We start from the raw sequence: 69,451 nt of genomic DNA, 5'->3' as shown, positions 1-69,451 counted from the left end.
GGAGGCTACGGAAGTGTGGTCTGTGGGGCCCCAGTTGGAGGGAAGGAGCGTCGTGTGTCAGTGATGACTTCACAGTCACAACGCCACAGTTTCTGTTGAACAGAGGAAAAACAAAGTGCACAGTACACAGAGATCCTTGCGTTTTCCACAATAGCCAGCTGCACATAGCATAAGACAGGGGTGCACTGAATGTGCCCCCAGATGCCCTTTCAAGACGCCAGGACTGCTCGGAGCTGTGCGGCTGCAGAGGGAAGGCAGCCGTGGCGGAGCTCTGAGCTTCTCCTCCTGGTACGATGCTCAGGACTTAGATAGCTCCACTTCATAGTTCACTCGACAGAGCACTGGGGAGACTGAGAGACTATGAAATGGAAAAAAATTTAATTTAATATCTGTATACATGTATTACTTATATGTATGTGTGTATGTATGTGTGATTGTGTGTATAAATAGATGAACAAATGAATACCAAAGAGAGTGAATAATTTTTATAACAAGAGTGTTTAACTCTTTAAGATGAGGAGTTTTAAAAGATCATTTCAGGAAGCAGACATGGCTCAAGTGGCTGGGCTCCCGTCTATCATATGGGAGGTCCAGGGTTCGATTCCCGGGGCCTCCTGGTGGAAGCAAGCTGGCCTATGCGGTGAACTGGCCTGTGTGGAGTGCTGGCCCACACAGGAGTGCTGACGCATGTGGACTGCTGGCTCGAGTGGAGTGCTGGCCCATGTGGAGAGCTGGCCCATGAAGAAGTGCTGGCCTGCGCGGCAAGCTGGCCCAAGTGGAGAGCTGGTGCAGCAAGATGACAAAACAAAAAGAGACACAGAGAAGAGACAATGAGAGATGCAGCTGACCAGGGAACTGAGGTGTCACAACAGACTGAGTGCCTCTCTCCCACTCCAGAAGGTCTCAGGATCAATTCCCGGTGCTGCCTAAAGAGAAGGCAAGTGGACACAGAAGAACACACAGTGAGTGGACACAGAGAGCAGAAAACGAGGGGGCAGGGGAGAGAAATAAATAAATAATTAAAAAAATATAGTATGAAAAGATCGTTTCCACAGAAGTAATGGAGGGATTTGAGATTTTTCCCTCCCCCAAGAGTTACTGAGGATAGCTGGACCACCCAGTGATGCCTGGAGCCTTCTCTTTCAAGCACCTTGCCGTGCCTTCCTGGCAGTAAAGGAGAGGCTGGGAACGCTCCTCCAACACCTGCGCTGCCTGGTGTTAACTGGGTTCTGTCAGGTCTTAGATGAGCCACCTGGCAATTCACTTATCTTCTCTGTCTCTTCCTTTGCTCTTCAGAAAGTGGGATGATGATAAAAGTGTCCACCTCAGAGAGTTTGTAAGAAGGTTGCTTTGTAACATGCTTGAATAGGTTACATTTGCTCAAATGTTAGATTGTTATTATTTCCTTCTTTAATTCTCAAATCAATCATTTTTCCTGCAAATCACATATTTCATTGACTTAATTGTAGGCAGTTTTCCATGGAAGTTTACATAGAGCATAACCTTTTTCTTCTAACTTCACAATACAGTACCAAATAGCCACAATTTATTTAAGCAATCTGTTTGATAGGGCACTGAAAACCTATTTATTGTTATCAAAACCATTCTGCAATAAATATTATTTATACCTATGTCAAAGGAATAAATTCATAGATCTAGAATTAATGTTTCAAAAGGAATGCACATTTATAATGGCATGTCATAACGCCCTCCAAAAAGGTAGGAGAAAAATTTATACTCTTTTTTTTAAAAAAGATTTATTTATTTATTCCTGCCTCCTCCATCCCATTGTCTGCTCTCTCTGTCCATTCACTGTGTGTTCTTCTCTGTCTGCTTGTCTTCTCTTCAGATGGCTCTGGGAACCCATTCTGGGGCCTTCTGGAGTGGGAGAGACATGCTCAATCTCTTGCCCACCTCAGCTCCCTGGTCTGCTGAATCTCTTATTGTTTCTCCTCTGTGACTCTTTTTGTCTTGTCATTTTGCTGTGCCAGCTCTCCACGTGGGCCAGCTCTACCACATGAGCCGTTACCTTCACCAAGAGGCCCTGGGAATTGAACCCTGAACCTCCTGTATGACAGATGGGAGCCCAATCACTTGAGCCACATCTGCTTCCCCAAATTTATACTCTTAATGATGAACAATTACCTGTGTTTCTATACTGATAGCAGTACTGGATATTATCCAAATTTTTTATTTTAATCAATCTGAGAGCCAAAAATGTATATCTTAATTTGTGTTTTTCTGATTAATGAGGTTAGTAATTTCACAATTTTCTTTATCCATTTGGATTCAAATGTGAGATACCTGTTCATATGTACTGCCAAGTTTTTGTTATTGCTTTGCATGTCTAATAGTGCTTAGTTTAGAACATATCTTTTATTATATATATGTTGCATACATTTTATGTCAATTATATTTTAACTTTTTGGAGACTTTCACTTATACAGAAGTTTTAAATCTTTACATAGCCCAACTTTTTCTCTTGTCTTATGGTTTTTAGGATTCTTTGTCCTAGAATTATGTCATATTATATATTTCTTTGTATATTTCTTTATATATTTCTTTGTAAGGTGTGAAGCATGTATCTTGCCTTTTTTTTTAAGGAAGAAATGGATAGCCACTTGTCAAAACATCATTTCCCCAATATTAAAATATCAGTGTTATTATATATCAAAATCTCTAATGCAAAGAAATCTATTTAGAATTTCTTGGCTATTATTTTTTAATGACCCTTCCTTATGCTCTTTCAAATAAAGCTCATGGAATTCTGTTTGGAATTACAATTTACAAACATTTAATAGTATCAAGTGCTTCATTTAGAAAGATGCCACAGTTCTCCTTCCAGTCACATATTTTCTATTTTATAACATAGTTTAATAATGTCCTTTGTACCTATATCCATAAATAAAGTGCTTTTTAGTTTCTCTTCTTTGTTTTTGATGTCGGAGTTGTCTAAAACAAGTTAGGACATTTGTACATTTTTCTTTGCTCTAGAGTTGGGGTTGGCAAGCTTTTTCTATAGAAGGGCTTGTAGTAGACATTTGAGGCTTTAAGTGGGCGGTAGGGCTCTGTTGCAACTACTCAGCGCTGCCGCTGTTGTGTGAACGCAGCTGTGGATAAAGCAGAAGCAAGAGTGAGGCTGGGGTCCAGTAAAACTTGTATTTACAGAAGGAGGCACACTAGGTTTGGCCCTGAGCTGTGGTTTGCTGACCCCTGCTCTAGGGTGGAGAACAGCCGACATTCTTGTAAAGGGCTGGACCGTGAGCTGTTTTGACTTTGGAGACTCTGTGGTCTCAGTCACAACTGCTCTACTCTGACGGTGCAAATATGCAAACAAATGAGCGTGGGTCTGTTCCAGTAAAATTTTATTTATGGAAACTAGAATTTGATTTCATATAATTTTCACACCGACAAAATATTCTTGTTTTCACTTTTTTTGAACACTTAAAAATGTCAAAATGTAACAAGAATTCTTCCCTCATGGGTCATACAAAACAGCCAGCGGGGCCGAGGCTCATGACATGCTTAGGGCAGGTCCCGGCACATTCCACTTAAACGTTAGCGTCTTACTCTTTTCTTCTTCAGTTCTCAAACCAGCCTTGACAGGAGACTGAGGCTCACAGGTTTCCTTCCCAGTAAGTGAAGTGCCCGTGTCCTGTGAGCCCTCTCCATTCACTCTGGGATCATTTCTGACACTTCGGTGCCAGTTGCTGCATTTACAGAGGCTTGGCTTTCTGCTCACTATTTAAAACCCCTTCCTCTTCCTGGCTACAGACTTTCTTGATTCTCTGGTAAATGGACTGCCAGACTACTTGTAAAAATCCCTGCTATTTAGAGCTCTTTTACCCCTTCCTCTCTTAAGTAAACAAAGCCTGTCTCCTATACACTCAGCAAACAAATACCAGCTGATCTTCAACCTCAGCCTCTTTAGACTGATGCATCTTCCAAGAGCCTTAAACACGCTTTCCTTGGTTTGGTGAAATTCCATCAGCTCCACCTTTGCTTTTTATTTGCACGATTTCACCAGACAGCTGAGCACTGCTGGAGAAAATATCTAACGATGCCCCCAACGGTATCACCATAAATTGAAAATTATGTACTTACCAAATGGGCAGTAAATGTTGTCCACAAATCACCAAGTTCAGGTTTCTCTAATAAAATCATTTCCCCAGAAATCCCAGCATCTATACCCAAACTTCTCTATAGTCTTCTGACCTTTCCTCCCCTTTCCTTCACCTGATTATCTTACCTAACCGTTCATTGAGAAAAAAATCCCTTCAGGCAAGAATTGAATTGCCTTTGCCCAACCCCCAAAATGATATGCACAGGGCCGCGCCCATCTCATCCTTCCTTGTTCCATTTCACTAGAAAAATATGTCCCTCCTCTTGTCAAAAGTCAAACCTTTAATAAAATATTTAGATTGCATCGTGTCTCACTTTTAAAGGAATATGTACTGTAGGTTACATCTTTCCAGCATTTTCAAGTTCTACCTCTTTATTTTATCATTTCTTCCAGTTAGTTAATATGTCCTTTTTACCTACTTTTATCTTAAAAAATCCATGAGTATGTGCATAGAGGTTTTTGTGTAAACGCAATTTTTTTATGTATGAATTTTTGTTTTGAAATAATTTATGACTTATAGGTCAGTTTTGAAATAATTTGTAATTTATAGGTCAAATTATACAAAGCCCCATACACACAACTCCAACTTACTCCCCATCCAGGCACCCAAATCCACCATTTTCACTATGTTGCTACATTGGCCATACCATTCTACCACCTCTCTCTCTCTCATCTGTTATGGAATATCTATTTTATCTGTTTTCTAAACATTTGAGAGTAGGTTGTCTACATCATGCTCCTTGAGCACTTACTATGTCCATGTACATTTCCTAAGAATAAGGACATTCACTTATGTAACCACATTAAGCGCAATTATCAAGTTCAAGAAATTCAGCCTTGCTATAAAGCTTTCGCTCTACATTCTGATAGTTACATATGCCCATAGCAGTAAGGGCGTTTTCATTGTATGGTGTTTGTTTTAGCAGCTGAGACACTAAAACGCCGTGCTTAATCGGCTGTGACTTAGTCTCATCTTCCAACTTCTGCTTGCTGCCTCATCCTCAAGGCTCATCTTAACCGTAAAACTTCAGAAAGATCATCTATGACCATCCAACCTAAGCTCGTGCCACCCGATGATTTTCCTTACTATCAAATATCTCAGTTTGTTCATGTAAACATATTTGCATTTACTTGTGAAAGCACGTTCTTCACTCTTCTCACTAAACTTTAAACCTCAGTAAGTAAGTAAAAATATTGGTTTTGCCTGCCTCTCTATTAATAAGAATAGAGAATCTAAGAATAAGAATGTGAGAGTAATTTCTGTATTCTCTACCTCTGTGTGACTGCTGAAACAGACAATGTACTTAATAAGAGCGTAAAAAGTGTACGGCCCTATGAAGTTCATAAAAATTGAGACTTCCAACATTTGTTCGTATTGAACAGTTGGTGATTTCCATGTATTCCAGAAAGCAAATAAAAATGCTAGCCTCCCATTCTTTTGATCTCCTCTTTATTTTCCTATATTCACCATATCCTATGTAAAGATGACAGAAAATTGTATTTGCTGTAGGCAGCAAAATAGAATAGATGGAGGAGGGGTAGTTAGGGGGCAGTGGAAGTGTTCTGCAGGATCCTGCAGTGATGGACACAGGTCATATTAAATTTCACCAAAAATTTATAAAAGTGTATGGTCTAAAATGTAAACCACAATGTAAACTACTGACCATGGTTAGTAGCTATGTTTCAATATTTGTACTTCAGTTGTAACAAATGTACCATCCACGTGTAAAAAGATCATTAATAGGGAAGGGGGAAAGGGGGAGGATGTTGGGTATATGGGAGTCCCCTATATTCTTTCTTTTTTTTAGATTTATCATTTATTTATTCACCCTCCCCGAGTTGTCAGCAGCACCGGGAACCTGTCTCTCTTTGCTCCGTCATCTTGCTGCGTCAGCTATCTGTGTGTGTGGCACCACTCCTGGGCAGGTTGCATTATTTTTTTTGCATGGGGCAGCTCTCCTTACAGGGCACACACCTTGTGCGTGGGGCTCCCCTACGGGATGGACACCCCTGTGTGGCACGGAACTCCTTGCATGCATCAGCACTGCGTGTGGGTGAGCTCACCGCACAGGTCAGGAGGCCCTGGGTCTGAACCCGGACTTCCCATGTGGTAGATGGATGCTCTCTCAGTTGAGCCAGTTCTGCTTCCCAGTCCACTATATTCTGTATGTGACTTTACTGTGACCTAAAACTTCCTGGAAGACAGAATGAAAAAAATGTAAGACACTGAGAAAGAAGTGAAGAAATTGCTACTGTATATACAGGACAAAGTTATTACAGTGATGAAAGGCAAAACATCAAAAAATTTAAAAATTTTTTCATTTTTTTAATACCTCAATTTTTTACTCTATTTTAGTTTTTCTAAATTAATATGTATTTTATTTCTTATGTTTAAACCTATAATTACTATCTCATTGGCTTCATTTTTGAAGAAGTTTTGGATCACAGAAGGGTTCAACTATGGCAAAGGAGAAGCATGGTGTGGGGTGACAGTGATGGGAGATGCAAGAGAGGAAGTTCACCTGGGCATACATAAAAGGTATATAAATATGTTCAAATGTTCTTGGGGCATTACCACGTGGGTAGAGATTCACAGAATAACTGAAAGACTACTGAATTCCCATCCTGGGGAGTTCTGCTGCATTCACCAATGGAACAGCAATAATCCTCCAAGTACAGGGGCAATGACCAGTGAAGAAGGATGGTCCACTGATGGGCCCTTAATATTGATGACTATGCTTATGAACCTTCTAATCTTGAAATTTCATCTTAGGTTAGTGTTGTAGGTACCTAAAAGTTACCTCCTGAGAGCCTCCATGTTGCTCAAATGGGGTCACTCTCTAAGCAAACCTCAGCATATAAATGCATTACCTTTCCCCCAGTGTGGGACATGACTACTGGGGATGAGCCTCCCTGGTACTGAGGGATTACTACCAAGCACCAGCTGGTGATGGAACTGGAAAAAGACCTTGAATAAAAGGGGGAAACAGTAAAGACAAATGAGTTTATATGGCTAAAAGACTTTGAAATGAGTCAGGAGGTCATCAGAGAGGTAATGCTTATATACATCTCAGTAGGACCTCATAGTAAGCCAAAGTAGATACTACCCCAAATAGTGGGGCTCCTGAGGGCTACAGAGGCACCCAGGTTGTATAGTCATGGCAGATAGCTCCAGAGTTTGGTGCCTTGCCAGTGGGTCCTACTTTGGAGCTTGTGCTCCTGTGTGTGACATAGTTGGACTCAGATGTGACTTCTCTACACATGCTTCTTCTGTCCCTTTTATTGAATGTATAGTTGGTGCCAGAGTTGATAGGTGTATGTCCAAGAGACTTGAATCTCTGGGCTGTCCATGGGCCACCTGGGCCCTGAGTCTCAGCGGAGTTGCAAAACCCAGTCTCCAGTTCGTTGGATTCACCCAGGACAACTAACAAGGTGAAGATGGACAACCACCACACCAAGGAACAGAGAGAGTCTACAACTACAAGCAAGAGAGTCCATCCATCAGCCATATGGGATTGAAGCCCCCTCTCAATTAGAGGTGGAGTGAGCATCACCATCCCAGAATCCTCAGGACTGGGGAATAAAATATGGACTAGAGTGGACTTACTGGTATTCTACTATAGACTTATTGTGATTCTAGCAATGGAAGAAATTATGTCATTGATGTGGAGACAGTGGCCACTGGAGTTGCTGAAGGCAAGAAGAGGGGAAAAGAGGGAGCATTTTTGGAGCTTGGAATTGTCCTGAATGACATTGCAGGGACACATACAGCACATTGTATGTCCTGCCATAACTTCCCAAATGGAGTGGGAGAGAGCATAAACTACAACGTAAACTATGATCTGTGCTGTGTGGCATTGCTCCAAAGTGTGTTCATCAATTGCAAATAATGTACCACACTGACACTCCAGGATTCCAGTTTAGGGGATAAATGAAAGTTTGTCACTAGGCTGCCTTGTTAGCAGGGGATTCCTGGATGGTGTCTGCAGCTTTGCTTTCAGTCTGGCCCCCTCCTCTGTTTCCTGCACTAACCCGCCTCAACTCTCCCTCAGCGTTCACACCCTTACTTTCAGGCAGCTGAAGGACAAAGGTCATTCTTCTCTAGCCGTTGAGCGCTGGTCATGGCAGTGGTTGTAAGACTCTTTGGTTACTCTATTGAGGGTGAGGGAAGGTGAGTCTGGGGCCGTAGTTAGAATTGGTTGAAATCCTTGCATCATTAATATTTTGTTCTTTGATTCTGGAAGAGATCTACTCCATTAGAAATTTTAGAACATAAGGGCTTTTGGGAAGTACAAAAAAAAATGGATAAAACTGACTCCAGGAGGGGCGCTAACCAGGACGATGAGGGGACTGGGAGAGGCTTGAGATGCCGCTTTTTGCATTCTCATGTAGCTGGGTTGCCTTTTCTTCCAGAAACTGTACATTGTCTTGGACCTGGACTGACCGAGTGACGTAGAGGCAGTCCTCCCCTCTGAAGTGGGCACACATGCCTCCTGGTGCTGCTGTCAGCATATCAAGCCCCTGATTTTGGAGGACCACAGCAGCCAGGGAATTTAACTGGGTTTGGACGTGGCAGGCTCGCTACAGTGCTTTCTAAGCACGCAGCCAGCTCCAGGAAAAGGTTCTGATGTGCCCTCTGTGCCTGGATGGGCCGCTGTGCTGTGGCAACTGCCCACCAGTCCTGACAATTCCTGCTGGGAGAGGTGAGGAGGGGGATCGCCCTGTGCTCTGAGGCGGTGCAGTGGGGTGAAACACAGGGATCGGGAAGGTTTTGTCCCTGGACTTATACTTAGCTCTGGGGAGGCATGGATTAGGGTGCAAGTTCCAGACTATCAGGGTAAGACACACCTTATGTCCAGAGAGAAAGGAGAGACCCTGGAGCCGTGCTGAAGGCGGGGTTTCCAGCTGGCCCAGGTGCTGCCTGTTCGTGTGGCTGCTGCATGGATTTCACTTCTCTCCTGGGCTGGTCGAGCTCACTGGTGACTGACAGGCCAGGGCCCAAGGCCTGGGAGGCAGAGTCAAAGGTCCTTCCTCCAGCCTCGCCCCGATCCAGCCCAGACTCCCAGCTGGCCGTGGAACTTTACACAGCGACGTGGTGATGTGGGGTTTGTACTCCGACTTGTAGGACTCACTGGTCAGCAAGTCCTTGGAATGTGCTACATTGTTGTCCAGTAGTATGACTTGCCCAGGGTCAGTGCTGATTTTTAGAGAGTATTCTTGGGATATTAGGACAATGTCTTGCCTTCTGTAAGTGATGCTGGCCCACTGGGAGAGAGTTTGTGTTGACAAAGAGGTAATCCAGAAGGTGTAACTGCACAGGGTGCTATTGATAGTCCCCAGGAATTTGGTTTTGGGGTGTGGAGAATTAGAAAAGGACACAATGGACTGAGGTGACATATGTAAGGTGATACACAGGTGTCCGATAAGACGGGGCTGGTAGTACTGGGCCGAGCAGTCTCCGGAGACATCCCAGGCTCCGAGGTCCTGCAGGAAGGACGGAGGACAAAGGCACTTCCTGGAAAGGCGCACCTGTTAGCAGAGGGCTCCCTGCCAGCAAATTGGGGCCTGGCAGGAAAACATGGCCAGAAACCCGTGGCCATGGAATTCCACCTGGAAATCATCTGAAGGAGACACTCACCAGCAAGTGGCTGGAAGAACCTGTGAGAATGCTCTCTTTAGAACGGGATTTCATCCGGGATCAAGGAAAAGCCAGGACAATCTCATGGGGTGTATCAGTCAGCCAAAGGGGCGCTGGTGCAAAATACCAGAAATGTGTTGGTTTTTATCAAGGGTATTTATTTGGGATAGGAGCTTACAGTTACCAGGCCATAAAGCATAAGTTACTTCCCTCACCAAAGTCTATTTCTACTTATTGAAGCAAGATGGTTGCTGATGTGTGCTTAGGGTTCAGACTTCCTGGGCTCCTCTGGGCTCAGCTCCTGTTTTCTCCACAAGGTCAGCTGTAGACTAGGAGGCTCTCTAGGCTTTGCCTGTCTCCACAAGGTCAGCTGTAGACTGTCAGGCGAATGGCTCTCTTCTCCCAGAGCTCCAGCTTAAGGCTTCAGCATCAGACTCCATTAAAACCCTCTCATCAAAAGCTCCAACTCTGTCCTTTGCCCTAATGACATGGCCCAATCAAAGCCCTAATCATAACTCAGTCATGCTCAGTAATAGAGCAGATTACAAAAATAATCCAATACCTATTTTTGGAATTCATAACTATCAAACTGCTACATGGGGCCTTATAACTGGGCCTCCCTGGGGAACTGACGGGTGGGGTTATCAATCAAAACAGCAAACAACTGGGACCCCTCCCCCAAACATGATCAAGCTGGAGGAATAATTAAAGGTTTGAAAAGCAAGCACAGAAGTTAAGTTGGCCCTTTTTCTCTCTCTGCCTAGACCAACCCACAACTGTACCTGGGAACCCAGTTTCATTTTCTCCACTCTTATGCTTTCTTTTAGATGAATCTACTGTTATGGATGAATCTGCTTATGGAATATAATTAGTCTTTTTTAACCTGTTAATATTCATATTAAAGTGTAACTGTTAACTTATGGGTTAGATGTTCCCGTGTTGTTCACTGAGGAGATACCCTGGAGACATGGATGTATCGCTGCCGGGTTCCAGGCCAGTCCACTGCTCACTGCTCTCATCCTCGGTTACTGGAGCCAGGTGGGGAGACCTCATGCACTTGGGGTGCCTCTTCTCTCCCTTCTGTTGCCGGATTTCCTCTAGGTTCTTGGCTCTGTTACATAAATGAATTTAAGAACATCCCAGTTTAGTTAGGCCAGTTGTTTAAGGAAGCAAGAGAAGAGGATAAAAACAGGAGCAACAGATTGCAGGCCTCCAGGTACCCTAGAATGCTGGTCCAGGCAGAGAGAGGGAAAAGGGCTGCTCCACTTTCAGCAGAGAATGGGGACCCTTATAGTTTGGCAATGACCGAAATGGAATTTTCATGACTTTAAAATGACCCAGGGAAGTGGATGTGGTTCAGCCAGGGGGGCGCCCGCCCACCATGTGGGAGGTTCTGGGCTTGGGTCCTGGAAGAAGACGAGCAGACGCTGCCCCCACTGCAACGAGCAGAGCCACCAGCCAGCAGAGGCTGCAGCCCACGGGAGTGCATGTGGCTCAGGCCACTGTGCGCCCGCCTCCCATGTGGGAGGGCCTGGGCGCGATTCCTGGTGCCTCCTTGAGAAGGTGAGCAGCGAATGAGCAGACAGAAAAGAACTAGCTGTTGGGGGAAGTAGATAAATAAAGAAAAATAAGGGAAACGGACTTTGGCCCAGTGGTTAGGGCGTCCGTCTACCATATGGGAGGTCCGCGGTTCAAACCCCGGGCCTCCTTGACCCGTGTGCAGCTGGCCATGCGCAGTGCTGATGTGCGCAAGGAGTGCCGTGCCACGCAGGGGTGTCCCCCGCGTGGGGGAGCCCCACGCGCAAGGAATGCGCCCGTGAGGAAAGCCGCCCAGCATGAAAAGAAAGAGCAGCCTGCCCAGGAATGGCGCCGCCCACACTTCCCATGCCGCTGACGACAACAGAAGCGGACAAAGAAACAAGACGCAGCAAATAGACACGAAGAACAGACAACCACGGGGGGGGGGGGGGGTGGGATTAAATAAATAAATATTGAAAAAATTAAAATTACATATAGAAAGAACTTTTCCTTCTAGATGGGTAGAAAAAGATGAAAGACGGCTGTGGAAAGAATTCACAGACTGGAACAAAAGACGCTAACTCCAAGAAAGCATGAGGACAGATAGAAACAGGTGAAAAGCAAGAAAAGCATAAGGTGTACAGTAACTCAGTTTAACATATATGGAATTGTGATATTCTAAGGAAAAAAGAGAGAGAAGCTATCAGGGGCAATATCTGGAAATTCCAAAACTTACGGATGACTTCGATCCACATTTCAAGGAGCTGAGGCTAAAAAGCATCACGCGAGTGAGAAGAGGAAATCAGCAGAAGCAAAGACTGTACCTTAGAAGCTTGTGAAGCTTGTAGATGAAAAAAAAGATGACATTCAAGGGAGCAACAACTCCACTGAGGACCACGCTCTCCATGAGAAAGCTGGAAGAGAAAGCGCTGTTAGGAAGACATAGTTGGCCCAGCACTTGCTGTCCTGGCACCTGTCACTCTGCAGGTGAAATCGCTCGACAGCGTGAGTGGGAAGGCTAGCGTGGCCGGGCGTGGGGCAGAGCATGCGTGGAGCCTGCAGCCGGGCGGCCTGTCACTGAGGCTGGAAGTCGTTTAGTACACAGAGAAGTATATGCAAGTAGCATGTCCAATAAAAAGACTCTGTTGATGAGTAGAGGATAACTGGAATGGTGGCAGGAACTCTTGCATAGTTTAATCAGGAGGATTTCTAAGAGTCACAAAGTAGAAACAGCTTCAGGGTCATGAAAGACGAGGAAAGACGAGGAGCCACGAAGGCTGGAGTGGAGTCTGTGAGACGAAGCTCGTGAAAAGTGGACCCCGCGTCAGAAAAGGGCATTTGTGGCAGAACTGCTGAGTTTCCAGAAAGGGCTCTAGCTTAGGCCCTGGTGTAAAACGTCACTTTCCCGTTGTGACAGTGACCAAGCTGAGGCGACGTGCTCACTTAGGGAGGGGAGCACAGCCCTTCACGTGCGTGTGGACTTACACATAGACCTCAGCGTGCTCACCTTAGGCGTTCGCTGGTTTCACGTTCTCGCTTTTCTAAGGTCCTCTAAGAAAGGACAGCTTCTTGGGTCTTTCTGAAGTTGGACCAGGTCTGTTTTCCCAGCGCTGCCGCGTGCTGCTTCCCTGTGGTTTTGCTTTGTTTGTTAAAGCGTGTGTGTGAGTTTGGCTTTTGCTTGAGATTGGGCAGGTGCAGGAGCGTGGGGGGGGGGGGCTTGCAAGTGGATCGTGAGGCCCGCGGGGACCCCCACGTCGTCGTGGGGCCCAGGCCTCACACGCCCACTCACGCCCACGCCCACGCAGGCAGCTCCTCGGGCTGCAGCCCCAAAAAAGCACTAGAGTGGAGAGAAGGGAGCCCAGGGCCCTGCGTCCTGCGGCCACGGCGCTCACTCCTGGAGGACCCCTCGAGCACGTCCTCACGCAGGCCACGGGCTCGGACATGCCAGCCAGACCGGCCCCAGCTGCTCCTCAGGCTGCCCACAGGGGCCTCCCCAGAGCCCCCAGCCACCAGCTCCGCAGCCGGGAGTCCCCGCCCCACACCTTGGTGTCTGGACCCTTTTCTCCACACCTTGGTGTCTGGACCCTTTTCTCCACCGACAGGAACCGGGGCTCCAGGAGAAGCGGCTGAGTCGAGGGCTGCGGCAGGAAGGGCGAGATGGGAGCTCACAGCGTCGCCCCGCTGGAGACAAGGAAGGGCTTCGGGAAGCAAGGGGCTCCGTCAAAAGGGCAATGACGCCCCTCAGGGGCCCCCCGGCTGAACCAAGGGGAAGTGACGCGTTACAGGAAGGGACGTGGGAACCGGCCGTGAACCGCTGACCAGGCGTGAGCAGGTCCATGTCGAGGCGAGCCTGTCCACACACCAGCAAACCCGAAGCCGAGTGAGAACAGGACACTGACATAGCTGCACAGCGCTCCTGCCCCAAGACACCTGCACGTAGAGGAGAAGAGAGCCTTTGTGTGGAGCGGCCGAGGACACGGCTCAGCCGTGAGACGGCCGAGGCCAGGAGCCGCTGCGGGCCCGGCGGGCCGGCCGCTCTGCTGCGATGTGCCTCCCGCAGCCGCAGACTGGAAACACTGGCACCGCCCGAGGGGCCCCCTCAGAGCAACTGACCCGCAGCGGCCAGCAATTACCCTTAAAGGGCTCGAGGAAAAAACCCCAAAAGGTCGATTTTTAAACCGTCATAAACTGTTCTGTAAGTTTCTGATCGTTTAAAAATGGGCTGTGTGTGGTGGCGTGAAGCTGTCCTCACCCCGGGAAGGCATGTCCTTATGCTCAGTCCACTGCTGTGGGGCGCAGCCTTCGCAGGAGGACGTCTGCTGAGGCCCAGCCGGTCAGGAGGGGTCTTGGCACTGAGTGGACAGAGTCCTTTGCAGGGGGATGGAACTCGGGCACGGAGAGCGGGAGCCCCGGGAGCGAGAGGCCGGCCACAGCCCGGCAGAGAAGGGGCAGTGAAGCCGCAGGGCCTGCCCATGGCGCGGGGGCCAATCGGGCAGCCAGCCCGGAGCCCTGTTGATGCCGGATTTGGGCTCCTTTTAGCTCAAAACCACAAGTTAGTAAATGCCCGTTTGTTAACAGGATCCATTCCAAGGTATCTGCTTGCGTGGCCCGGGACGTGCCATCGCCGAGCACTGGGACAGCTTCTGGGGACGCAGATGCGTTGCGGGGTGAGCCGAGGCCTCTGCCCGCAGATTCGTGTCCAAGACTTGGTCCCGCTGAGTTCTTGCGAACGGAGTGGGGAGCGACTGAGAGTCCGAGTGAAGGCCCCGGCCCGCGGAGTGGGGGTGGGGAGGGCAGCCCCTGGACCACCATGCGGAAGGCTGGGGGGCGGCGAGCGCCGCCCCGTGGAGGGCTCTGTGCACTGCGGGTGCCCGGCCCCGAAAACACCCGCATCCTGCCCTCGAACGCCGGCCCCTCCGTGCCCGCGGCATGCTTGGTCAGGCCCTCCTGCCCGGGGGGCCCAGACCTCCGCAGCCCGGCTCCTCCCTGCAAGGGGACCCCAGGGGCGGGAGGTCTGCAGCCAGCCGGGCTCGGGGTGCTCGACCCCGATGCGCAGCACAGGCGCGCAGGCTCTGACACGCCCAGCCCCAGCGAGCACGTGCGGTGGGCAGGGTGCAGGTGCCCGCAGGACGCGTGCCCAGTGCAGAGACGCTGCTGCAGGAATTTAGCCCCAGGAGATCACAGGAGAGAGGCGAAGGTGGAGACGAGGCGCCCTCCCAACGGGGCTGGGGACAGCGGCCACTCAGATCCGTCCGCAGGGCCCTGACGCCTCAGGGGACGCACCCATGCAGGACATGCCAGCCCGGGCTGGACAGTCGGCCTTGCCGTGAGGGTGAGGAGACGCCAAAGTATCAAACCTGGAACTTCAACCTAACTGAACGGACATTTGCTGTGGAAACATGACGAAAATCCACGCATCGGCCCTGCACGGGCCACCCCAGCCGGGCTGCGGCTCAGGCCTCCATGGAGAGGCGCCGGGAGCACAGAAAGGCCCGACGCGGCTGACGGCGAGCGGGGCTTGGCCGCGTGCTGCGGGACAGGGAGGAAGCGCGAGCTGCGGCCGGAACCCCCGCGCGGCCCAGGGGCTGGACCCTGGACCTCCGGCTGCCCGAGCGAAAGTCACTCCTCGGGCTTCTGTCCCGGGAACGCTGCTCAAGGCTTTCTCCGCTCTAGGGGGCAGCCACCTAAGCGGCTCAAACACGGCCCTGAGCCCCTCAGGGGACCCCTTTAATTCAGGCTAGAGCTCTGCCGCATCCTAAAAGCAGCCAGACCCTCCCGGGGTGCTGCCTGATGCTGCAGGAGGCTCGGCCCGGTCCTGCGCCGGCCGTCGGAACTCTGCCCTGGAGAACACTCAGCCACGCGCTGTGGCCAGCATCCGGCCATCGGACCTCAGCCCTGGAGAACACTCGACCACACCCCTGGGCCAGCGTCAGGGCCCTCCCTGCCCACCTCTTGGCCCTGGCAGGCCCCAGCCACCTCCGCAGCTTCCTGCTCCCACCCGCACTCTCCTCCGGCTGGTTCCTCTTTGCTCAGGACACTCACCCCAGGGCGTTAGCCGAGCCCCTCCTCTGTGCTTCCTGGTGGGCATGGGTGGCAGGAGGGAGACAGCGGGTGGTGGGGAGGCCTCCCCTGACCGACGGCAGGTGCTGGCTCAGCGCCATGACAGACACGGGTCTGGGAAGGAGGGCGAGGCCTGCGTCAGCTCCGGGGCCAGGAAAAGGGATGGGGAGTCAGGAGAGGCTCTGTCCCAGGAGCCCAGGGAACCCTAGCAATCAGCAGCCGCCAGTGGGTGCTTCCTCCGATTCAGGAAGCGTCCAGAGGCTCGATGTCCTCCAGGAACCAAGCTCTGAGCCCGCAGGGGCAGGGTGAAGGAAGACAGCGAGCAGGGTGCTGGGCGCTGCATCACAGAGCGGTTCAGGATGGGGTGTCAGGGCGGGCCGGCTGCGAAGGAGAGAAGAGGCTCTGAGCACCTCAGGGTGGGGGGGGGAGCAGGTGCAGCCCCTTGGCCAGGCCCGAGGCTGCCCCACAGCCCTACTCCCCCACCCCAGGCGTTTCCCCAAGTAGGTGACAGCTAACCTGCCGCAAGCACGCCCGGGGCCACAGCGGCTTGTGCAAAGGCCCCAAGCTGGGGCCAGCCCAGATGGCCCGACGGGGAACAACGTGGAGCAAACGTGGCCCGTCCACACCGTGGTCCTGCTTGGCAGGAGAGGAGTGGAGGTGGCGGCTCGCCCCGTGGAGCATCTCCAGGGAAGAAGCCGCGCTGACGGAGGCCGACCGAGGAGCGGGGGCCGTGTGGGTCCATGCACAGGACCTCCTAGCACGAGCAGTGGGTCTCCAGCGACGGGAGCTCATCGGTGTCCTGGGGTGAGGGCGGCGGAGGGAGGGGGGACGACAGGCAGGCGGTGGGAGCAGAGGCCTGTGCGTGGCCTTGGCCTCGGCATCTCAGGTGGACCGGGGCGCCACGTCCCGCCTCCCGCTGCAGCGGCTGAACATGCAGTTACAGGCCCGTCACGCCCGGGGACGCTGCTTGGAGACAGATGGGAGGCGGCGGGGAGCGCTGGAGTCTGAGGAGCCAGGGCAGGCGTGGAGCCGCTCGGGGTGCAGAGCGCACAGGAGGCGCCCGGGGGCGGCGACCAGAGGCCACGGGGCCAGCGGAGGCTGAGCCCGTTCTCGGGGTCCTGCCTGGCGCCGAGCGCCCAGTGGGTGCTGTCACCTAGAGCCTGCGCTTCAGGTGTGCTCCCTCCTGTCCCGTCACTCTGCCCGCCCTGGGCAGCGGGGCCTTTGGCTCCACCTTAGGGGTCCCTGCTGCTGGCGCCTGCTGTGACCACAGGCGGGTGGCCTTCGTGGTTTGGGAGATGGGGCCACAGGCGGGTGGCCTCCGTGGGTTGGGAGATGGGGCCACAGGCGGGTGGCCTCCATGGTTTGGGAGATGGGGCCACAGGCGGGTGGCCTCCGTGGTTTGGGAGATGGGGCCACAGGCGGGTGGCCTCCGTGGTTTGGGAGATGGGGCCACAGGCGGGTGGCCTCCGTGGTTTGGGAGATGGGGCCACAGGCGGGTGGCCTCCGTGGTTTGGGAGATGGGGCCACAGGCGGGTGGCCTCCGTGGTTTGGGAGATGGGGCCAGGGCCCGCCAGAGCACCTGGACATGCTCGGCCCTGGGCGCCCTTTCTTCTCTCCTGCCTCCTGCCAAGACCCCACCCTGGCAGCTTGGGGCACCCCCTCCATGTCCCACACTCTCCCCTGGATGTGCCAGGCCCGCCTGAGCCCTTTCCAACCCCAGTCAGAATGAAGGGCAGGATGTCGTGCTGCGTAGAAACCCTGGGAGCAACTTGTCTGGGGCAAAGAAAATGCCAGAAGGAGGCTTCAGGGCTCAGGGTGATCACAGGGGAGGAGACCCTCGAACTCGGCCCAGCAGGACACACGGCCCAGAGGAAGGGGTGCCCCGGTCTGCTCTGAGTTTGGGGAGTGTTCTTCAGGAGAAAACTTCCTCTTTTCATGGGAGGCAGCTGGGGGGACTTCATCGTTTCTGGAAATCCACAGGGAGTGGCCGGCCCGCCTGGTCTGTGGATCGGGCGCTGGCCCCTCAGGTCCTCGCTGCCGGGCTCTGTGGCCCCTGGAGTCACCGCAGGTGCAGGGCTCTGCAGGGACCACCTGGGGGGCTGAGGATGAGGCTGCAGGGGGCCTGGGTCACCAGTCAGCCCACCTGCCGGTCCATTGCGGGGCCTGGCCCCCTTCTGGACAGGTGCTCCACGCTTCACACAGGGGGTCAGTCACGCCTGCACACGAGGAAACTGCTCTGCCCCTGCCAGGAGGAAGGAGCAAGACCCTTCAGGCTGGACCGGGACCCAGAGTGGAGGGGCAGCTGCTGTGGCCGTCGGTGGAGCGCGGCTACAGGTGGAGCTGGCTATAGGTGGAGCTGGCTACAGGTGGAGCTGGCTACAGGTGGAGCTGGCTACAGGTGGAGCATGGCTACAGGTGGAGCTGGCTACAGGGGGAGCTGGCTACAGGTGGAGCTGGCTACAGGTGGAGCATGGCTACAGGTGGAGCTGGCTACAGGTGGAGCATGGTTACAGGTGGAGGTGGCTACAGATGGAGTTGGCTACAGGTGGAGCGTGGCTGCGGGGGGAGCGTGGCTGCAGGGCGAGGGTGGCTACAGGTGGAGGTGGCTACAGGTGGAGCGCGGCCGCGGAGCCGGCCTCACCCGCTGGGCCCCGCCACACCGGCAAGGCAGCACCTTTCTGCTCTGCTGGTCTTTGCTCTCAGAGACCAAAACGGGCAGGATTTTGCTGGCTTCAAATTTTGCTTAGTCCTGGGTGTGGTTAGGAAAAGTTCACACCAGCCCTGGCCCCAGGGGCTGACCACCAGCGGCCGCATCCCCACGCCACCCCGTCCAGCACGAGGACCGTGAGCTGGACACCTCGGCTGCCCGTGCTGCCTCCTCAGCTGGCTGGGCCGCCCGCCCTGGCCCTTCCCCTTTACCTGCGATCTGGGTTTACCGGGGGCCTTTCACGTTGCACCTGAGGTGCAGGGCCATCCCTCCTCACCTTGCCCCACTGACGTTCTCTGTGTGTACAAGGATTTGGAGAGTATCTTCACTCCTAAAGGCAGGCTGCCATGGATCTGAACAGCTCTGGGTGGATAGACGCTAGCTGAGAGTCTAGATTAATTTCTGCCCTGAGGCTACAAGGTAGTAAGAAGAGAAAAAAGGCGTCTCTGGATCTCAAACACAAACTGCGGCCGCCCGGCCAGGCCTGCGCCCTCCCTCCTTCCCGCACTGAGGTCACGTCCACACGGCACCGCCCGACCCGGGGCCCGCTGTGAGGGACTCACTAATCAAACGGGACTTTGCGGCTACAGGGCGCATGACTCTGACTTGGCTTTCCTCTATTTCCTCTTCCCTGGAAAACTTTAAAAACCCTCTCAGGTGAAAGAAAGGCAGTTTCAGTGCTAATCTGACTACCTCTGGCCCAACATAGTAGACGAACATGTTGTATCTTCTCCCTCCAAGAGAAAGAGAAGTACATAGCCACATGGAATAAACTGAGGACACGACAAAGGTAGATCACATAAAAGAAAAGAAAGGTAATGAGAAACTCCAGGAAAACAAAAGGTCAAAGAGAAGAGATAAATGCATATAACTGCAGAATACCAGGGAATTTAGGAGAGAGGATGGACTGATAGTGCCTCTTTGCAAGCTGGGAACCTGCAAGATTCTGCTGTATTTTAAGGTACTCAGTGCTACAACGATAACCAGGAAAGAAACAACAATAATGATATTTTTGCCGTGGGTTGAAGGTGGAGGAGCCCTGGACAGTCTAAGCTCATTCTTCTCTATCCAGCAGGTATAACGGGTGAGGTCAGGGGGCACAGAGCAGAGAGCAGAGGGGCAGCAGCTCTTCCCTTTCATTGTATCTCTTTTTACACACTTACTCTTTAGCCATCTGTGTATTTCGTTGTGCAAAATAAACTAAAAGTGATTGGCTGTAACTGTGGGGAGAGTCTCTGTCCTGTGGCACAGGTTCTGGGTCTAATCGGACGACACTGGATGGAAATAAACATCCTGACCTTTCCCCCTTCACACCCTCAAACGAGAGGCATGGCCAGGCACCTGGGGCAGAAATGGGTCGTCTGCCTGGTGCACGCGTCCCTGAGGGGCTGGGATTGTCCAGGCGACGAGGGGCACGGCTGCAGTGGTGTCTGGACGGAGCATCATGAGGTCCAGCTCCTGACTCTGGACCAGCTGACACTCTGGAAGGAAACCTCCGTGGAGGAGGCTAGTGTGAGGGATACCAGCCACGATCCTGAGGTGGCCAGTGTGGGCTGTGCCAGGCAGAGGCCGGCGGCCGGAGGGCAGTGGCCAGGCCTGGGCAGGGGGGCCAGGGCGCAGCGTGGAGGCCCGGGGCAGGGGGGCCGGGGGGCAGCGTGTAGCCCCGGGGTAGGGGGTCCGGGGGGCAGCGTGGAGGCCCGGGGCAGGGGGGCCCGGGGCAGGGGGGCTTGGGGCAGGGGGGCCGGGGGGCAGCGTGGAGGCCCGGGGCAGGGGGGCCTGGGGCAGGGGGGCCGGGGGGTAGCGTGGAGGCCCGGGGCAGAGGGGCCGGGGGGCAGCGTGGAGACCTGGGGCAGGGGGGCCAGGGGCAGCGTGGAGGCCCGGGGCAGGGGGGCTTCAGGGGGCAGCGTGGAGGCCCGGGGCAGGGGGGCCGGGTGCAGCGTGGAGGCCCGGGGCAGGGGGGCCAGGGGCAGCGTGGAGGCCCGGGGCAGGGAGGCCAGGGGCAGCGTGGAGGCCCAGGGCAGGGTGGGGCAGCAGGCAGCGTGGTGGCCCGGGGCTGGTGGTGCCAGGGGTTTCATGGAGGCCCGGGCAGGGGGCCAGGGGTCAGCAGCCAGGCCAGGGGCAGGAGGGGCCAGGGGGCAGCATGGAGGCCCGGGGTAGGGGGGCCAGGGGGCTGCAGCCAGGCCTGGGTAGGGGGGCCAGGGGGCAGCATGGAGGCCCGGGGCAGGGGGGCTGGGGGCAGCATGGAGGCCTGGGGCAGGGAGGCCAGGGGCAGCGTGGAGGCCCGGGCCCTCCCCCGACACCTCGGGGCCCTGCAGAGTCCCGAGGGAGAAGCAAACCCGCCCTCGGGGCAGAGGCTCCTGCCGCACGTGGGAATCTGGGTCCCGGAGGGCTCAGCCCTGACGGCTGTGGGGCCTCACATTAGGGATCTCCCTGTGTGCCCCTGTCCTCCTGCAGGGCTGAGCTGGGTGAGGGGCTGGCCAGGGACACGTCGCTAACGTGCTGCTGGGAACCTGCACCTCGTTAGCAGCTGCGTTTCCAAAGGCTGCTGGTGGAGCTCTGCTCCGAGACTGGAACTGGGGAGGCCCAGCCAGAGCCGGTGGGGTCAGCCCAGGGTGCGTGAAAGCAGCACCAGGCAGCAAGCAACTAGCAAACGACAGAAGCAGCGCTCGTGGCCCGGGCTCCAAGCCCAGTCAACCCCAGACAATCTCCGCAGCGACTCAGCATGGCAGGGCCCATCACTAGCCCCATTTCACAGGTGGGAAACGGGGCACAGAGAGGTCAGGCGAACGGGCCCAAGGTCACACAGCATGGTGGGGCCAGGCCTGGAAGGGAACCACCCGGGAGGCCACGAGCGATTCCGATGTCAGAACATTTAAACGAAAAGGAGGCGCACGCACAGCAGGGTCGGGGGCCACCAGCACCGTCCTTATGTCCCGCTGGCTTCATGCTCCTCGAAGAGACTTGGCAAGTGCTGGCAGTGACTTGTTAAAAGACAAACCATCAGAAATAACAGCACTCGTCTCCTGGTCTCTTCCCCGCTGCAGCCTCCTGGGCTCCATCCCTCTCTCCCTCCACCTACTGCCCTCTCCCAGTCCTGCTCTCCTGCCGTCGGAGCAGAGCCCAGCAGGACATGAGGTGCCCTCTGGATGTGACGTTCCTGCTGGACGTGACGTGCCTGCTGGACATGAGGTGCCTTCTGGACGTGAGGTGCCCGCTGGACATGAGGTCCCCGCTGGATGTGAGGTGCCCGCTGGCCATGGGGAGACCAGAGGGTCTTGTCTCCAGGACACTCCCGGCCCCGGGACAGCAGTTCCCACTGTCCTGGCAGCCTCCGGGGACGGCGAGGGTCACTCCCTGCTGGAGGCACGGCAGAGCCAGTGGAGGGAAGGCCCGGCCGCGCTCTAAGGCCGGCCTCCTTCCCCAGGGTCTGAGGGCTCCCGAGCAGGAAACCGCGCTGCTGGCTGGGAGAGGGCACTGCCTCGGCGCCAACCCGCTGGCCGTTATCAGGCGTCCGTCTTCGTTCTGAACCGACGAGCCTACGGATTCAGGACACCCCGAACCACGACCCTGGTTTCACCCACTCCTCCGTCTGGCCACGTGGCAGCCCCTTCTCCGCCCGCCCCAGGCCCTGGCTGCATATTAACCTCTAAGCACAGAGTGGCTGCCACGGGCCACCTGGCCAATGCTCGGCCACAGTCGGGCCCCAAAGCCCAGTGGGTCGCTGGCCTCAGCTGCAGCACTCGAACCCCCAATGACAGGTGGACCCCGTAACACCTGAGGGGGAGCTCTCGCCACCAGGAGAACACCTGGGCCTGCCAACAGGCACTGCCCCTGCCAAGCAGAAGGCGAGCATGTCGGAGGCCAGCACCAGACTCCAAAGCCCGAGGCGCCTCGGCCCTCAGGCCACTTGCCTGACCGCGCAGGCTGGTCCCAAACTGGGGGTCATAGTGGGGTTGCTGGACGGCCTGGCAGGGCTTGCTCGGGTGCAGGACGGCTCTTTGGCATCGCTGGAGGTTGGCAGACCAGGTGCAGACCTGCAGGGCAGACAGCTTGTGTCCAGGGCCAGGAGCCGCTGCCCAGGTCGGCAAGCCGCCGGGTCAGCCCGCGGCAGCTCGGCAGGGCCTGGGGGTGTGCCCGCCCGCTGCTCCCACCTGTGCTGCCCAGGGCGAGGAGGGGTCAGCGGCGAGCAGGAGGAGCAGCCCCTGCTGGCAGGTGCCGCCCCCAGATGCTGGCCAGAGGCCGCCCGAGCCCCAGGGACCACGGCCCACGCTGCAGCGCCTGCACCCCTGGGGACGCCAGGTCCAAGCAGGAGTCTCTGCCGAGCCCCGCCCTCACTCCGCGCACACCGACGGTGCGCTGTGCGTGCTGGGCTGCCCGGGCGCCGAGAGTGGCTCCTGCCTCACAGACCCGCAGGCTTCAGATCATGGATTTGGACAGAGGCGCGAGGCCATTTTAAAGCCGCGTCCTTGTGGCAGAGCCGGTGCCCTGTGGCAGCCCAGGCGGCCCCGTGGGCGTGCGCCCACCCGAGGGCCCGCGGCAGCCCTGGGGTCTCTGCGCCCGACGGGCTGCCTTCCCTTGGCGGCACAAGGACCCCTGCTCAGGAAGAACGTGGACGGGCCTCCTCCGGGGGGCCGCCGCCCCAGCGTTCCCTCGGCCCCTGCCCCGCTGCCCCCACGGCTCCCCCGGGGGAGGCGAATCCCAGGGCAGGTGTGTGCTCAGGGCTGCACGCGGGGGAGGCCGAGGGCGAGGGCACCTGCGGGCAGTGTTGGGGCTCCAGGGGCAGAGCAGCTGCGTGTGCAGTCGGGACGACGAGCCCCTGACCCGGGACCACCCATGCAAGGCAAGTGGGGAGCACTTAGATGGGGGCAGCCCCGGAGGGGAGACCCCGGGGAGTGCAGCCTGTGGGGAGCACACTAAGGGACGCACCTGGGGGCAAACATCCTGGGCTCCAGGCTCTGGGAAGGGAGCTCCCCACGGGGCTCGGCATGGGAGAAGCAGCTGGGGGCTGGAGGGGCTCCTGGGAGGGGCTCCCGGGGAGGCGGGTGGTGGGGTGGGCCAGGGGAGTCCAAGAGGAGCGTCTTGGGGGGAAGAATTCTGGGTCGGACGAGCTTCCATGGCTGCATCCTGGACGGGAGGGGGTCCTGGGGCAGGGGCACAATCGGGGAGCATCTGGGGGGCATCCTGGGGGGGCATCCTGGGGAAGCAGCATCCTGGGGGGGATCCTGGGGGGCATCCTGGGGGGGAGCATCCTGGGGGGGGCATCCTGGGGGGGAGGGTCCTGGGGGAGCATCCTGGGAGGAGCATCCTTGGGGGGCATCCTGGGGGGAGATCCTGGGGGGCATCCTGGAGGGAGCATCCTGGGAGGGAATCCTGGGGGGCACCCTAGGGGGGGAGCATCCTGGGGGGGCATCCTGGGGGGAGATCCTGAGGAGCATCCTGGGGGAGCATCCTGGGGGAGCATCCTGGGGGCATCCTGGGGGGAGATCCTAGGGGGCATCCTGGGGGAGCGGCCCAGGGAGGGCACGGCTTGGGGGGAGCAGCCACCCTCTGCTCTCACCTTTGGGCCTTGCTGGGGTGGGGGCCCACACCCAGGTGAAATCCTGCGGCTTCCGGTGAACCCCTGGGGAAGTTCAGGCTCTTTAGACCCTCTGGGCAGAGAGGAGGGCGGTGGGTGCTGGACAAGGCGGGCGATGAGAACAGGGACCCCACGTCTGCCCCTCCCCCTCACCTCTCTGTCCTCAGGATGGGGAGAAGGTAGACCAGCTGCCTCCGTAGACTCAGAGGGGACAGGCAGAGGGGCTGCCACCTGCAGACCCCAGCGAGGGCCACAGGTCTAGGGCCACAGCAGGGCTCCTGACCCACGGGGCTCACTCCTGAGCCCGGCTCATTCATGGGGTCCCCAGGAGCCCCCCAAGCTTGGCATGCAGGTCTGTGCTGTGGGAGAGTTGCTGTTTGTGTGGCCGAAGGGCCAGCTCTCAGCTCTTCAGCCTCTGCTCCCTGGGGCTGTCCGGGGGGCACCACCTCTCCCACGCCCGGTGGCCTGACCCTGGCCCGTTCCTGGGCAGCACCTGAGTGGAGCGGGCGGCGAGCAGGAGCCTGAGGGTCAGGAGCAGGCTGGGGAGGGACCTACAGCGGCCAGAGCAGAGCACGTGAGCCAGCCAGTGGCCTGGCTCTGCCCCCGGGGAGCTGTGCCCTGGGCAGGACTGCCAGCCTCCAGGATGGACGGCAGGCCCCTCCTGTGCGTGCTCACCAGCGCAGCTGCCCCTGCACCCCCATCTCCCTCCCCCTGGGCCCTGCTCCCACCGCAGAGTGATCATCACCTGAGCATTCTCCCGCCCAGCCTCCCAGCTGCGCCAGCCTGCCCTCCCGGCCCCTCCCCTCCAACCCCGGGGACCTGGTGGTGGCCTCCTCCTGGGTCACCCCTGTCGTGCAAATGACTCCCAGATGGCTCATCCCACGCCCAGCCCCCTCCCCAGCCAATGGCAGCAGCGGGGGGCTGGAGAGGGCCCCCCTACCGCCAGTGACTGCAGCCCCACCCCATCAGCCCTGGGCCCCTAGGCTTCAGGGCCACCACCGCTCAGGGGCTGTCCCCAAGTCTCCACACACAGCCCACTGGCCCAGGGGAGACCCCCTTGTAGGGACACGAAATGCCTGCTTCCCCTCCCATGAGGTATTTGTGCAGCTTGCTGGAAAGGGTGGGGTGGGATTGGCCGGCAGTCCACCCTGGAAGGTTCCTGTACAGCGCTCAGGGCCCGAGGGGCAGCGGTCGTTGCCCTGCACACCTGCTCCCCGCACTGTTCTGGGACCCCACACGACTCCCGCGTGCGCGTGCTCAGTGCTGAGCACTTACTAGTCTACGTGCCGCCGACTGCCCTGTGCATCGGCTGGACCCCTTGGTGCTGTCCGGCCCGTGATAAGCTTTGTGTCCACAACGTACGGGTGGCCGCTGCCCCACGGCCGTCACGGGACACGTGAGTAAATAAACGGCGTGGCTGCTGCTGGCCTTGGAGCCTTCCGTGGGCGTCCTTGGAGCATCAGAAGGACTCGGGCGCCTTCCCGGGCCCGGCCCTCCTGCGTAGCCCTGCTCACCCGCGCCCACCCACTCCCACGGTTTCCCAGCATGGCTGTGACCCGGCCCCACAGGGAAGCAACACGTCTCTCAGGGAGAAGGCGGTTTACTGCGCGTGGACAAGCAAGGAAGGGGGCACTCTGCCCCAAGCCCCTGCCAGGGATTTTATAGGCGAAGGAGGGGAAAGAGGAAAACAAGGGAGGCCGCGGGGCGGTGAGGAGTGTGAGCAGTTTGTTCGTCCCGAGCTGTCTCCAGCGCTCACCATGCCCTGGGCCTCCGCGGCTGATGGCGCTCAGTTAGAAGTCGAGCTCTCCGCGCCTTCCTCAGCCGAGCAGCCGGAGCTCCAGATGGGGCCCGGGGCTGGCCCTGCCCCCTGCCGGGTGTGCTCGGGACGCGCCTGTTCCGGCAGGCAGGGCCCAGGAGGCCTGTCACCCAGGATGCTCAAGAGGGAGCTCCTGAGTCAGAGGGACAGAAAGCCGGCTGGGGGGAGGGTTTCGGAGCTGCCTGCGTGAGGACAGCTGAGGAAGCGCATTTCCACCGTCACCCTCGAAGGCCAGTCCAGGGGCACAGCCGCCCCTCAGGCTCCAGGACATAAGGCTCAGCGGTTGCCTAGCAACCAGACCACCCCCCAGCCTGGACGCTACCATCCCTCCCCCAGCCCTGAGCCGCCCTGCATCTCCCCATTCCACACCCGAACTGCCGCTGGGCTGCCCGCCCTGGAGCGCCCGCACCCCCCATGTCCCCGGGATGACCCCCACACTGCCCCTTCTGCTCGGTCAATCCTCATCTGGGGTCTTGCCTCAGCTGAGGCTCTGACCATCAGCCCCGTGGCCCCTCACACCCCTCCAGCTGCCCCACGCTGCTGCCTCCACGCCCTGCGCCCCCCACTTCCACGCCATCCACTTCCCATGGCCTGCATGCTCCACACCCCCCACTCTCGCACCCCCCACTTCCTTTGGCCACCACCCCCGCACCCCCGCTTCCGGGGCCTCCAGCCCCGCACCCCCGCTTCCGGGGCCCCCACCCTGGGCACAGGCCGACCACCTGCCGGCCACCCGCATCGGGGCCAGCGCCCCGCCTGACCTGCTGAGGCCTCAGCTGCTGGGCTTCCAGGACCCCGGCCCCTTAGCTCAGCTCCAGCCCTCTCGGTCCCCTGCCGACCCCTCCTCACCCAGCTCTGTGCTGGAAAGTTCCAGGGCTAAGGCCCAAAGGCCAGCGGAGCCGGGTCCTGCGCGCAGCCCTCTGTCCACGCCCTCACAGCAGCCCCTGTCACTGCACTAAGAGCTGATGGCCCTCGAAGCTGTTTCCCTGCGGTCCACCAGCAAACACGGGGTCCCACCCACAGCACGTGCGCCCTGGGGCTGCCCTCCACCCCCCCCCCCAGGGCGGCGAGCCCTCCTGCACCTGGCCTTGTTCTGCAGCACCCACCCCACCCGAGACCAGTGCAGGGTGGGGCCCCCCACCCCAGCACCCTAACCAGCCGACGTCCTCAGCCTGGGTGTCCTCCCGCCTCCTCCCCTGCGCCTCCCTGGCCGCTGGCCCTGCTCCCGGGGCACCTTGCAGCCAGCCCTTGATGACGGCAGGTGAGAAGCACGGCGCAGCGAGGGCGCAGCGAGGGCTAAGAGGAAGCGCGCGTGTCCTTGATGGCTAATTATGAGCATCTTTCCATTACTTTCCCCAGTGCATATCAGGGGAAACTGAGCTACAGCTTGTTAATTATTACAAACCTCTAATAGCTATATAATTGTATGATTAGTATGGTTAGGAAATTATGTTTGTATATATATCGTGTGATTTAAAGGGGTGGATAACTCCACCGCTGGGTGGGAATTTTACTGTCTTAATTAAACAAGTTGAAGGGAGGACAGCAAGGGGCTGCTTCTGTGTGGGTCTGGCCAACAAGTTGAAGCTGGTTTTTATACTTTATTGCTTCAACAGGACAATTTTGACCCTCAAAAGTGGAATTTCGTACTAAGAAAGGGCTGTATTTTATTACTTTTAAATTTATGTTTAATTAATTTTCTTGTATTCTAGCAATAGGAGAGAAACAAGTTACTTTTCGGTGCTTGGTTACTTTCCAGCTATTCCTGCACCATGAAGCCCCCCAGGCAGACCCACCCAAGGGGCTGGGGGGCAGCAGGCACATCTTCCTGACCACAGCCCATCAGGTCCAGGGCCACGTCATGTAGGGGGCCCCTGCCCCAGGGCAGTGGGACACTGCCGGTCCCTGGCTCAGGGCCATGGGAAGGTCACTTCTCCTCTAGCCTCAGTTTGCTCCTCTGAAAAGTGGGGTGGCAGGAGGACGGGACCTGTGAACTTATTGAAGGGATGAAATGGGATAAGCCATGGAAAGTCCTTCCTTGTATGAGGCTTTCCAGGTGGGGCTGCTGTGGTGTTTTCCCATGACACATGGAGAGGACCTTGGCCACAGCCCCCACTGACCCAGACACCTTCCCTTTCCGTTTGTAAAGATGTTTGAGGTTCGCCTCAGGAGCCCCTGTCCTGGTTTTAGCCAGTGCAGGGAGCGCAGGGGCTGCAGGGAGTCCCTGGGAAGGTGCAAGCCGGGGCTAATTCATTACAAATAGAAAGCAGATATGCAGTGCTTCCTGCATGCGAGCACTTCTTTAGCCCTGAGCCTAACTCAGTGGGAAAAGCAGACAAAATTCCCTCCTCTCCTGGGATTCCCATTCTAGTTGTTGTGTCCAGCAGTAACCTTTCCATCAGCAGCAGGTGGTGCACCCAGCAAGTTCGGGGGTCACCCACAGGTATCCCTGCGGCAGTGCACACTGACCCCACGCTGCCGACGACGGCAGCTCGGCGATCTTATTTCTTTCTGCGCTGGCGTCCTGCTCTGAGGCTTCCATCCTTAGACTCTCCCAGGGTCCAGGATGACTTCTGGAGCTCCAGCCTGCACAGCCAATACTTCTGCTTCAAGGTGGCGGGAAGGAGGGAAGGAAGAAGGGGAGGGGCCCTCCCAGCTGGGTCAGCTCCATTGCGGCAGCCTGCCCGGAGCCCCGAGGGCCCTTCTGCTCATGTCACACTGGCCTGAGCTTAGTCTGGCCACTCTTAATACAGAGGATATAGTGGAAGAGAATGCTCTTTACAAACTGTAAAGTTCTAGAGCTGTGCTAATTTATGTATTTCTCTTAACATTATCCAAACTTTTTACAGACTCTTTTTCCCAAACTTTACAAAGACATGGAATGAAATAATTCTTCCTCCCACTCAGGTCCCTGTTTGCCCCCAGAGGCAATACCTGTTAACTGATCTTGTGTGTCCTTCAAATAAATTCTCTATGCATAGTATAACTATAGTGTGTGTGTGTGTTTGTGGTGGCCCACTTAAATCCAGTGTTGCCATACAGAAATACAATGAAAGTTATATACGTATTTTAAAATTTATAACAGCCACTACACAAAAGTGAAAGGCAATAGGTGAAGTGACTTCTGGGAAGATGGCATCAGAGTAGGTAGGCAGGACTCAATATTCTTAGAAAAACAATGGAGAGAGGGCAAAAAGCTACCTGAGGGAGCTGCTTTGGGGATCTGCAGCCCAGGAGAGTATTGCACATTGTCCAGGAGGGAGAGCAACAGAGGGGAAGAGGCCAAACAAATGCCACGCGTCTCTTACCCCTGTGGCTTGGAGCAGCACACCTACCCCACCCTGCAGGCAAAGAGCCTTGGGAAAGCCCCGGGCTCGCTGCAGCCACCTGAGTGGGAAGGAAGGTTCTCCTCCCTGGGGGGAAGAAGAGGCTGATGGAAGCAGAGAGTGGCCTCTCCTCAGTGAGTGTGGCCAGCTGAGCGCCCCCTGAATCGCCAGCTCTGAAGAGGCCCAGGGAGAGGGAAGGCTGTCACACCTAGCAGCCCTGGATGGATGGAACGAGGTCCGTGAGGGGCGGGCAGAGACAGGCGCTAACCAGCCCTGGAGAGGAGGAGGTCAGGAGAGGTGGGGGGCCAAGTGCTAGAGGCCAGCACGTCTTAGGGACACAGGGCGGGAGAGCCACGTAAGCTTTCAGAAGCCTGCTGACCTGAGCAGCGGGCGTAGCTCAGTGGGGGTGAGGGCCCTGGTTTGATTCCCAGGACCTGCTAAGAGAAGGGATCCAGAGAATGAGCCACCAGGTTGTCAGGTACCCAGCGGGCACCTTGTGACAGGGAACTTATAGACTGAGATTTTCTTTTTGTTTTAGGTTTTTCAATCTGCTATTTTATATTTATTATTATTTTTTATTATTTATTTTGTTTGGTTCCAGGTACCTTACCTGTGGAAGGCAGGTTGCAGAGTGATTGATCAATGGCAGCCTGAGGTGTTTCCTAGGGGCCTAAGAGGGAAACCTGTTTTATCTGGGGTATTTTTTGTTGTTGTTGTTGTTTGGGTGTGTCCTCTTTGTTTTTTCCATTTTTTATTTCCTTATTATGGTTTTATTCAATTGTGCTTGCTTTTTCTTTTTAAATGTTTGCTTCTACCTCCAACTCTTAAGTGGACAAGATGGAGTTAGAAATACTCAGGGCAATGGGAAGCCTCTGGCAGGATTGGAGGCACAGCCGCCATGTCTGACTCTGGTCTCATTTGCCAGATGGAGACAGCAGCCCAGGAGCACAAGTGGGTCTCCGCAGACCGCGCGGCCCTCCCCCAGCCCTGTGTGGAGTTGGACTTGGGGTTCCGTCCGTCCCCTTCCTGCTTTTCCGTGTCTGAGTGTGTGCATTCGCTCCGTGTGAACCCAGACTCCGGGGCTCACGGTGTCTGCCCGCCGTGGATGTGACGCTGACCCGGGAAGCCGATGTTAGAATGGATCCTGCTGTGTGGTGAGGAGACTGGGGGTGGGCCCCAGTGGCTAGCCTGGGCTCCCCAAAACAGTAGGGCAGAGCAGCGGGCTCTGAACCCAGCTGGGTCTCCCCCCGAGCTGGGGCCGGAGCCACCCACAGTCCTCCCAGTGAGCTGTGGGGGGGACGTGTTGGCAGACCGAAGTCCAGGGAAGAAGGCAATCCAAGAGAGGGGATGGACAGACAGTCATGCAGAAGGACTTTGGCGGGCTTCTGACAGTTGAAGGGCCCAGGGGAAATGACCTCAGGAGGTGACCTCACTTCCTCAGTGACAGAACTTGGAACCCTGGTAACCAGGCACCCAGATTCCACAGGCAGCCCCTTCCCAGCTCACTTGGCAGGAGACGCTCAAGAGAGCAACATGTTCTCCTGCTGCGTTGCGCGACCCGGAGGCTCCAGCCTCCACCAAAGCGGGAATGAATCCCCTTGCCATCGCTTCCGACATTGGCTCAGGCCTCAGCCACAGAGTCAATGGCCATCGGCACCCAGGAGGCAGCCAGAGGTGACACGGGGTGGCCCAGGGGAGCCGGTTCAGCACAGGCCACTGCTGTGCTCCTCCTGGGCAGCCCCACGTCCATCCTCTTCCCAAGCTGTGGGGGCGTGGACAGGGGGACCACTGTGGGCAGGAGCGGCTGTCAGGGTTGGGGACCCAGAGGGCCTTTCCTGTCCCCTGCCAGGTCACAGGCGGGGGTGGGAAGAGGCAGCTTGGGGACATCCATGTGGACCATGTCTATCCTGAGCCTCGAGCTCCCCTGTTCTCTCCACCGGGCTCGGGGGAAGGCAGAGCCCACCTGGGCCTGCCCTGGGTCCCGGCCCGATGGAGGGCCAGCTTCCCCTGTGGGGGAGGACAGGCCCCCTGGTGACGTCCCTTGGCCCGGCCGCCGGGCACTGTGTTTGCAGAGCTCCACGCAGGTGGTCGGCGAGGAGCTGGAGGAGGGGCTGATCTACACCGGCTCTCTGAGGAACGTGATGGTCCATCCAGGCCCCGGCCAGGGCCTGAGCAGGTTCCAGGTGAGAGCAACCGCTGAGGGGGTTCCCGCGGCAGCCGGGGAGCACTCCGGGGCCGTGTTCCACCCTGACCCCACCCCCCCATGTGCTCTTCAGTCTTTCCCACCTGAGTGGCCCCATATCCTGCTTCCCGAGGAACCTGGGACCCCCCAGTCCCCCAGCACACTGCCACTGCACACACGGGGGAAGGTCACTGCTCACGTGGAGAGGGGCGGGAGAGGGTCTTTAGCGCAGGATTCCCTTCAGGGCCGGCTGGAGGGTGGGCACGCCGCAGACACGTGCGCGTCGTGCTGCTGTTTGCCAGTCCCCTCCTCGGCCCCATGTCCCCGGCGGCATCTCCGTGACTGTCCTTGCCCATCTGCTCCGAGCCGTCCAGCTCTCGTGCTGAGGAGGGTTCTCGCCGTCTCCCACACCGCCTCCTTGACCTTCCCGGGTAGGAGCTGGGTCTGCCTCGGCTGCCCAGGATCCCAGGAGGGCAGCGGCTCAGAGCAGCCTTTCGGCCTTCGAAGCTGCTGGAGCTGAAGGTCCTGTCCCGGGGCCCTGCCGACTCTGCTGCCCTGGACACCGCCCGCAGGCCCCCAGGCAGTGGTCCTCCCAGCCCCGGCAGAGGCTCCAGGAAAGGGCCGGCCGGGCAGAGGACACGCAGACCTCCCTTTCTCCAGCGAGGGCCAGCTGACCTTGTGGAGGGGCAGCGGCGGGGGACCACTGGCTGTCTTTGGGGGGAGCGTCCCTGCAGCCCCTGGCCCTGGCCCTGGCGTTTCCCTTCCTTGTCCTGAGCTGGGGTCGGGGTGGCCAACGGCATCCCCTTGTTGCTCTGGCCCCGTGACAGTGCAGTCCAGAAGGTGGTCTCCTGACCAGGAGGGTCTGCAGTTGCCCAGGGTCTGCTCAGCCCCTCGGCCCTGCAGGGGCCTTTCTCCCCAACGACCCTCCAGGCACCCACCCTTTCAGGCCAGGGGCCTGGCCTCTCAGGTGCTGGCTCAGCTGCGCTTCCATGCGGAGGCCGAGGACCTTTCTCTACTGGGGCCCACACGGCCCCTCGCAGGACGTCGCTCAGGGCTCGGGGCAGCAGGTGGCCCTGGCCATGCCCGGCTGGGTCCAGGCGCTGCGTCTGACCACACTGCCCCCTCTGTCCCACCCCAGAGGAAGAACGAGGGGGTCCTCGTGAGGGGGGAGAGCCGCGCCGTGTGCACGGTCCAGGCCGGCCGCTGGGAGGACCTGGCGGAGCACCTGGTGCCCGCCTTGCAGGAGGGCGACCTTGACTACGTCTGCAACTTCCTGGAGACCTACCGCGTGTTCGCCTCCACCGAGCAGGTCCTGGACCGGCTGTTCCACCGGTGAGCGCCCGCCCCCACCCGCCCCCTGGGCTGCTGCACCCCCCATGCGCTGGGCATCTCAGAAACGCCACTGCCCCCGCTGGCCTCAGTTTCCTCCTTGGGAAGGGGTGCCCTGAGGACCAGCCCCCAGGGCTGAGTGTAGGACAGACTAGCAGGGTCAGTGGGAAGTGCCGCCCCGAGCCTGGCTCCGGGACAGGGCGGCTGGAGGCGCTGGGCTGCTCCTGGGCAGGACTTCCCTCTCCCCAGGGAAGAGGCTCTCAGCCTCGCCCACTTCGCACCCAGTTTTCTCATTTCTCAGGGAGGTCTGCGAGCCCTTTTGGGCGTCCGACCTTGGTGTGGTCAGAGCAGGGATCCCTGAGGGCTGTCAGAGGGCTCCAGGTCTCCCCCAGGTCTGAGGAGGTGCCGCTGAGGGCTCCCCCTTCCCCTGGTAGCCGGCACGTGTCTATTCGGTGCACGCGCTCCCTTCGGCACCTGGCTCCATGCAGCGGACACGGCAGACCAAAGATGCTGCCTTCTGGGGGCCTTTGGAGGGGGGCCGCCGGCAATAGGCCGAGCCATCTTCAGCAGGGGGGACACTCAGCCAGCAGCTGTGACAGCCTCACGGTCTCCCCTAGGTATGGAGGTGACCTCGGTGGGAAGGGTGAGTCTCCTGGACGCCTTGACGTGAAAACGTAGGTGCACCTTGGGTGAGGGCGAGGGGCTCTCATGCCCAGACCCCATCGTGGGGAGTCGGGTGGTGGGTGTCTGGGTAGGACTGGGTGGGGTCTGGGTCCACAAGTCCTCCGTCCCCTGGAAGGCTGAGTTCAGAGGGCTTCCTCCTCCCCTTGCCAAGGAGTAAGGAAGGGGAGGTGGGGTCCTGGGGCACTGTCTGCACAGGAGGCCCGGGGGCTCATTCCCCAGAGAAGCCCACCCATCCTCCACCCCCTCCCAGGCCCCAGGCCCCCAAACACCACCTCACGCAGACCCCTGACGGGAGGTGGTGAGCAGCCTGCTGCCAATCTGCCGGGGACCTCAGTCTTGTCTGCCTCCTTCAGGGGTGGCGGGGGCGGGGGGGCAGTGTCCGTGGGAAGGGAGACACACACGACACCAGGCGGAAGATGAGGCAGTTCCTCGGGGAAACGCTCCTGGGGGGACCGCGAGGGCCCGGGGCGGGAAGATGGGCCCTGCCCCCTCCGCACTCACCCCGTGCTGAAGCACCCACTGTGTGTCAGCACCGGGCCATGGCCAGGCCAGTCAGAGTCCTTGCTGTCCTCGTGGACTTTCTGTGCAGTGGGAGGGTCCCTGGGGGCAGCGTGGAGGGCAAGGCCGGCGTCTGACCGTGCTGTCCCCCCTGCCCTCAGCACCCTCTGCGCCCTGCTGGGCACCTGGATGGACCAGTACAGGGAGGACTTCCTGCAGCCTCCGGACTCACCCTGCCTCCAGCTGCTGGCGGCCCACGCCAGGGAGCACCTGCCAGGCTCTCGCCTGCAGTTCCGTGTCGTGCTTCTGCTTGCCCGGATGAGACACCCGGAGCCCACAGAGGCAGAGCCAGAGGGTGAGGGGCCCTCGGGGTGGGGGCACGTGAGCTTGTGGGCCGGGGGCCGGGATTGCACCGCAGAGGCAGGAGCCAGCAGAGGCTGCCCTCGGGCTGTGAGCACGGCGGAGCCCCAGACATGTCCCCTGGGAGCCTGCGGTGGGGAGCACTTTCCTGGGCAGGATCTTCCCCTAGAGGTAGTGGGATCTTCTCGGTTTTGGAATGACACTCGGAGCCATTCATGGTGGGGAAACTGCCTCTTGTCCAGCTCCTTTGTCAGCTCCAGAGCTACCGATGCCTCCAGTGCGACCGCCAGCGCCAGTTCCACCCCCTGCGGCCGACACAGGTCCAGAGCCAGAGTCGGCTCCATCACCACCCGGACTGCCAGCTGGCGAGGTGGCGCCAGCACCTGCCGTGCAAATAGAGCGTGACGCATTCTGTGCCGGGGCGCCAGCTCCTGAGCTGCAGGTGGCTCCAGCACCACCACAGCTGCCCCCCGCAGAGATGGGGCCCGTGCCCTCCCTGGAGCGCGACCATCCGACCCAGTCAGCCGGAGCACCTGCTGAGGAGCCGGGGGCCACTGTAGCACCATCAGGAGCAGGAGCTGCAGAGCCGGGGGCAAGTCTACCTCCACCTGCCTCTCCACCGCTCCACGGATGGGCACTGCCCGCTCTCGAGGGAGAGCCTGCTCCTCCAGCAGCAAAAGCGCCGGCTTGCGAGCTGGAAGAGGCCTCGGGGCCACCTGCACTGCCAACCGTGGAGGGAGCGCCAGTGCCCCCTACGGAGGCAGAGCCAGCCCCATCTGCAGGGGCAGCCCCATCCGCACCAGCAGTTGGTGAGGGGGAGGCGGTCCCACCGCCACCTCCAGTGCCACCTGCACAGGTTGCTCCAGTGCCCACTCTGGAGCTGCAGCCGGTTCAGGCTCCTTCAGGAGCAGCGGCTCTCGAGGGGGAGGAAAGTCTGTCAGCAGCACCTGAGCCACGGCCAGAGCTCAGCTCAGCAGCAGGGCGGGCTGCCCCCCCACAGCCTTCCTGCCCGTGGCCCGGGACCTGCGGGGACGGTCTGTGTGAGCAGAAGCCTGAGCTCCTGGCCTTCCCTCCCAAGCTGGTGGCAGAGCAGCTGTCCCTCATGGATGCGGTGAGCAGCTGGGCTTGGCAGGGGGGCACTGGGGGGACCTTCCTCCCAGGACCTGCCGCCCCAGCCTTCCCCACCCTGATCCCGAATCCTGGGATCTGGGTCCAAGCCCTGGTCCCCTGCCAGCCTTGGTCCCTGGGCGAGTTTCTTGAGCCCAAGCCCGCACTTGCGCCCCTGGAGAGGGGACCTAGGACACTAGCCGTCCCTGCCACACGCACTGCTATGACGATGACCCCGGCCAGCGTCCTGCGGGCCCGCGGGATCTGAGCTGGGGGTGGGCGTGGCCGGCTGACTTGCCCTCCTCCCCAGGAGCTGTTCAAGAAGGTGGTGCCCCACCAGTGCCTGGGCTCCATCTGGTCCCGGCGCCACCAGAAGGGCAAGGAGCACGTGGCGCCCACCGTGCGTGCCGTCATCAGCCAGGTCAACCGCGTGGCTGACTGCGTCATGGCCACCTGCCTCGGGGACCCCAGCATGAAGGCCGCAGACAAGGCCAGGGTGGTGGAGCACTGGATCGAGGTGGCCAGGGTGCATGCCGGGCCCTCTCTGGACTCCTGGACCCCCTGTGCTCTGGTGGGCTCTCGGCCTCCGGGCCCTGCCCTGCCTGGAGCAGAGCCCTCCTTCCTCTTCATGTCCCCCCAGGCTCTTCCTCAGGTGGAGCTTGGGGGTCCCGCTCTGGGGCCCCGGCTCGCCATCAGGGGCTCCGTGGGGGTCTCTCATCCAGAGGGGGAGGTCAGCCGAGAGGGCTGGCGTGGGAGCAGGGCACCCTCAGACCACTCCTCAAGGCCCATTCTTTCTCCCTCCCCAGGAGTGCCGAACCCTCCGCAACTTCTCCTCAGCCCGTGCCATCCTCTCTGCTCTCGAAAGGCACGCGATTGGACGTCAGAAGAAGACATGGGGGGAAGTTTCCAGGTGGGCAGGCTTCTTTCCAGGGGACGTGGGGGGGGGACCAGGGGCCCCGCAGGAGGCTGGGCATCACCCAGCAGGGAGCCTGGAGGCCGCAGGACCCGGGCAGGGGCCGGGTGGGCTGGGGCACCAGGTCTCACCAGGACCTGAGGTCAGCTGTTGGGCGTCACCACTGGTGCCGGCCGCGGTCGAGCCAGATGAGAGCCCGTCCAAGGTGCGCTGGTCAGCAGCCCGCTCTGTCCAGGGGACAGCTCCCATGTCAACAGCAGCCGCTCGTCAACTAGGATGGGGGTCCCCGCGGTGCCCACCTGAGAGCTCAGCTCCCAAGCCCACGCTGTCCTGCAGTGCTCGCAGCTGCCCAGTCTCAGCACCACCCACCCAGGCAGTCCGGGTCCCAGGATCCGGCTACGACCAAGTGGGCTGTCCCCGGGACGCTCCCACCCACTTCCACCTTTCTCCTTCCTTCTTGCCCTCCCCCAGGGACAGCTTCCACCTCTTTCAGACACTGTCTGAGATTTTCTTCACTGAGAGCAACTCCTCCCAGCGCAGCGAGCTGATCTCCCAGGTGAAGAGCAGGCGGGGGGCCAGGGCTCAGCAGGGGGGCTTGTGAGTGTTTCCCTGGGTGTTTCTTTGCCAACATCCTGTCTGGCCTCTTCTGGAGGAAGATGATGAGGGCTCTGCCTGGTTTGTGGGCAGGTGGGGGGCAGCTGCCGGGCCATAGGCCGGGGTTGGTGCTCAGACGCGGTCAGGGGGGCGCTGGGATGTTCCAGGAGGAGATGATGAACCGGCAGGATTAGAAGTCTCCATCCATGTGGGGATCTCAGACCTGCGCCTTGTTACGAATGGCTTGTGTCCGAGAGCTAGGAGAAGTCTTTGGGAGACGGGAAACCACGGTGGGTCCTTTCTGACTGAAACTAGAAGCTTCCACCTAGAAGACGCAGCACATCTTCGATGTCCAGTGCTGCAATGTCCAGCCGTGCAGCTGGAGGACGGGGTGCCCCTGCAGGCAGAACATGCTGAGTGGACCCCCGGCAGGGAGCGCCTGTGTGCAGGCCTCGGGCGGCCTTTGGGTTTTCCATCCTGTGGGCTGGGGCAGGCAGGATCTGCTCAACTAGGCCTCCCGGGACAGCCCATCCTGCAGCTCCACGGCTGGGGCGACACGAGGCCCCTCGCACACCCACGCACAGAGGCCGGGAGAAGCGGACAGCTGTTGGCAGTGGCGGGCTGTGGGGCGGCATCAGCGCAGACGAGGCCTCCAGCCGGAGGGAGACACCCGTCCTCGGCGCCCCGAGCGCATCCTTCCTTGGGCCTCCAGCGGAATGGTAGCACGAGCATCCAGCGGCGCCGCCCTCACAGCCAGGTGGCGGGGTTGACGGGAGAAAAGGAGCGTGGTCGAGCGTTCCCGGGACTCCGAGCAGGCGAGCCGGATGCCCAGAGCGTCCGTGCTGCCGGCGTGCACCCCCGAGGCCTCTGGACTCCCGAGAAGGGGTCAGGTCTTTGTGGTCACATCCCAGATGTCCACACCAGCTCAGGGAGGCCAGGCCGCTTGCACCAGGCCCCCAGGGCACCTCCGGCATGTGGTGGCAGCAGATTTCTACCTGCCCACTTGGTCCAGGGGTCCATGGCCCCGGGGACACTGACGCCGAGCCGCTCAATCCTGACAGGACTGGAACCCTGAGTTTCCCACCCGGGACGTGAACCCCAACAGAGCCCAGAAGCAGCAGCAGCAGCAGGAGGGGGAGGGGGTGGCTCCTGCCAGGGGGCCAGGGCGGGTGGCCTCCAAGTCAGGGTGGGGACCTCCTCCCAGCCATCCCTTCTGGGCCTCTGAGCCCAGGCAGCCTCCCTTCCATGTCTGTTCCCCTGGAAGCTTGAGGGCCGGGAGCCGAGGGAATCCTCGGGGACTAGTGGCAGCAAGTCAGAGCAAGAGCCTGGAAGAGCTGGGGCTGGGGGACTGGGTGGGGCGGGGTGTGGGCTTGGGATGGAAGAAACGCCGGTGCTGGGAGGGGACTGCAGGGGAGGTTGGTATCCTTGAAGGCCGGGCGGGGAACTTCGGGGTGACAGCTGGGTGCCCGAGCGTGTGCCGGGGTGATGCTGGGTAGTCCTAGGAGTCTGAGCCTGCGGGGTGGTCAGGGCAGGGTGTCGGGGGCCCTAGAGCGCCTGCGCTCATCCCCACCCACTCCACGCCACAGGGTGCCATCCAGGGCACTGTCCCATGGCTGGGGACATTCCTCACTCAGTTTTCGCTGGTGGACTCTGCCATGCCGGAGTTTCTGGATGTGAGTGAGCCGGGGGACCGGGGCTGCGTGGGAAAGGGTCCCTGATGCTTGGGAGGAGAGGCCGGCCCGAGCCCCGAGCACTGAGCAGTGGGCACACTGCATCTCCTGAGAGCCTCCCGGGCGCCCTGGAGCAGGCAGCAGTGGTCTTGTGGCAGCAGAGTGAGCACAGGCTGGTCCCAGGGCATCTCTCCACTGTGGTCAGAGGCTGGGCTGGGCGGGCCTGGGGCTCCCCTGGGGGCCCCACTCCTGCACCCACAAGCCTGCCTGGGTCCTTGCCTGGTCTGGGCTGCCCTGTGCCCATGGAACCCACAGTTGTGCTGGCGACAAGGGCTCAGGGGCGACAGGCACGGCAATGGCTGGGGGCCCCTGGTGACAGATGTGACCTCTCTGCCTTCCAGGGGACAACGGTGAATTTGAAGAAAAGGAGGAAGGTGAGCAGCTGCGGGCAGCAGTGCGGGGGTGGGGCTGGGGGTGGGGGCTGGACAGTGAGAGCCTCCTGGCAGGGCCCCCCCGGGCTGCAGGCAGCTTCCTGGAAGACTGCTGGGGAGTTGGAGGAGAGAAGACAGGGCCGCCCTGTCCCTCGTCCCTCGGGAGGGTGGGGGTTCACCTGGTGGAAGGCCGACTCCCTGGAGGAGGAGCTGTGTGAGCTCAGCCCTGAGGGCAGGTAGAGCGCGGAAGGCAGGGGAGGGCTGGGAACCCAGGGGCCCCGGGCCCCGGCCCACCAGGCAAGCCCACCCAGGCCTCAGCAGTGCCTCCTCCTCCGTCTGACCCCAGGAAGAGCAGCTGGTGGCCGAGCTGCAGAAGCTGCAGGCGCGCTGCTGCTACGACTGCCTTGTGCCCGACGGGCACTTCAGGGCCTGGTTTGAGGCCGTGGAGCAGCTCAGCCAGAAGGACAGGTGAGGCCAGGGGGGCACCAGGCCCCGGTGGGGGTGGGAGCACCCTGGTGGCTCCTGGGCCCGCGTAGGCCCTGCTGCCCGAGGAGGCCAGGACACGCGGATGCCAACTGCTGTGTGGATCCCGGGAGCCTGACGGCCTCCCCTCTCCTGTAGCCTCCTCCTGTCTCGTGAGTGGGAGCCGCCCCCCGAGGCGGCCAGTGAGAGCTTCCAGGCCCAACAGCCCCCGGAAGGCAGCGAGCCTTGGAGCGGAGAGTGAGTTCCCCTCACGGGGCAGGCGCGGGTGGGCTCAGGGGAGCTCCAGGCTGAGCGTGGGCTGGGGGGCCTGCCTGCCACTGAGCGCCGGGATCCCAGCTCCACTCCCGACCAGCCCTGGGGCTGCGAGAGTCGCCCCCTCCCTGGGCCTGTTTCCTCCTCTGGGCAACGGGGTGCTGCGGCGTGAGCTCTGGGGCAGTCGGGGCCCGCTGGCTCCTCTTGATGGACCTAGGACTCAGCCGTGTGCAGATTTAGCAGGGCAGAGGTGGGCAGGCATGCCAGGGGAGGCCCCCAAGGTAAGCCGAGCCTCCATCCAGCCGCCAGGGCCCTGATGCTGAGTCCAGTGGCAGCAGAACCGCCCATTCCAGCGTCCAGCTCCAGGGTGGCCCTGACCTCAGCGGCGGGGATGCCGCGGATTCTCCTCACGCGCCCGTGGCTGGCTCCTCCAGCTCTGCGGTGGAAATCCACCTGGACCAGGTCCCGGAGGCCCAGGACAGCCAGGAAGTGAAGGTGACTGCCCAGCCCTGCTCCCTGGGGCCCTCACCCTCTCACCGCCCCTCCTGTGCCTGCTGGGCCCTCCCCGTGTCTACCAGGGGTGGAGCCCCGTTGCCTCGTCCAGACCTTCTAGAGCCTTCTGGAGCTTCTCGAGCAACCCGGGCTGCCCTGAGGCTCCCGGCCTCTGCTGACCTCCCGTTCCCCACAGCCGGGGCCGTCGACCTGCGCATCGTCTCGGATCGGCTCCACCGTCACGGCAGCATCGGGAGGATCGTCCTCTTCCTCCTCCATCCAAGCCAGGGCCACCCAGAGCAGCCGAAAGCGCTGTGACTCACGGCCACGCTACAAACGGCACGTGGGCGACTGCTGCTTCGTCCGTGTCTCCCTGGCCGAGGACAGCGGCCACAAGGTCCAGAGCATCCTGGTGAGCCGGGCGAGCAGCCGCCTCCCGGGCCATGGTGGCTCAGGCCGTAGGCACCTGAGCGGTGCTGTGGTCCCCACCTGCCGCCCTGGAGCAGACTTACCAGTGGCTGGGGAAGGACAGACGGCCACGACCAGGGGCAGGAAGAGCGTGTGTGCGACGGCGGTCAGGGCTCAGGATGGTGGACACAGGCAGGCCCGAGGAGGCGTGTGCTTGGCGGGCCGAGGAGCAGCCGAGAGGCCAGGGCTGAAAGAGCAGGGGTCGGGGGAAGGGCTGGGGTCAGAGAGGTGTTGGAAGCCAGGTCCCAACAGGCCCTGGAGCTGCCAGATGGAGCGTGACTTTCTCAGGAGCCCCTGAAGGGTCAAAGCAGAGCAGGGACAGCAGGAGAGCTTTGGCCCCAGAGTGGACGGTGAGGTGGTGGGTGGAGACACCGGCCAATGAGGGGCTGCTGCCGTGACCCAGAGGGGAGGACGGGGTGTGCCCCAGGGCGCTGGCCGTGAAGGTGTGAGCAGGGCCCAGATCCCGGATGGACGTGCAGATGGAGCCACCCCTGCTCCGCGGCCCAGAGGCTGCAGCGCTGCGGCGGTGCCCAGCCGAAAGGGCTGCACTTCTCTTGTGGCCAGGAGCTGCCGTGCTTGTTCTACGCTGTCCCTGAGTGGCCCTTGGCCTGAGCCCTGCCTGCACCCGGGCTCTCGTGCTCAAGGCAGCTGCGCTCTAGACCTTGCTGAGCACAGCTGCCTCCTGGAGCCCAGGGCCTCCTGCGGGGCCGTAGGGTGTCTTCCAGCCTCCTCTCAGACAAACATCTGAGCTTGGACTGGACGTGTGTGTTCTGCCTGGGGTTCAGTGCTCCCGGGAGGCCTCCTGGAGGGGCAGGGGCAGGGCAGGGGCCCTCCCCGAGGGCGAGCCCTCTCCTGTGACGGGGAGGGAGGAGGGACAGAGAGAGGCCCCGAGGTCACTCCACAGTCCCCACCCTCTGCTGTGAGGCCACCCTTTGTCCCAGGGCTCTGGGGGCCCCTAGCAGTTGTGCAGGCTGAGGACCAGGGGCCGGGGCTCAGCCTGCAGGGCAGGGGATTTGGACCCTCCTTTGGAAACACCCTCAAGACAGAGGTGCAAGTTCTTGTAGAAGGGGTGAGGAATGACTGGGAAAGAGCCCTCAGTGCGTGGAGTGTCCCCGGGGGAGCAAGAGAAGACGGGGAGGCCCCTGTAGACCCAGCCCCGAGCAGAGGGGCCTCCTCGGGGTCTCGGGCAGCTGCGCCGTGGGGAGCCAGCTCCAGGACCCATGTCCTGAGGCCTGTCGTTGACCTACCGCAGGTGACCGACCAAGACAGGGCTCCAGCCGTGATCCGCAAGGCCCTGGAAGAGCACGAGCTGGCTGGGGAGCAGCCCGCGGACTACCAGCTGGTGCAGATCCTCTCAGGAGATGGCAGTGAGTCGGGGGCGAGTGGAGAGGGCGGGGGCGCAGTGGTGGGTGGGGGTAGCACGGCCCCGGATGAAGTTACGAGACCCCGCTCAGGAGACCTCGGTGCGGGGCTGCCCTTGGCGGGCTCGGCAGTCTGGCCCGGGGAGCGCTGGGCACAGGGGCGTGCGCTGGGCTGGAGAAGGCCAGTTTCAGCGCCGCCTCCAGAGCAGGGAAGGCAGGTGGCAGGGGGGCTTGGGGGAGGAGACGACCTCGTGGCAGCTCCACTCTGGGGCTGGCAGGTGGGAGTCAGAGTCGCTTTTGGATCAAGGGTCCCCCGCTTTCAGCTGTGCCTCTGCAGTCTTCCCTGATCATTCAGGGTGTCATTCAGGCGGCTCCTCTGTGGTCCAGGAGTTGAACTGGGGAAGTCGGGTGCCCGGGTGAGGCCAGCTCTCATGGGGACACAGAAGGTGGGGTTCGTCTGTGCCCCGGAGCACGGCTGACCCCCTCTGCCCCACGCCCCCAGCACTGCAGATCCCGGACGACGCCAACGTGTATTACGCTATGGCGCCCTCGCCCAATTATCGGTTTCTTCTCCTGAGGAAGACCACGCCCCTGGATGCCGAGGTCAAGGGGAGAGCTCTCTCAGCCTTTCGAGGGAGTTGGCGGAAGGGACCCAGGTTCCGAAAGGGGAAACCGTAACTGGCCCCAGCGGCCCCCCAGCCTCAGGGCCCCCTTCCCTTCCAGGTCCGCCTGGCCAAGTCGTTCTGCTGACCCCAGCCACCACGGGCCAGGCCAGGCAGGCGCTGCCCTCCCCAGCAGCCAGTCTGGGCCACCCCCAGACTCCACTCACACCCCTGGGCCTGTCCTGCCGCTCCAAACATGGCTAGTCAGAGGGAGGATCTGCGGGAGACGGTCAAAGAACTTGATTGAGACTCAACAGCAACAAAGACTATCTGTCTAAAGGGGAGGGGCAATACCTACCTTTGTCCTTAGGAGATGTTCGATGTGAGGGTTTTATTATTAAATTCTTGTTTCCAGTATAGCCTGGGAGTTGAGTTTGGTTCTTGCATTTCCTGTTTTCATCAAAATGAGATACAGGCTCTCCCAGTGCTCAATCGAAGGAGAAATCCTGCAGAGCCATCCATTGATTTTAGAAGGGAGAAGCGAAAAGAGCCAGCTGCCACTGCCCGGGTTCCTGAAGCCAACTCGGGCACCCACAGCAGAGAGCGTTTCGGTGCGTTTCGGTGTTCCCCCCGCGGGAGCCGAGAGCACCCAGGACTGTCGGACTTAGACCATTCACAAAGACCGTTTCCCGAGCCCGGGCAGGCAGCGGCCTACTTCCCACCACTTTGGAGGAGGAAGGAACCTTTCCGGCTTCTTGCCTGAGGCTTTGCTTGCACACCAAATAGGAACTTGTCGTTTTCAAGGGCAAACGATAGGGTGACAGCAGCAGTAGGTAGGGCAAGAAGGAGAACACAGCTGAGAATGTGGAATGCAAAGGGCCAGAGGAGCAAAGGAGGAGGACTCTTGGCTCCAGTGCAAGGACAGGCAGACCTGGCCTCCTCAGTGCCCCTCAGGCCTCATGGTCCACACTTGACCTTGGAGTTCCTGCTTTGCCATCCTCATCCCTGGCACCAGAATTCCTTTCCCTGAGGCGGGGACGGGGATTTGAGCTGCAGCGTCCCGGGCTCCAGCTGGGCCTCCTTGGTGTCCACACCACCGCTCCCTGTGATCGAGTGCTTCCCACTGCCATGCCATTCCCTGTGCACGTCCTTCCCCCGGAAAATCCCCGCAGGCCCCACCTCTGCGCGGGCTCCCCGTGGGCTCTCCTTGCTGGTCGGGGCCTGCAGCAACACGCGGGAGCTCTCAATGCCAAGACAAGAGCGCTGCTTCCTGGCGGCCAGAGACCCCGCGCGCCCTTTTCTGCGGGTCCAGGGGAAGACGGGCCGTGCACTCTGAGGTCCACACTCCCCGCCGTGTGGCCGCTGCCTGGTCTCAGGAGGAGTTTGGCTCTGAGCGCTTCGAGCTTGCGGGACTCTGGGAGGGCTGCATCCATCGGTCCACAGCTCGGGCTTTGCTGATGTCACGGGGGTGTGGACAGGTCCTGTCGGGAGAGGGTGCAAGTCACGGCCTGCTGGGACCGACGACCACAGTCTTGCCCCGATTCCCCTCATGGCACGTTCAATCGCTGAGCGGCTCCCTGTCGGGGGTGGCAGGCCCTGTCCTGAGCTCCCCGTGGGCTCTAGCCTGGCTTCCCCATGACCGGGAGCTAAAGGGGAAGCCCTGGCTCAGCACAGAGCCCAGGAGCCTGCACCAGCCTCCCGCCTGCCCCAGGTGAGGGCCGAGAGGCCCCTTCCGTCTGGGTGATCGGGGAAGGCCAACACTCTCATCGTGCACGTTCATGAGGAAATATTGGTCTCGAATGCACTTTCTCTGTCAATAAGAGAGTCTCTAGCTCCAGCGGTCACCGTGAGCTGCTGGTGCTGGATGCTCACCTCTAAAAGGGAAAGAGTCACTGATTGCCAGAGGGCTGCTGTGTTACCAGTCATTGTCCCCCAACTCTCGTTCCGCCCTGGTAGTGGGGCTCAGTTCCCTGGGTTCCCTCACGTCCTCTCCTATCCCAGCTGGGGACAGGCTGGACATCCAGTTCAGGGGTCCTAACTGCAAACACAGGGGCCGGGAGGCCAAAGAGGAAGAGGAGGGGGCGCCTGGCCTTGTCGTCGGCCACACTCCCCTGCCTGCCTCCAGATGCCCTGCTCCTGGCTGTCCTCTGTGGGTGTCACCCGGGCACCTTGGCCGTGGGGAGGTGGCCAGATATCAGGTAGCCTCCCCCCCCACCCTCTTCACCCCCAGCTTCTCCAGGCTCTCCAAGCCCACCAAGCCCATCAGCAGCATGGCCCCCCACCCGGCAGTGTTCCAGGTGCCCCCAAGGTCCACGGGACCAGGTAAGCACGGGGAGGGCTGGTGGCACACGGCGTTGGCCGGTGCCTGCGAGCAGAGCCGTGGATGCATCACCCACGTGTGCCCTGCAGTGACCAGCGGGCATCACTGCCCTGCACGCAGAGTCTCCCTGGTCAGCCAAGCCGGCCAGGGCCTATGGGCGCACTCGGTCCCTGAATCTGTGACGGGAGCAGAGCCCTGGAGCCGGCCGCTCACACCTGTGGGTCCCTGGGTGGAGCTTGGTCTTGCCAGAAACTCTCCCCGCCCACTCCTACCCGAGCACAGAACAGAAGAGGACCCGGGCAGCAAGGAGGGAACATTCAGCAGCGTGGCGCTGCCCTGCCAAGGGGAGCAACGGCAGCCGGGGAGGCTGCCAGGCAGCAGCTGGTGCAATGAGCCCCGACACCGGGGCGGCTGGGGGAGGACGTGTAAAATTGGGAAACTGACACCGAGAGAGGGAGCGATTGGCCCGGGGCACAGGGCTGAGCAGAGTCCCGAGTGTAAGGAAGGGTTGCGCCCTCAAGCCAGGGCTCCACACCCCCCACCCCACAGAGTTTCCTACCTAGGCAGAAACCTCCAGGGCTTGTCCCAGGGCCAGGAGCCAAGGGCAGCCTCGGACCACTTCCCCGGGGGAGCGCAGTCTGGGAGGATTCCTGGGCCAGGGCTTCTCCTAGAAGCAGGAGCTTCTGTTCCTCCCCTTCCTGCTCCAGGTTCCAAGGGACCTTCAGGCACTTCTCTATGGGAAAAGAGAAGGATGAACTCCGGGCTGCAGTCTCCTTGGGATCACAGCTTTGGGCCAATTGGTGCTCTCTCCCACTCGGCAGGAGGCGAGTGCATCAGGCTGCTCACAACCACGCCAGCATTTCCAGTGAGGAGCACAGAATGAATGAGTGGACAGTCAAAGGACGGTGCCACAAGATCCCTTGACCCCAAGGCAACAGGACACTCTCCCCAGGCTCCAAGTCCCCCACCGAGACCTCAAGACTCTTATGGCAAAATGGACTGACAAAGGACAATTCCAGCTGAGCACTGGCTTTGCCAAAGCAGGCCCAAAGAGACATTATTCAAAGGTCAGTCTTTGACCATCAATGGTCATGGACCAGGCCACTCAGGGTGTCCCTGCCCCATGGGTAAGGAGATGCAAACCAAGAGCAGCCATTTTCCTAGCTGCAGGATCTTCAGCTTGAGCTCTTCCTGCCTCAGCCAGAGAGCGATGGTGACTACTGGCTCTGCCTGCTGGACAGCAGCCTGGTTCGTGGATGCACCGAACCAGGGCATCCCTCCTTCACGGAATGTCCCCTCCACCCAGGGCTTGGAGGACGGCATCAAGCATCACGTCACAGTCAGGGCCAGACCCAGTTGCTCCCAGCGTTGAGATCCCAGCTCTCGGCCAGGGCCCTGCCAGGGCTTTTCTGGCTACTGCGCTGACAGCAGGGGGCAGGGCTTGTGCTGAGCTCCTCATTCGACCTGGGCACAAGCTTCTGCTGGTGGCGGCAGCCCCAGCCTTCAGTTCACGGAGTCAAGCATCTCCACCTCCATCTCCGTCTCATTCCTGTCCAACGGCTTCAGCACCTCTCCCTCCTCTTCATCATCCCCCTCCTCATCCAGAGGCTGAAGGCTTTAGAGACCAAGCATCTTGGACATAGAGCCAGAAGCTGAAAACCAGGAAAAGCCAGAGATAGAGAGAGACAGACAGGCAGATGGAGAGAGAGACAGACAGGCAGATAGATAGATAGAGAGAGAGAGAGAGAGAGAGTTGAGTGTAGAATTACTATATGACCCAACAATCCCTCTGGTATATACCCAAAATAATCGAAAGCAGGGACTCCAACAGATATTTGCATTCTGATGTTCACAGTGGCATTATTCACAACTGTCAAAAGATGGTGGCAACCCAAGTGTCCATCAACCGATGAATGGATACACAAAAGGTGTGTACAATGGAATATTATTCAGCTGTAAACAGGAATGAAGTCCTGATGGGTGTGACAACATGGGTATCCTGAAGACGTTATTCTGAGTGAAATATGACAGATGCAAAAGGACATATATTGTATGATTTCACTGATATGGAGTAACTAGAATAAGAAAAATTTTAGAGTTGGAATCTAGGATATACGTTACTAAGGGCTGGGTTGAAGAGTTAATGCCTAATTTTTATAGTGTTTCTATTTAGTTTGATTGTAAAGGTTTGGAAATGGATGGTGGTGATGATAGCACAATATTTTCAGTGTAATTAATACCAACGAATTGTTTATGTGAGTGTGCTTAAAAGGGCAAATTTTGGGCCATATATATGTTACCAGGATAAAAATTACAAGATAAAGCATAGTGAACCCCACTGTAAACAATGGACTATATTAATAGCAGAATTACATAAATGATCTTTCATGACTTTTTTTTAACAAATGTCACACACTAATACAAGGTGTTAATAGAGTAGAATATGGGAACAAAAAGAAAACTAATGTAAACTTTGGACTGTAGTTAATAGCACAATTTTAATATTCTTTCCTCAACTTTAACAAAGTGTTAAAGTTTGCACATTACTGCAAAGTGTCAACAACAGGAGATTTGGGAATGCTGTATTTTTAACATGATTTTTCTGTAAGTGTACGCTTTTTTTTAAGAGAAGTAAATACTGTTCGAGTCATCTTCCTCAGAGCTCTTGATGGTAGCAAGAGGGTCTCAGTCACTTGCCAAGCACTGAAAGAAGGAAATGCACCTTAAGAACGAGACGGAAGTTCCTCCTGCTGGCCCCTCCCTCCCCTTCACTGGTTCAGGGAGAAGAGCACCTGCCCTCCCAGGTGGGTCTCTGGGACTTTGGAGATGGAACAGAACAGCCCCTTTGTGCCTCCTGGAGCACACACATGTCTATGCCAGTCCCTCAGTTGGCAGCCTGAAGGACTGGACCAGGACAGTTGTCTTTGGCTCGCCATCCAGAATGTGCCCTGAGCACAGAAGCAGCTTCCACACAGCTGACCCAGTGCAAGAAACAATCAAATCAAAGTGGTCAAGGAAATATTACAGGACTTAAGATATACAATGGAGAATCCAAGAGAAAGGGAAAGTCTAATTTTCAGTGAGGTGAGGGTACATTCAGGTCCCTGAAAAGGGGATAATTCCTAGGTCTAGAAGCACATGTCCAGGAAAAAAAGCAAACTCAGAAAACCCTGGAAAGGACCCTGTGCTTTCATCTCAAGCTGATCTTCCTGGTAAGAGGACTATGCTCTGAAGAAGTGAGTGAACTAACACAGAGTCAATTTGCAAACACTGTGATAGATATTCTTTACATGATGTCTTTACTTTCTTAGCTCCTGGCATGCAAGGAAATGTCTGTCATATCATTAACTGGATATGATCTTAAGGAACAGACAGCCCACAAACCAAATTCCAGGGCAGCATATTAATATATTAAAATGTAGAGTGTGACAAAAGATAAGAAACAGAAGATATCAAAATAAATAGGTAATGATGGACCATCCAAAGGAAGAGAAAAACTTCACAAACAACCATGAGGGAAATCAGACTTTGAACATATCAGGCAGAGACTTTAAGAAAATGTCCTCAAATATGCTCAAAGAGATAAAGCAAAACATAGAGAAAAAAACTAAGGATATCAAGAAAATGATATATGAACAGAGCAAGAATGTCAACAAAGAGACAGAAATTATCCTAAGGAATCAAACAAAGCTGAAAACTACAATAACTTAAATTTAGAATTCTCTAAAGGGGCTCAATACCTAACAGATATTTACATTACACCCCACAACAGCAGGATATATATTCCTTTGAAGGGCTCACGTGTCCTTCTCCAGGATAGACCATATGTTGGGCCTCAAGACAGGTCTCAGTAATTTTTAAAAGACTGAAATTATACGAAAAACTTTCTCTGATAATAACAGAATGAAGCTGGAAATCAATAATGGATGGAAAAAGGGAAAATTCATAAATTTATGGAGATTAAACAATACACATTTAAATAATCAGTGGGTCAAGAAGAAATTGCAAGAGAATTCAGTAAAAATCTTGAGAGAATAAAATGGAAACATAACATATCAAAACCTATGCAACACTAAAAAGGCAGTGTTGAGGAAGAAATTTATACTCCTCAATGCTTACATTAAAAAAGAAAGACTTAAAATTGAAGATCTAACCGCACACTTGGAGGATAGAAAAAGAACAACAAATTAATCCCAAACCAAGCTGAAAGAAAGAAATAGTAAAGATCAGAGCAGAAAAAAGTGAAATCAAGAACAAAAAAACAGAAACAGAGCAGATGTGGCTCAAGTGGTTGAGCACCTGCTTCCCACATGGGAGGTCCTGATTTCGGTCCCTGGTGCCTCCTAAAAAACAAACAAACAGACAAAAACAAACAATAAGCAAACAAAAGAAAAAACCAACTCTGGGGAACCAATGTGGCTCAGTGGTTAAGTGCTAGCTTCCCACACACGAGGTCCTGGGTTTAATCTCTGGTCCTGGTACATCTAAAAAAAAATAGACAGAATCAACAAAACCAAAAGTCAGTTCTTTGAGAAGCTCAACGAAATCGACAAACCCTTAGCTAGACTGACAAAGGAAAAAAAGAGAGAAGATGCAAATAAATAAAATCAGAAAAGTTAGGGGCATTACTACTGACCCCACAGAAATAAGAGAGCTCATGAAAGGATACTACAAACAATGTATGCTAAAGAACTAGACAATGTAGACAAGATGGACACATTTTTAGAAACACACAAACAACATACACTGACCTAGAAGAAACAGAAGACCTCAACAGACCAGTCACAAGTAAAGAGATTGACGCAGTCATCCACACCCTCCTGGAGGTGAAGAGCCCAGGACCAGGAGGTCTCACAGGGGAATTCCATTGGTCTTTCAAAGATGATCAACACCAATCTTGCTCAAGTTCCCAAAAATTGAAAAGGAGAGAATGCACCAAACTCATTCTATGAAGCCAACATCACCCTAATACCAAGACCATATAAAGGTACCATGAAAAAAGTGGGAGAAAAAAAGAAAAATTTAAAGCATCTGATGGAATTGTTCATAAAATAAAGGCAGAAAGAGAAGAAAGAAATTTGCTACATTCAAAGCAGTGACCATAATTAACTTACACAGAACTTTCTGCTTAACATTTATTGAGCATCTCCTATGCACCAAACACAATTTAAAACACTGGAAGTAGAGCAATGAAAAAATCCAAGTCCTGCCCTCACTGAGCTTATAGCCAGGGAAAGGACAAAGACAAGTAGTAAAATGTCAGGTGGAGATTAATGCTGTGGAGAAAAAGCAGAGTAAAGGGGATAGAGAGGAGAAGGTTTCAATTTCCTATCAGATGCATGTGGTAGGCCTTGTTGCAAAGAGGACATCTGAATAGAAACCTAAATCAGGTAAGAGCAAACCATGCTTATATCTAGAAGAAGAGATGGATGAAATAGCACAAGTGAAAGCCAGGAAGTAGAAGAGGGTCTGCTTTGTTCAGGAATAACAAGTTAGCATGACTAGCACTGGGGGATGTATGCAGAAAATAGCAGATGAAGAAAGGTATTGAAGGCTGTGGAGGTGCTGGGGTGGGGGCAGAAGAAGACTGTGTAGGAGTAAAGTTCTTAGCTTTTTTTGTGCCATGGCCCCCTTTGTCTGATGAAGACTATGGCACCTTATCAAAGTTTTTAAGTGTATTAAATATGTAGGATTACAAAAGAAACCACATTTCAATGGTATTATTAAAACACAATACTCAAGACTTGATTTGTGACAAGTACAACATAAAAGACACAGGTCCTATGGTCATGGCAGATAGCTCCAGAGTTTGGTGCCTTGACAGTGGGCCCTACTTTGTAATTTGTGCTCCTGAGTGTGACGGCATTAGACTCAGATGTTACTTCTTTCCCCATGCCTTTTCTGTCCCTCTTATTGAACCTGTGGTTGGTGGTGGGGTTGGTGTATGCCCAGGAGACTTGAATCTCTGGGATGTCCTTGGGCCACCTGGGCCCTGAGCCTCAGCAGAGTTGCAAAACCCAGTCTCTAGTTCGTTGAATTCACCCAGGACAACTAACAAGGTGAAGATGGACAACCACCACAGCAAGGAACAGAGAGAGTCTACAACTACAAGCAAGAGAGTCCCATCCATTAGCCATATGGGATTGAAGCCCCCTCTCAATTAGAGGTGGAGTGGGCATGGCCATCCCAGAATCCTCAGGACTGGGGAATAAAATATGGACTAGAGTGGACTTACTGCTGTTCTTCTATAGACTTATTGTGATTCTAGCAATGGAAGAAAAAATTATATCATTGATGTGGAGACAGTGGCCACTGGAGTTGCTGAAGGCAGCAAGAGGGAAAAAGAGGGAGCAGTTTTGGGACTTGGAATTGTCCTGAATAACATTGCAGGGACACATACAGGACATTGTATGTCCTGCCATAACTTCCCAAATGGAGTGGGAGAGAGCGTAAACTACACGTAAACTATAATCTCTGCTCTGTGGCCTTGCTCCAAAATATGTACATCAATTGCAAATAATGTACCACACTAATGAAAGAAGTTGTTAATGTGGGAAAAATGGCAAGTGTGGGGAGTGGGGCATATGGGAATCCCTTATATTTTTTAATGTACCATTTTATGTAATCTATGTATCTTTTGAAAACAAATAAAAATTGATTTAAAAAAGAACACTGCAGGGTTGGAAATATGCTCAATGTATGGGAGATTGACACTCCAGGATTCCAGGTTAGGGGATAAATAAAAGTTTGTCACTAGGCTGCCTTGTTAGCAGGGGATTCCTGGATGGTGTCTGCAGCTTTGCTTTCAGTCTGGCCCCCTCCTCTGTTTCCTGCACTAACCCGCCTCAACTCCCCCTCAGCGTTCACACCCTTATTTTCGGGCAGCTGAAGGACAACGGTCATTCTTCTGTGGCTGCTTCCCGCTGGTCATGGCAGTGGTTGTAAGACTCTTTGGTTACTCTATTGAGGGTGAGGGAAGGTGAGTCTGGGGCCATAGTGAGAATTGGTTGAAATTCTTGCATGATTAATATTTTGTTCTTTGATTCTGGAAGAGATCTACTCCATTAGATTTTTTAGAACATAAGGGCTTATGGGAAGTACAAAGAAAATGGATAAAACTGACTCCAGGAGGGGTGCTAACCAGGACGATGAGGGGACTGGGAGAGGCTTGAGATGCCGCTTTTTGCATTCTCATGTAGCTGGGTTGCCTTTTCTTCCAGAAACTGTACGTAGTCTTGGGCTTGGACTGACCGACTGACGTAGAGGCAGTCCTCCCCTCTGAAGTGGGCACACATGCCTCCTGGTGCTGCTGTCAGCATATCAAGGCCCCTGATTTTGGAGGACCACAGCAGCCAGGGAATTTAACTGGGTTTGGACGTGGCAGGCTCGCCACGGTGCTTTCTAAGCATGCAGCCAGCTCCAGGAAAAGGTTCTGATGTGCCCTTGTGCCTGGATGGGCCGCTGTGCTGTGGCAACTGCCCACCAGTCCTGAGAATTCCTGCTGGGAGAGGTGAGGAGGGGGATTGCCCTGTGCTCTGAGGCGGTGCAGTGGGGTGAAGCACAGGGATCAGGAAGGTTTTGTCCTGCACTTATACTTAGCTTTGGGGAGGCATGGATTAGGGTGCAAGTTCCAGACCATCAGGGTGAGACACACCTTATGTCCAGAGAGAAAGGAGAGACCCCGGAGCCGTGCTGAAGGCGGGGTTTCCAGCTGGCCCAGGTGCTGCCTGTTCGTGTGGCTGCTGCATGGATTTCACTTCTCTCCTGGGCTGGTCGAGCTCACTGGTGATTGACAGGCCAGGGCCCAAGGCCTGGGAGGCAGAGTCAAAGGTCCTTCCTCCAGCCTCGCCCCGATCCAGCCCAGGCTCCCAGGTGGCCGTGGAACTTTACACAGCGACGTGGTGATGTGGGGTTGGTACTCCGACTTGTAGGACTCACTGGTCAGCAAGTCCTTGGGATGTGCTACATTGTCGCCCAGTAGTATGGCTTGCCCAGGGTCAGTGCTGATTTTTAGAGTATTCTTGGGATATTAGGACAACGTCTTGCCTTCTGTAAGTGATGCTGGCCCACTGGGAGAGAGTTTGTGTTGACAAAGAGGTAATCCAGAAGGTGTAACTGCACAGGGTGCTATTGATAGTCCCCAGGAATTTGGTTTTGGGTGTGGAGAATTAGAAAAGGACACAATGGACTGAGGTGACATATGTAAGGTGATACACAGGTGTCCGATAAGACGGGGCCGGTAGTACCGGGCCAAGCAGTATCCAGAGACATCCCAGGCTCCGAGGTCCTGCAGGAAGGACGGAGGACACAGGCACTTCCTGCAAAGGCTCACCTGTTAGCAGAGGGCTCCCTGCCAGCAAATTGGGGCCTGGCAGGAAAACATGGCCAGACCCGTGGCCATGGAATTCCACCTGGAAATCATCTGAAGGAGACGCTCACCAGCAAGCGGCTGGAAGAACCCGCAAAAATCCTCTCTTTAGAACGGGATTTCATCCGGGATCAAGGAAAAGCCAGGACAATCTCATGGGGTGTATTAGTCAGCCAAAGGGGTGCTGATGCAAAATACCAGAAATGAATTGGTTTTTATAAAGGGTATTTATTTGGGGTAGGAGCTTGCAGATACCAGGCCATAAAGCACAAGTTACTTCCCTCACCAAAGTCCTTTTCATGTGTTGAAGCAAGATGGCTGCTGACGTGTGCTTAGGGCTCAGGCTTCCTGGGCTCCTCTGGGCTCAGCTCCTGTTTTCTCCACAAGGTCAGCTGTAGACTATGAGGCTCTCTAGGCTTTGCCTGTCTCCACAAGGTCAGCTGTAGACTGTCAGGCGAATGGCTCTCTTCTCCCAGAGCTCCAGCTTAAGACTTCAGCATCAGACTCCATTAAAACCCTCTCATCAAAAGCTCCAACTCTGTCCTTTGCCATACCTTTTATCATTTTACCTAATGACGTGGCCCAATCAAAGCCCTAATCATAACTCAATCATGCTCAGTAATAGAGCAGATTACAAAAATAATCCAATACCTATTTTTGGAATTCATAACTATCAAACAGCTACATGGGGCCTTATAACTGGGCCTCCCTGGGGAACTGATGGGTGGGGTTATCAATCAAAACAGCAAACAACTGGGACCCCTCCCCCAAACATGATCAAGCTGGAGGAATAATTAAAGGTTTGAAAAGCAAGCACAGAGGTTAAATCGGCCCTTTTTCTCTCTCTGCCTAGACCAGCCCACAACTGTACCTGGGAACCCAGTTTCATTTTCTCCACTCTTATGCTTTCTTTTAGATGAATCTACTATTATGGATGATTCTGCTTATGGAATGTAATTAGTCTTTTTTCACCTGTTAATATTCATATTAAAGTGTAACTGTTAACTTATGAGTTAGATGTTCCCGTGTTGTTCACTGAGGAGATACCCTGGAGACATGGATGTATCGCTGCCGGGTTCCAGGCCAGTCCACTGCTCACTGCTCTCATCCTCGGTTACTGGAGCCAGGTGGGGAGACCTCATGCACTTGGGGTGCCTCTTCTCTTCCTTCTGTTGCCGGATTTCCTCTAGGTTCTTGGCTCTGTTACATAAATTAATTTAAGAACATCCCAGTTTAGTCAGGCCAGTTGTTTAAGCAAGAGAAGAGGATAGAAACAGGAGGAACAGATTATAGGCCTCCAGGTACCCTGGAATGCTGGTCCAGGCAGAGAGAGGGAAAAGGGCTGCTCCACTTTTAGCAGAGAATGGGGACCCTTATAGTTTGGAAATGACCGAAACGGAATTTTCATGACTTTAAAATGACCCAGGGAAGTGGATGTGGTTCAGCCAGGGGGGCGCCCGCCCACCATGTGGGAGGTCCTGGGCTTGGGTCCTGGAAGAAGATGAGCCAACGCTGCCCCCGCTGCAACGAGCAGAGCCACCAGCCAGCAGAGGCTGCAGCCCATGGGAGCGCATGTGGCTCAGGCCACTGGGTGCCCGCCTCCCATGTGGGAGGGCCTGGGCACGGTTCCTGGTGCCTCCTTGAGAAGGTGAGCAGACAATGAGCAGATGGAAGAGAACTAGCTGTTCGGGGAAGTAGATAAAGAAAAATAAATCTTAAAAAAATTAAAATTACCTATAGAAAGAACTTTTCCTCCTAGATGGGTAGAAAAAAATGAAAGATGGCTGTGGAAATAATTCACAGCCTGGAACAAAAGACGTTAACTGCAAGAAAGCATGAGGACAGACAGAAACAGGCGAAAAGCAAGAAAAGCATAAGGTGTACAGTAACTCAGTTTAACATATATGGAATTGTGATATTCTAAGGGAAAAGAGAGAGAAGCTATCAGGGGCAATATCTGGAGATTCCAAAACTTACAGATGACTTCAATCCACATTTCAAGGAGCTGAGGCTAAAAAGCATCATGCGAGTGAGAAGAGGAAATCAGCAGAAGCAAAGACTGTACCTTAGAAGCTTGTGAAGCTTGTAGATGAAAAGAAAAGATGACATTCAAGGGAGCAACAACTCCACTGAGGACCACGCTCTCCATGAGAAAGCTGGAAGAGAAAGCGCTGTTAGGAAGACATAGTTGGCCCAGCACTTACTGTCCTGGCACCTGTCACTTTGCAGGTGAAATCACTCGACAGCGTGAGTGGGAAGGCTAGCGTGGCCGGGCGTGGGGCAGAGCACGCGTGGAGCCTGCAGCCGGGCGGCCTGTCACTGAGGCTGGAAGTCGTTTAGTACACAGAGAAGTATATGCAAGTAGCATGTCCAATAAAAAGACTCTGTTGATGAGTAGAGGATAACTGGAATGGTGGCAGGAACTCTTGCATAGTTTAATCAGGAGGATTTCTAAGAGTCACAAAGTAGAAACAGCTTCAGGGTCATGAAAGACGAGGAAAGACGAGGAGCCACGAAGGCTGGAGTGGAGTCTGTGGGACGAATCTCGTGAAAAGTGGACCGCGCGTCAGAAAAGGGCATTTGTGGCAGAACTGCTGAGTTTCCAGAAAGGGCTCTAGCTTAGGCCCTGGTGTAAAACGTCACTTTCCCGTTGCTGACAGTGACCAAGCTGAGGCGACGTGCTCACTTAGAGAGGAGAGCACAGCCCTTTCACGTGCGTGTGGACTTACACATAGACCTCAGCGTGCTCACCTTAGGCGTTTGCAGGTTTTCACGTTCTCGCTTTTCTAAGGTCCTCTAAGAAAGGACAGCTTCTTGGGTCTTTCTGAAGTTGGACCAGGTCTGTTTTCCCAGGGTTGCCGCGTGCTGCTTCCCTGTGGTTTTGCTTTGATTGTTAAAGTGTGTGTGTGAGTTTGGCTTTTGCTTGAGATTGGGCAGGTGCTGGGAGTGGGGGGGGCGGGGCTTGGAAGTGGATCGCGAGGCCCACGGGGCCCCCATGCTGTCGTGGGGCCCAGGCCTCACACGCCCACTCACGCCCACACCCACGCAGGCAGCTCCTCAGGCTGCAGACCCAAAAAAGCACTAGAGTGGAGAGAAGGGAGCCCAGGGCCCTGCGTCCTGCGGCCACGGCGCTCACTCCTGGAGGACCCCTCGAGCACGTCCTCACGCAGGCCACGGGCTCGGACGTGCCAGCCAGACCGGCCCAGCTGCTCCTCAGGCTGCGCACAGGGGCCTCCCCAGAGCCCCCGGCCACCAGCTCCGCAGCCGGGAGCCCCCGCCCCACGCCTTGGTGTCTGGACCCTTTTCTCCACTGACAGGAACCGGGGCTCCAGGAGAAGCGGCTGAGTGGAGGGCTGCGGCAGGAAGGGCAGGACGGGAGCTCACAGCGTTGCCCTGCTGGAGAGCAAGGAAGGGCTTCGGGAAGCAAGGGGCTCCGTCAAAAGGGCAACGACGCCCCTCAGGGGCCCCTGGCTGAAAGGGGAAGTGACGCGTTCCTGGAAGGGACGTGGGAACCGGCCGTGAACCGCTGGCCAGGCGTCAGCAGGTCCATGCTGAGGCGAGCCTGTCCACACACCAGCAAACCCGAAGCCGAGTGAGAACAGGACACTGACATAGCTGCACAGCGCTCCTGCCCCAAGACACCTGCATAGGGAGGAGAAGAGAGCCTTTGTGTGGAGCGGCCGAGGACATGGCTCAGCTGCGAGAGGGCCGAGGCCAGGAGCCGCTGCGGGCCCGGCGGGCCGGCCGCTCTGCTGTGATGCGCCTCCCGCAGCTGCAGGCTGGAAACACTGGCACCGCCCGAAGGGCCCCCTCGGAGCAACTGACCCACAGCGGCCAGCAATTACCCTTAAAGGGCTCAAGGAAAAAACCCCAAAAGGTCGATTTTTAAACCGTCATAAACTGTTCTGTAAGTTTCTGATCGTTTAAAAACGGGCTGTGTGTGGTGGCGTGAAGCTGTCCTCACCCCGGGAAGGCGTGTTCTTACGCTCAGTCCACTGCTGTGGGGCGCAGCCTTCGCAGGAGGACGTCTGCTGAGGCCCAGCCGGTCAGGAGGGGTCTTGGCACTGAGTGGACGGAGTCCTTTGCAGGGGGATGGAACTCGGGCACAGAGAGCGGGAGCCCTGGGAGCGAGAGGCCGGCCACAGCCCAACAGAGAAGGGGCAGCGAGGCCGCGGGGCCAGCCCATGGCGCGGGGGCCAATCGGGCAGCCAGCCCAGAGCCCTGCTGATGCCGGATTTGGGCTCCTTTTAGCTCAAAATCGCCAGCTAATAAATGCCTGTTTGTTAACAAGATCCATTCCAAGGTATCTTCTTGAGCGGCCCGGGACGTGCCATCGCCGAGCACTGGGACAGCTTCTGGGGACGCAGACGCGTTGCGGGGTGAGCCGAGGCCTCTGCCCGCAGATTCGTGTCCAAGACTTGGTCCCGCTGAGTTCTGGGGAACAGAGTGGGGAGCGACTGAGAGTCCGAGTGAAGGCCCTGGCCCGCGGAGTGGGGGTGGCGGGGGCAGCCCCTGGACCACCGTGTGGAAGGCTGGGGGGCGGGGGGCGCCGCGCCGCGCCGCGGAAGGCTCAGTGCACTGCAGGTGCCCGGCCCCGAGAACACCCGCGTCCTGCCCTCGAACGCCGGCCCCTCTGTGCCCGCGGCAGGCTCGGTCAGGCCCTCCTGCCCGGGGGGCCCAGGCCTCTGCAGCCCGGCTCCTCCCTACAAGGGGAACCCAGGGGCGGGAGTTCCGCAGCCAGCCGGACTCGGGGTGCTTGGCGCCGATGCGCAGCACAGGTGCGCAGGCTCTGACACGCCCAGCCCCAGCGAGCACGTGCGGTGGGCAGGGTGCAGGTGTCCGCAGGACACGTCCCCAGTCCAGAGACGCCGCTGCAGGAATTCAGCCCCAGGAGATCACAGGAGAGAGGCGAAGGCGGAGGACGGGGCACCCTCCCAACGGGGCTGGGGACAGCGGCCGCTCAGTCCATCCACAGGGCCCTGATGCCTCAGGGGATGCGCCCATGCAGGACATGCCAGCCCGGCTGGACGTTCGGCCTTGCCGTGAGGGTGAGGAGACGCCAAAGCATCAAACCTGGAACTTCAACCTAACTGAACGGACATTTGCTGTGGAAACATGACGAAAATCCACGCATCGGCCCTGCAGGGGCCACACCAGCCGGGCTGCGGCTCAGGCCTCCATGGAGAGGCGCCAGGAGCACAGAAAGGCCGGATGCGGCTGACGGCAAGCGGGGCTTGGCCGCGTGCTGCGGGACAGGGAGGAAGCGCGAGCTGCTGCCTGAACCCACGCGCGGCCCAGGGGCTGGACCCTGGACCTCCGGCTGCCCGAGCGAAAGTCCCTCCTCGGGCTTCTGTCCCGGGAACGCTGCTCAAGGCTTTCTCCGCTCTAGGGGGCAGCCACCTAAGCGGCTCAAACATGGCCCTGAGCCCCTCAGGGGACCCCTTTAATTCAGGATAGAGCTCTGCCGCATCCTAAAAGCAGCCAGGCCCTCCCGGGGTGCTGACTGGTGCTGCAGGAGGCTCAGCCCAGTCCTGCGCCGGCCATCGGAACTCTGCCCTGGAGAACACTCAGCCACGCCCTGTGGCCAGCGTCCAGCCGTCAGACCTCTGCCCTGGAGAACACTCAGCCACGCCCTGTGGCCAGCATCCGGCCGTCGAACCTCTGTCCTGCAGGACACTCGGCCACGCCCCTGGGCCAGCGTCAGGGCCCTCCCTGCCCACCTCTTGGCCCTGGCAGACCCCAGCCACCAACGCAGCTTCCTGCTCCCACCTGCCCTCTCCTCCGGCTGGTTCCTCTTTGCTCAGGACACTCACACCAGGGCATTAGCCGAGCCCCTCCTCTGTGCTTCCTGGAGGGCACGGGCGGCAGGAGGGAGACAGCGGGTGGTGGGGAGGCCTCCCCTGGCCGACGGCAGGTGCTGGCTCAGCGCCACGGCAGACACGGGTCTGGGAAGGAGGGCGAGGCCTGCGCCAGCTCCGGGGCCGGGAAAAGGTACGGGGAGTCAGGAGAAGCTCTGTCCCAGGAGCCCAGGGAACCCTAGCAATCAGCAGCCGCCAGTGGGTGCCTCCTCCGATTCAGGAAGTGTCCGGAGGCTCGATGTCCTCCGGGAACCAAGCTCTGAGCCCGCAGGGGCTGGGGGAAGGAAGACAACGAGCAGGTGCTGGGCGCTGCATCACAGCGCAGAGCAGGGTGGTTCAGGATGGGGTGTCAGGGCGGGCGGCTGTGAAGGAGAGAAGAGGCTCTGAGCACCTCAGGGTGGGGGGGGGGAGCAGGTGTAGCCCCTTGGCTAGGCCCGAGGCTGCCCCACAGCCCTGCTCGCCCCCCCCCCCCGGGCGTTTCCCCAAGTAGGTGACAGCCAACCTGCCGCATGCGCACCCGGGGCCACAGCGGCTTGTGCGAAGGCCCCAAGCTGGGGCCAGCCCAGATGGCCCGACGGGGAACAGCGTGGAGCAAACGTGGCCCGTCCACACCGTGGTCCTGCTCGACAGAAGAGGAGTGGAAGTGGCGGCTCGCCCCGTGGAGCATCTCCAGGGAAGAAGCCACGCTGACGGAGGCCGACTGAGGGGCGGGTGCCGTGCGGGTCCATGCACAGGACATCCTAGCACGCACAGTGGGTCTCCAGCGACGGGAGCGCATCAGTGTCCTGGGGTGGGGGCGGTGGAGGGAGGGGGGACGACGGGCAGGCGGTGGGAGCGGAGGCCTGTGCGCGGCCTTGGCCTAGGCGTCTCAGGTGGATCGGGCGCCAAGTCCCGCCTCCCGCTGCCGCGGCTGAACCTGCAGTTACAGGCCCGTCACGCCCGGGGACGCTGCTTGGAGACAGATGGGAGGCGGCGGGGAGCGCTGGAGTCTGAGGAGCCAGGGCAGGCGTGGAGCCACTTGGGGTGCAGAGCGCACAGGGGGCGCCCGGGGGTGGGGCCCAGAGGCCGCGGGGCCAGGGGAGCCGAGCCGGTTCTCGGGGTCCTGCCTGCCGCTGAGCGCCCAGCGGGTGCTGTCACCTAGAGCCTGCGCTTCGGGTGCGCTCCCTCCTGTCCCGTCACTCTGCCCGCCCTGGGCAGCGGGGCCTTCGGCTCCACGTTAGGGGTCCCTGCTGCTGGCGCCTGCTGTGACCACAGGCGGGTGACCTCCGAGGTTTGGGAGATGGGGCCACAGGCGGGTGGCCTCCATGGTTTGGGAGATGGGGCCACAGGCGGGTGGCCTCCGAGGTTTGGGAGATGGGGCCACAGGCGGGTGGCCTCCGTGGTTTGGGAGATGGGGCCACAGGCAGGGTGGCCTCCGTGGTTTGGGAGATGGGGCCAGGGCCCGCCAGAGCACCTGGACACGCTCAGCCCTGGGCGCCCTCTCTTCTCTCCTGCCTCCTGCCAAGACCCCACCCTGGCAGCTTGGGGCACCCCCTCCATGTCCCACACTCTCCCCTGGATGTGCCAGGCCCGCCTGAGCCCTTTCCAACCCCAGTCGGAATGAAGGGCAGGATGTCGTGCTGCGTAGAAACCCTGGGAGCAACTTGTCTGGGGCAGAGAAAATGCCAGAAGGAGGCTTCAGGGCTCAGGATGATCACAGGGGAGGAGACCCTTGAACTTGGCCCAGCAGGACACACGGCCCAGAGGATGGGGTGCCCTGGTCTGCTCTGAGTTCGGGCAGAGTTCTTCAGGTGAAAACGCCCTCTTTTCATGGGAGGCAGCTGGGGGGACTTCATCGTTTCTGGAAATCCACAGGGAGTGGCCAGCCCGCCTGGTCTGTGGATCGGGCGCTGGCCCCTCAGGCCCTCGCTGCCCAGCTCTGCGGCCCCTGGAGTCACTGCAGGTGCAGGGCTCTGCAGAGACCCCCTGGGGGGGCTGAGGATGAGGCTGCACGGGGCCTGGGTCGCTAGGCAGCCCACCTGCCGGTCCACCGCAGGGCCTGGCCCCCTTCTGGACAGGTGCTCCATGCTTCACACAGGGGGTCAGTGACGCCTGCACACGAGGAGACTGCTCTGCCCCTGCCAGGAGGAAGGAGCAAGACCCTTCAGGCTGGACCAGGACCCAGAGTGGAGGGGCAGCTGCTGCGGCCGTCGGTGGAGTGCGGCTACAGGTGGAGCTGGCTATAGGTGGAGCGTGGCTGCGGGGGGAGCGTGGCTGCGGGGGGAGTGCGGCCGTGGACGGAGCACGGCCCCAGGAGCCGGCCTCACCCGCTGGGCCCCGCCACACCGGCAAGGCAGCACCTTTCTGCTCTGCTGGTCTTTGCTTTCAGAGACCAAAACAGGCAGGATTTTGCTGGCTTCAAATTTTGCTTTGTCCTGGGTATGATTAGGAAAAGTTCACACCAGCCCTGGCCCCAGTGGCTGACCACCAGCGGCCACATCCCCACGCCACCCCGTCCAGCACGAGGACCGTGAGCTGGACACCTCGGCTGCCCGTGCTGCCTCCTCAGCTGGCTGGGCCGCCCACCCTGGCCCTTCCCCTTTACCTGCGACCTGGGTTTACCGGGGGCCTTTTACGTTGCACCTGAGGTGCAGGGCCATCCCTCCCTCGCCTTGCCCCGCTGACGTTCTCTGTGTGTACAAGGATTTGGAGAGTATCTTCACTCCTAAAGGCAGGCTGCCATGGATCTGAACAGCTCTGGGTGGACAGAAGCTAGCTGAGAGTCTAGATTAATTTCTGCCCTGAGACTACAAGGTAGTAAGAAGAGGAAAAAGGCGTCTCTGGATCTCAAACACGAACTGCGGCTGCCCGGCCAGGCCTGTGCCCTCCCTCCTTCCCGCACTGAGGTCACGTCCACTCGGCACCGCCCGACCCAGGGCACGCTGTGAGGGTTGCACTAATCAAACGGGACTTTGCGGCTGTGGGGCGCATGACTCTCACTTGGCTTTCCTCTATTTCCTCTTCCCTGGAAAACTTTAAAAACCCTCAGACAAAAGAAAGGCAGTTTAAGTGCTAATCTGACTACCTCTGGCCCAACATAGTAGAAGAACATGTTATATCTTCTCCCTCCAAGAGAAGGAGAAGTACATAGCCACATGGAATAAACTGAGGACACGACACAGGTAGGTCATGTAAAAGAAAAGAAAGGCAATGAGAAACTCCGGGAAAACAAGGTCAAAGAGAAGCGATAAATGCATATAACTGCAGAATACTAGGGAATGTAGGAGAGAGGATGGACTGATAGTGCCAGTATCCTCTTTGCAAGCTGGGAACCTACAAGATTCTGCTGTATTTTAAGGTACTCAGTGCTACAATGGTAACCAGGAAAGAAACAACAATAATGATATTTTTACCGTGGGTTGAAGGTGGAGGAGCCCTGGACAGTCTAAGCTCATTCTTCTCTATCCAGCAGGTATAACGGGTGAGGTCAGGGGGCACAGAGCGGAGAGCAGAGGGGCAGCAGCTCTTCCCTTTCATTGTATCTCTTTTTACACACTTACTCTTTAGCCATCTGTGTATTTCATTGTGCAAAATAAACTAAAAGTGTTTGGCTGTAACTGTGGGAGGGTCTCTGTCCCGTGGCACAGGTTCTGGGTCTAATTGGACGACACTGGATAGAAATAAACATCCTGACCTTTCCCCCTTCACACCCTCAAACGAGAGATGGGGCCAGGCACCTGGGGCAGAAATGGGTCGTCTGCATGGCGCAGGCGTCCCTGAGGGGCTGGGATTGTCCAGGGGACGAGGGGCACGGCTGCAGTGGTGTCTGGACGGAGCATCATGAGGTCCAGCTCCTGACTCTGGACCAGCTGACACTCTGGAAGGAAACTTCCTTGGAGGAGTGAGGTGAGGAGCCCCCGCTTCTCTAGACAGGGGGCTTGGGGTGGGGAGGCGCAGGCGTGAGAGGATGCACAGTGACTCGAAGTACAACTGCGGAGATGAGGCGGATGGCACAGGTCTACTTTATTGAGGAAGTACAAGCAGTTTTATAGAGTATGAAGAGAGGGGATTGGTGGAGGGTGATTGGGTTCTGATAGGCTAGATTAGCTGTTGTTACCTTATAAGGGCATAGAAGCAGAACTCGTCTACTAGGCTGGTCAGTAGTTACTAGGGAGAGCTTAAATTTGAGAGGGCTGAGCTGGATAGCTCGCTGATAGGTGGAAGAGAGCAGGCGTGTCTTTACGAGGTAGGAGGCCCTGAGATTGGCCCAGAAGGAGGTGGTGTGAGGGGGCTTGCGTGAGTTTCCCCTGCGGGGAGGCGTAGGTGCATACCTCGTCCCGAGGGGCCAACCAAGGGAGGCGTATTTCGTGCCTCAGACCTCGGAGGCGGCCAGTTCTGAGAGCCAAACTTTTGCATGCTTGCCCTCAGAGGAGGCCAGTGTGAGGGGCACTAGCCACGATCCTGAGGTGACCAGTGTGGGCTGTGCCAGGCAGAGGCCGGCAGCCAGGGGGCAGTGGCCAGGCCCGGGGCAGGGGGCACCTGGGGCAGCGTGGAGGCCCGGGGCAGGGGGTCCAGAGGGCAGTGGCCAGGCCCAGGGCAGGGGGGCCGGGGGCAGTGTGGAGGCCCGGGGCAGGGGGGGCCAGGGGGCAGTGTGGAGGCCGGGGGCAGCATGGAGGCCTGGGGCAAGGGGGCCAGGGGCAGTGTGGAGGCCCGGGGCAGGGGGGCCAGGGACAGCGTGGAGGCCCGGGGCAGGGGGGCCAGGGGCAGCGTGGAGGCCCGCGCCCTCCCCCGACACCTTGGGGCCCTGCAGAGCCCCGAGGGAGAAGCAAACCCGCCCTCGGGGCAGAGGCTCCTGCCGCACGTGGGAATCTGGGCTCCCGGTGGGCTCAGCCCTGACGGCTGTGGGGCCTCACATTAGGGATCTCCCTGTGAGCCCCTGTCCTCCTGCAGGGCTGAGCCGGGTGAGGGGCTGGCCGGGGACACGTAGCTAACGTGCTGCTGGGAACCTGCACCTCGTTAGCAGCTACATTTCCAAAGGCTGCAGGTGGAGCTCTGCTCCGAGACTGGAACTGGGGAGGCCCAGCCAGAGCCGGTGGGGTCAGCCCAGGGTGCATGAAAGCAGCACCAGGCAGCAAGCAACTAGCGAACGACAGAAGCAGCGCTCGTGGCCCGGGCTCCAAGCCCAGTCAACCCCAGACAATCTCCACAGCGACTCAGCATGGCAGGGCCCATCACTAGCCCCATTTCACAGGTGGGAAACGAGGCACAGAGAGGTCAGGCGAAGGGGCCCAAGGTTGCACAGCATGGTGGGGCCAGTCCTGGAAGGGAACCACCCAGGAGGCCCCGAGCGATTCCGATGTCAGAACATTTAAACGAAAAGGAGGCGCACGCACAGCAGGGTCGGGGGCCACCAGCACCGTCCTTATGTCCTGCTGGCTTCGTGCTCCTCGAAGAGACTTGGCAAGTGCTGGCGGTGACATGTTAAAAGACAAACCATCGGAAATAACAGCACTCGGCTCCTGGTCTCTTCCCTCTGCGGCCTCCCGGGCTCTGTCCATCCCGGTACGGCCGTCCCTCTCTCCCTCCGCCAAACACCCTCTCCCAGCCCTGCTCTCCTGCCCTCGGAGCAGAGCCCAGCTGGACGTGAGGTGCCCGCTGGACGTGAGGTGTCCTCTGGATGTGACGTGCCTGCTGGACGTGAGGTGCCGGCTGGACGTGAGGTGCCCGCTGGAAGTGAGGTGCCTCCTGGCCACAGGGAGACCAGAGGGTCTCGTCTCCAGGACACTCCCGGCCCCGGGACAGCAGCTCCCACTGTCCTGGCAGCCTCCGGGGACAGCGAGGGTCACTCCCCGCTGGAGGCACGGCAGAGCCAGTGGAGGGAAGGCCCGGCCACGCTCTAAGGCCGGCCTCCTTCCCCAGGGTCTGAGGGCTCCCGAGCAGGAAACCGCGCCGCTGGCTGGGAGAGGGCACTGCCTCTGCGCCAACCCGCTGGCCGTTATCGGGCGTCCGTCTTCTTCTGGACGGACGAGCCTATGGATTCAGGACACCCCGAACCACAACCCTGGTTCACCCACCCCTCCGTCTGGCCACATGGCAGCCCCTTCTCCGCCCGCCCCAGGCCCTGGCTGCATATTAACCTCTAAGCACAGAGTGGCTGCCACGGGCCACCTGGCCAATTCTCGGCCACAGTTGGGCCCCAAAGCCCAGTGGGTCGTTGGCCTCGGCTGCAGCATTCGCACCCCCGAAGACAGGTGGACTCCGTAACACCTGAGGGGGAGCGCTCACCACAGGAGAACACCTGGGCCTGCCAACGGGCACTGCCCCTGCCAAGCAGAAGGCGAGCATGTCGGAGGCCAGCACCGGACTCCAAAGCCCGAGGCGCCTCGGCCCTCAGGCCACTCTCCTGACCGCGCAGGCTGGTGCCAAACTGGGGGTCATCGTGGGGGCACTGGACGGCCTGGCAGGGCTTGCTCGGGTACAGGAGGACGGCTCTTTGGCATCGCTGGAGGTTGGCAGACCAGGTCCAGACCTGCCCGGCCGACAGCTCGTGTCCAGGGCCAGGAGCCGCTGCCCAGGTTGGCAAGCCGCCCGGTCAGCCCGCGGCAGCCGCGGCAGGGCCTGGGGTGTGCCCGCCCGCTGCTCCCACCTGTGCTGCCCAGGGTGAGGAGGGGTCAGCGGCGAGCAGGAGGCGCAGCCCCCGCTGGCAGGTGCCGCCGCCAGATGCTGTCCAGAGGCCGCCCGAGCCCCAGGGACCACGGCCCATGCTGCAGCGCCTGCACCCCTGGGGACAGCAGGTCCAAGCAGGGGTCTCTGCCCGAGCCCCGGCCTCACTCCTCGCACACCGACGGCGCGCTGTGCGTGCTGGGCCGCCCGGGCACGGAGAGCGGCTCCTGCCTCACGGACCCACCGGCTTCAGACCGCAACTTCGGATAGAGGTGCGGAGGCCATTTTAAAGCCGCGTCCTTGCGGCAGAGCCGGTGCCCTGTGGCAGCCCAGGCGGCCCCGTTGGCGTGCGCCTGCCTGAGGGCCCGCGGCGGCCCCGGGGTCTCTGTGCCCGACGGGCTGCCTTCCCTTGGCGGCACAAGGACCCCTGCTCAGGAACAACGTGGACGGGCCTCCTCCAGGGGGCCGCCGTCCCCCGCTCCCTCGGCCCCTGCCCCGCTGCCCCCACGGCTCCCCCGGGAGAGGCGAATCCCAGGGCAGGTGTGTGCTCAGGGCTGCACGCGGGGGAGGCCGAGGGCGAGGGCACCTGCGGGCAGTGTTGGGGCTCCAGGGGCAGAGCAGCTGCGTGTGCAGTCGGGACTACGAGCCCCTGACCTGGGACCACCTGCGCAAGGCAAGTGGGGAGCTCTTAGATGGGGGGCAGCCCCGGAAGTAGACCCCGGGGAGGGCAGCCTGTGGGGAGCACACTAAGGGGCGCACCTGGGGGCAAACATCCTGGACTCCAGGCTCTGGGAAGGGAGCTCCCCAGGGGGCTCGGCCTGGGAGAAGCAGCTGGCAGCTGGAGGGGCTCCCGGGAGGGGCTCCCGGGGAGGCGGGCAGTGGGGTGGGATGGGGGAGTCCAAGAGGAGCGTCTTGGGGGCAACAATTCTGGGTCGGACGAGCTTCCACAGCTGCATCCTGGAGGGGAGGGGGTCCTGGGGCAGGGGCACAATCGGGGAGCATCCTGGGGGGGCATCCTGGGGGGCATCCTGGGGGCGCGATCCTGAGGGTGCATCTGGGGGAGCATCCTGGGGGGGCATCCTGGGGGGCATCCTGGGGGGGATCCTGGGGGGCATCCTGGGGGGGCATCCTGGGGGGCATCCTGGGGGGGGATCCTGGGGGGAGCATCCTGGGGGGGCATCCTGGGGGGCAATCCTGGGGAGGGGGAGCATCCTAGGAGGGCATCCTGGGGGGGGGACATCCTGGGGGTGGAGCATCCTGGGGAGGGGAGCATCCTAGGAGGGCATCCTGGGGGGGGAACATCCTGGGGGTGGAGCATCCTGGGGGGTATCCTGGTGAGCATTCTGGGGGGACATCCTGGGGGTCATCCTGGGAGGAAATCCTTGGGGGGGAGCATCCTAGGAGGGCATCCTGGAGGGGGGGAGCATCCTGGGGGGGGGGGAGCATCCCAGGGGGAGCATCCTGGGGGGCATCCTGGGGACCATTCTGGGGGGACATCCTGGGGGGGCATCCTGGGGGGGCATCCTGGGGGGGATCCTGGGGGGAGCATCCTGGGGGAGCATCCTGGGGGGAGCATCCTGTCATGCAAATGACTCCCAGATGGCTCACCCCACGCCCAGCCCCCTCCCCAGCCAATGGCAGCAGTGGGGGGCTGGAGAGGGCCCCCCGCTCCAGTGACTGAGCACTTACTAGTCTACGTGCCCCCAACTGCCCTGTGCATCGGCCGGACCCCTTGGTGCTGTCCGGCCCGTGATAAGCTTTGTGTCCACAGCGTACGGGTGGCCGCTGCCCCACGGCCGTCACGGGACACGTGAGTAAATAAACGGCGTGGCTGCTGCTGGCCTTGGAGCCTTCCGTGGGCGTCCTTGGAGCATCAGAAGGACTCGGGCGCCTTCCCGGGCCCGGCCCTCCTGCGTTGCCCTGCTCACCCGCGCCCACCCACTCCCACGGTTTCCCAGCATGGCTGTGACCCGGCCCCACAGGGAAGCAACACGTCTCTCAGGGAGAAGGCGGTTTACTGCGCGTGGACAAGCAAGGAAGGGGGGACTCTGCCCTGAGCCCCTGCCAGGGATTTTATAGGCGAAGGAGGGGAAAGAGGAAAACAAGTGAGGCGGCGGGGCGGTGAGGAGTGTGAGCAGTTTGTCTGTCCCGAGCTGTCTCCAGCACTCACCACGCCCTGGGCCTCCGCGGCTGATGGCGCTCAGTTAGAAGTCGAGCTCTCCGCGCCTTCCTCAGCTGAGCAGCCAGAGCTCCAGATGGGGCCCGGGGCTGGCCCTGCCCCCTGCCGGGTGTGCTCGGGACGCGCCTGTTCCTGCAGGCAGGGCCCAGGAGGCCTGTCACCCAGGATGCTCAAGAGGGAGCTCCTGAGTCAGAGGGACAGAAAGCCGGCTCGGGGGGAGGGTTTCGGAGCTGCCTGAGTGAGGACAGCTGAGGAAGCGCATTTCCAAGGTCACCCTCGCAGGCCAGTCCAGGGGCACAGCCGCCCCTCAGGCTCCAGGACATAAGGCTCAGCGGTTGCCTAGCAACCAGCCCACCCCCCAGCCTGGACGCCCCCCACCCTCCCCAGGCCCTGAGCCGCCCTGCGTCTCCCCATTCCACACCCGAACTGCCAGTGGGCTGCCCACCCCAGAGCGTCCACGCCCCCCGTGCCCCCAGGGTGACCCCACACCACCCCTTCTGCTCGGTCAGTCCTCCTCTGGGGCCTTCCCTCAGCTGAGGCTCGGTCCATCGGCCCGTGGCCCCTCGCACCCCACCAGCTGCCCCATGCTGCTGCCCCCATGCCCCGCGCTCCCCACTTCCACGCCCCCCACTTCCTGTGGCCCACGTGCCCCGCACCCCTACTTCTGTGGCCCCCACGCCCCGCACCCCGCAGTTTCCACACCCCCCACTTCCCTTGGCCCGTGTCCTCCACACCCCCTTTCCCATGGCCCCCACCCGCACCCCCGCTTCCAGGGCCCCCACCCCCGCACCCCCACTTCCAGGGCCCCCACCCCGGGCACAGGCCGATCACCTGCCGGCCACCCGCATCGGGGCCTGTGCCCCGCCTGACCTCCTGAGGCCTCAGCTGCTGGGCTTCCAGGACCCCAGCCCCTTAGCTCAGCCCCAGCCCTCTCGGCCCCCTGCCGACCCCTCCTCACCCAGCTCTGTGCTGGAAAGTTCCAGGGCTAAGGCCTGAAGGCCAGCGGAGCCAGGTCCTGCGCGCAGCCCTCTGTCCACGCCCTCACAGCAGCCCCCGTCCCTGCACTAAGAGCTGACGGCCCTCGAAGCTGTTTCCCTGCGGTCCACCAGCGAACCACGGCTCCTACCCACAGCACGTGCGCCCCGGGGCTGCCCATGTGCCCATGTGCCCATGTGAGGGTTGATTTCTGAGCTCTCAATTCAATTTCATTGGTCTTTGTTTGTCCGTGAGTCAGTACCATGCTGTTTTTGTATTTTTTTATTTTAATATTGTTTTTTTTAAGATACATAGATCACAAAAAATGTTAGATTAAAACATATAAGAGGTTCCCATATTCCCCTCACCTCCCCCCCACTCCATCCACATGAACAACTCCTCTCATCATTGTGGCACATT

At 58.5% G+C, this 69,451-nt stretch overlaps 1 protein-coding gene across 1 annotated transcript; it reads left to right on the top strand.

Annotated features, from left to right (window-relative positions):
- The first annotated feature begins 30,800 nt into the window (after positions 1–30,800).
- LOC101419675 (ral guanine nucleotide dissociation stimulator-like) lies at positions 30,801–43,108 on the top strand. The gene is made up of 13 exons (XM_071211842.1): positions 30,801–30,937; positions 31,336–31,446; positions 32,584–32,777; positions 33,392–33,448; positions 34,118–34,311; positions 34,559–35,427; positions 35,734–35,949; positions 36,230–36,333; positions 36,808–36,933; positions 40,120–40,261; positions 40,455–40,670; positions 41,979–42,093; positions 42,590–43,108. Exons 2-13 carry the CDS (start codon positions 31,405–31,407, stop codon positions 42,763–42,765), a joined length of 2,451 nt encoding a protein of 816 aa, XP_071067943.1. The 5' UTR covers positions 30,801–30,937; positions 31,336–31,404; the 3' UTR covers positions 42,766–43,108.
- Positions 43,109–69,451: the final 26,343 nt, after the last annotated feature.

This window comes from Dasypus novemcinctus, chromosome 24 (assembly GCF_030445035.2).
Source record: "Dasypus novemcinctus isolate mDasNov1 chromosome 24, mDasNov1.1.hap2, whole genome shotgun sequence".
Taxonomy (NCBI): Eukaryota; Metazoa; Chordata; class Mammalia; order Cingulata; family Dasypodidae; genus Dasypus; species Dasypus novemcinctus.
Note: the sequence above shows the minus strand (reverse complement) of the source record. Positions and strands in the feature narration are given on the sequence as shown.

Bases quoted from the DNA above. Each gene is read 5' to 3' on its own strand.
- LOC101419675 (XM_071211842.1), top strand. From the start codon at position 31,405: ATGGTCCATCCAGGCCCCGGCCAGGGCCTGAGCAGGTTCCAG. The intron at 36,934-40,119 runs GTGAGTGTTTCC...CGCCCATTCCAG, and splicing joins AGGGCTCAGCAGGGGGGCTT to CGTCCAGCTCCAGGGTGGCC. The intron at 40,262-40,454 runs GTGACTGCCCAG...CGTTCCCCACAG, and splicing joins AGGACAGCCAGGAAGTGAAG to CCGGGGCCGTCGACCTGCGC.